At 34.2% G+C, this 69,148-nt stretch overlaps 2 protein-coding genes across 2 annotated transcripts; both read right to left on the bottom strand.

Moving 5' to 3' along the window:
- Positions 1-41,171: 41,171 nt before the first annotated feature.
- LOC107001422 (hepatoma-derived growth factor-related protein 3-like) lies at positions 41,172-41,699 on the bottom strand. Its single transcript, XM_015199477.1, has one exon. The coding sequence runs from the start codon at positions 41,697-41,699 to the stop codon at positions 41,172-41,174; it is 528 nt and encodes a 175-aa protein (XP_015054963.1).
- Positions 41,700-50,523: 8,824 nt separating this feature from the next.
- On the bottom strand, positions 50,524-50,970 carry LOC107001420 (hepatoma-derived growth factor-related protein 3-like). Its single transcript, XM_015199476.1, has one exon. The coding sequence runs from the start codon at positions 50,968-50,970 to the stop codon at positions 50,524-50,526; it is 447 nt and encodes a 148-aa protein (XP_015054962.1).
- Positions 50,971-69,148: the final 18,178 nt, after the last annotated feature.

Here is a 69,148-nt window from a genome sequence, read left to right as displayed (position 1 = left end):
TTTTGTACTGACCCCTACTTGTATTTGTTTTCTTTGTTATTTGTGGAATGCAGCAAACATACCGTCGTCTTCAACTCAACCGCAACTCTAGCCAGTCTTCATTACACCGGATTTCAGGGTGAGCTAATGCTTCTAGCTTGGACTGGATCTTCTTCCTCATGTCTTGATGCCTTGAAGTTCCGGTATGGACTAGCTTTTGTTTATTTTAGTTTCTTAGAATACTCTTAGTTTAGTAATTTGATCATAGATGTTCTTGAGGTGATGACTTCCAGATTTTGGGGAATAATAGATGTTGAATTTTAGATGTTATTGAATTGGGTTTTTATTAATGAGTTTAAGTCTTCCGCATTACTTTCTGTTGATATTAAATTGAAATGTTAAGGTTTAGATTGATGGTTCGCTCACATAGGAGGGTAAGTGTGGGTGCCAGTTGCGGCCCGGTTTTGGGTCGTGACAAAACGAATTAGATGTTTTAAATAGAGATACTTCACTTAAAGGGGTATAACTTCTTCCTCCAAGCTCGAGATTAAGAAAACATGGCATTGTTGTAAACAGGACTCAAAGATCTGTAGTTTGATAGGTCATGGGCCACCTAATTCTATATGTTCTTAGAGATATTATTGTTTGAAGTTTACCCACGTAATATCTAATATTGAAATTCAATCGTTATGAAAGCTTTCAAATCAACTTTGTGCCAGGGGATTCTACAGACCTTGATTCCTATGCAAAATCATCACCACACTAAAGAATTTATCTTAACACTTAATAAAGTTTAGGAATCACTCGGTTTAATCTTATTGACCAATGAATAATGATTTGAGTCTTAACTTAGAAATTTAATGGATGTTATAATCTTTACCTTTCTTGCTCGGTCGCCCTATGTTGCCTATTGAGTACCTTTGTTTTGGTACTTATGCTGCACTATAAATTTTCTCGTGTTGTAGGGCTTAGTACCGGCTAATAGCAATGATCGTTTATGCAATCCTTTGCAATTTTGGAATATCATATACAATGGTGAGAACTTGGCGTCCTCGATCAACCTGTCTTCTTCTGTACATGTGTTAGATTAGCTTTTGACTTTAATACGGTTTGTCATGTTCCACTTTGCGGACATGCATTTATTTTTTTAGGCATCTCTATATTCGTGACTTTCAAATTATGCGAAGGTATCTGTTTGATAGAGCTTTGGGTTGCTTTCTAATTCTTTCTTTTCTTATATTAGCATTGATTTTTGTTTAGTTTTACCCTGATACTCACTACATCTTATTCTTTGTATTGGTCAAGTTATTTTAGTAGGTTCTATGATGACTCGGCGAGTCAAGCCGTGACATTCTTTTTCAGATGTTTAGGAGAATTTTTGTTGAGAACGTTTGAGGTTATAACCCTATTTCTATTGTGATTTATAGAAAGCCATTCCCATGACCTATAAGCTTCAAATCTTATTTGAGATCTAGGCTGATTTCAATAATCTTAGTACGATTTAGTTCGGGCTACGTTAGTAGAAAATTTCTTCCGTAAGAAAGATAGTAGGAGTAAATCTTTTCCGTTTCATTCTTAAATTCCAGGGGGAGGGAGGGATATTGTAACACTCCAATAAATTCTAAGCTAAGACCTGAATAATTCTTCATTTGTGTATAAGTTCATGTCAGGTGTTATTTAAATGTGCTTAGGTTTTAAGGTCAATTCTTTAGTGTGGGAGTTCTTCTTATTCACATTTAGTTGTTGAGAAGCATATGTTATGAGTCTCCCTTTTTGCATCAATACACCACCTAGACCAACACCAAAGCATCACATAATATCACAAAATAACAAACCTTATTCGGGTAATACTAAGATAGGTGTTGAGGTTAATAACACATTCAGTTTTTAAAAGTTTGCCTCACACTTATCAGTTCAAAGAAATACTAGTCTACTGAGTCTACTTAGTCAATGGTGATATTCTACACGACCTAAAAATTTACTGATTTTAACTTTTCACCTAAGTCTTAAACAGGTTGCCTAACGTGCTCCAACAAAGCAGTAAAGACAGTAAGTAAAACCACACTATTTTTACGTGGAAACACCCAACTCAAAAGGTGTAAAAACCACGACTTGTACCCTTATAGGATTTAACTCCAACTTAACTAATAAACTACGAGCCTCCACAAAAGATAGATTACAAACTTTGAAACCTACCTTAACTTCAAGTTATGGATTTGAATTACAACTCTTGTAATCCTATGAACTAACTCTAATTCCTAACCTTCAAAATAAACCTCCTAAGGTATGTGTTTCCAACTCTTCGAGCTATCACAACCCTAAGACAACACTCCTAGTTTAGTTTATAACTCACTCAGCTAAGATTACATCAAGACTCATTTACAACGAAAAACTCCTAATACATAAACTCTGTAAAGGATCAGGTTCTTCGATGTGTTCCTTCAGTTCGCTGGTAGCACTTGCGAAGTGAATTTCTCAATCGCTTTTTTTTGCTCTTTAAGTGCACACATATTCTGAACAACTTCACTTCTATTTAAGAACAATTTATCATAGAGTTATTGTTCATTTCAAACTCCTTATTGACTTGAACTCTCTTGACTTAGAGTTTTACTTCAAGTAAAACTCCTTCTTCAAATCAAACTCCTACCTTCTTTGGACGTCTTCTTCGAATTACATTCATTGATTTTTTTATATTGCAGTCGAACTCCAACACTTCAATTCAACAGTAACATTAGGAGTTCTACTTTAAGTGATACTCCTTCTTCAATTAAAACTACTTTCCTCTTTAGACTCCTTCTTCAACTCAAACTCATTGATTCTTTCTATTCAATTCATCATATTTTTATTTTTTTGGGGTTTCTCACGAAATTAACATTATTCATTCATTTATTTCTGCACTCTTGTCTTTATTCATTTTAGAAGCTTTCTCGAATTCAACAGCTCGTGACCGTGTACCTTTGAACCGTGTTGACTAACGTGTTTCTTCTTTCTTTGTCAATAATCAAAACTGCATAAATCCCACAAATGGAGCTAATATGTTAGATAAAATATAGACAAGCTGACAATAATAGCCTGCCCATCCAATGAACTTCAAATCTTGATAGGGGAACTAGGTCTCACCCAGTCATGAATTGTCCCAACCTTGGCTTGGTCAACCATAATACCTTCCTTTGTCAATACATGATCCAAGAAAGAAACATACTCAAGCCAAAACATACACTAGGAGAATACTGTGTATAACTTCTCCTCTCTAAGTCTCGAAACTAAAATCCTCATGTGAAGAACATGATCAACTTCATTCTTGGAATAAACTAAGATATCACGAGTAAATACAATCACAAAGAATTCTAAATAAGGTAAATATCCGGCTATTCAACTCCATAAAAGCAGTCTCGTCACTAGTCAACCCAAAGGACATGACCACAAACTCATAATGCCCCTAACGAGTCATAAAAGCATTTATTGGGATATAAACATTTAGAACTCTTAGTGTAACACTCTGGAAATGCCATGGCTTAGACTAGAGCTTAATCAATTGAATAATATTATGAATGATATTTCCAGACCTATATTAATGTAATACACTCATTTATAAAAGGTTAGATCCAAGACCTTGACATCCGAAAACTAGCTAACTTGAACTAGTTGATGTACCTATGTTTGGTGAAGGTTTCAAAGTGTCATATGAAGTCCAAAACTTGTAAAAAGACTTTATAGGTAGAATGTGGTACAAAGTGACCAAAAATGCGGTAACGATACACCAAAGACCACACGAAGGTTCCTCGGGGAGGACCCCAACATGGGTAGGTAGGCTTCCAAAGCAGCCTTCGCGAACAAGATTGGAGCATGAGGTGTGCGTCGCACAGTCTACACGCAGGCTACTGCCTCAAGAATTGAGAGGCAGCCTCGCGACGCAAGGATATCACGCGCCTCACTGCCTCTACCCAAATTTTTTAAAAAATAACGCATATTGGCCCCGCGACGCGCAGCCACTTCCCAGATTCTTTTAAGTCGTATTTATATTAATGTAACTTCATAAAAAGAGTCATTTAAGTAGAGGGTCTATTGGATAATTCATAGGACGACTATATATTTATTATAGATAAGTTTTATACCACTTATTACACCCTAAATCTGATTCAAACGAAAATTCTCTCATCTCTCAAGAAACACTCTCTTTTCGAAACTCCATTGAAGAATAAGAAGAGCTTAAGGAAGAAGATGAAGACTTCAAGATTTTCTTCCTAAATTTGTGGATTATTCTTCAATAAGGTATGACTTTTTCACTCCTTGTATTCCTTTCTCCAAAAGTTCCTCTCAAGGAAAGTTTTCAAGAAATTCAAATTCTAGGTTTTTTACCCTATAAAATAGATTTTCTTCCAAACTCTAAATTTATGACTATCAATAAAAAACAATTGTTTTGTATGGTTGATTTCACACGAATTGTTGAGTATTTGATTAATAATGTTTGAATCTCGTGTGATGCATGATTTCTCTCTCGATTTATTAATTCGAATGGGTTATACTACTAGTTGATAACACGTAATTGTTGGGATTCAGACTATGGCTAGAATGAACGCTTTAATGACCCTTTTTCCTTATTCTACTTTACGAATAGTCTTGTTTATGAGCTCCAGAGTTAGTATTGGCTATGATATAGAGTATTTCACTATGTTGTTGATATGATTATTGTAATTTGAACATATGTTCTTGACTAAGGATCTCGGAAGCAAGAGGTAAGTCTTCTAAAGTCGTGATTACTCAACAATGTTTATGTTAGCCTATAAATGATGTTACTATGTTAATGATGTATGTATATGATGATATGTATATATTTTGAGCTGTGAATATGATTATCGTGAGATTATGATAACAATATGATAATGCAAATTTCTGATATTCTCTTGTATAATTTATACAAGATGATTTATGATATGTTAATATCACAAACGAAGGGTTACGATGAAAGGAAATTCTCATCTAATCTTAAAGAGCTCATGATCATGTTTATACAAGGATTTAATCTCTTATTACTTATGATAAGATTTATGAATAAATTATGACTTAAAGATTAATCAAAAAGGGACTTAAGCTTAGCACCAATGGACTATATATGAGAGGCGTCCTTTACCTAGTCGGAAGGTAGGTTCACAATGGCTCTCATGAGATAGGGGCTTCCATGTAATGTAGAACTATAAGTCTCTAATGCATCTCCTGTAGGATACTAATTTGTGGATACACCTAGAAAGCTATGTCATGTTTGCTTCTACTTTGGCCGGTAGACCACCTTCTTTCGGTGTGGGGTTCTATGACACCAGATTCCATGTTTAACTTACATTGTCTAATGTTATTAAAGGGGAATATTCCCTTAAGTAAAATGAACGACAAGTAAATGGATGTTGAATAGGGTGATTTGAAGGGTCTACTTAGTATAGGTAGGGTTATGGGACTCTACCTAGACATTGCACAAGTTGACTCTAAAGGAAGTCCTACGAGATTGTTCTTATGTAGTTTGTTAACATGAAAGGTATGATGCATATGATAAATGTTGTTACTCTTATATGAAGTTGGTTACGTTGACGAACTTTTTATTGATCTATATTGCTTTATGAGGTGATGACTACTTATATTACAAGTTATATGAAGAAATAATCTACTTATGGTCTCCTATATTATCGACTTGGTTGTGTGGGGTTATGGGGGCTTCACATGACCATTGCACTTGTAGGTTGGGGATGTGATCATTGGTAAGTATTTTCTATGTTATGTTTAGATGATCTATTGAACATGAAATGTTAACATGACTCTATGATAACATGTCTTTAATTATGATCATGTTTTCTGTTGATGGAATGCTTAACTTGTATATGTTCTATGGTATGTGTATTGAAGATTTTCAAATGACTTAGCATGCTTTATAAGAAATGATCCGTTTTATGCATCTCCTTAGATGTTATGTGCATATACCCATAGTTAGTACATGTGGCGTACTAACCCCATTACTTTATATTACTACAAATGTAGGGTCCGACCATTGAAGATTAAGAAGTTCGATTGAAGATGCTTGGAACTCTTTCTCTAAGTTTTGGTAGGTCCTCATGTTCGGTGATTTATATTTTCATATTCACGCTTGTGAAGACTTTAGTAGATTTTAATAGTACTCATATTTCCATTATGTTTTTGGCTTCTTTTGTATAAAGGCCTATATGGCATATTGACTTTTATAGGCTAAGTCCAGATTCGTACTCTTTAGATGGTTTTTAATATGAGAATGTTTTTAGAAGGTCGTACTTATGCTTTCATGAATGTTATGTATGAAGTCTAAGTATACTTCACATAGTATTTAAAGTATCTAATTTCTGCATCTTTAAGTGATGACATGTCATGACGAATGCTAAGGTCTTGTCTTAGTCCTACGAGAGGACGATGACACCGGTAGCGTTTGGGGTATGCTCTCTAAATGTAACACTCAGATTATGGTAACCCTACCTCAAGTCAATCTTGGAGAACACCGGCGAACCCTTAATCTAATCAAAAAAATCATCATTTTGAGGAAGAGTATAATTATTTTTAGTTGTAGTCTTGTTCAACTACCTGTAGTATATACAAATCATTATAGTACCATTTTTCTTCTTCACAAATAAGACCATTCCAACTCATGGTAAAACACTAGGTAGAATAAATACTTTCAACAACAAGTCTTCCTATCTTTCTTTCAATCCGTTCAACTCTTTCGAAGCCATCCAATAAGAATGAGTGGAAGCGGGCTTAGTGGCCAGCACCAAGTCAATAAGAAAATCAATGTCGGTGTGTGGATGAATGCTTAGCCAGTCGATAGAAAACACATCTATGAACTCTCTCACCACTCCCGTGGTCTTTAAAAGAGATAGATACTTTGTTTGATCATGAATATGGGCCAACTAATATAAACATTCCTTCTTCATCATATGACAAGTATCAAGAGAAGATATCACTCCCTTCGAATATGAACTCAGAGTACCCTTCCACACTAATTGAGTTATGTTGATCGTAATGATCTAAGATCGCATGTTAAGGATATAACCAATCCATACCCAATATCACATCAAAATTAAGTGTATCAAGTAAAAATAGGTCTGCACGAGTTTCACTATTAGAAAATATCACTACATACCCCTAGTACATCGGATCACCATTAAAGAATCACCTACCGGGATAGAGATACTAATAGGCATAATAATGGAAATACACACATGGTCAATACTTGCAGAGAAATGAGTAGACATATAAGAATATGTCGGACCTGGATCAAATAATACTATAACAGAATGATGAAAGACTAGGACGTTACTTACGATCACTACATCTGAGGTCTCTATCTCGGATGTACCCGGTATAACATAGAAATGTACGCACCACACTAGTATAAAACACACCATGACCACTACATCAAGCTCCCTAACTCTAGCATTGGTACCATCTCTAACACTATCTGAAGAACATCATACCACTGTAGCTGGCGTGTATGAGTAGCCTCAAAAAGAAAAAGTGCCTCAAAATATTACTCATTACAGGAGGCATAAAACGAAAATGACAATGTCATTACAAAAAATTACGGGCACGATTCTTGTAATACATCTGAACATAAAGCACTCATAAATTTTAAGATTTTGATTTATTTGACAAGGTTCATAAATGATACAGATTTGAACACGAGCAGACTCTATATGGAGCTATTTGACATGAAACATATATATCTTTGTTTTGAAATACTAATAGGAATACAATGCATTAATTGATACAAGTGATGGATTTCTAGTTTCCCAACACTTGCCACCATGCTCTTTAGGAATACAACCCATCATCTCTATCACTATCACAATTGAAAAATTATCATTGAAAGATCTTAGGGTGAAATATCCTAAGCACAATTCATTTAAGAAATTTTATATAAGAATATGCATGACCTTACATTCTTTCGTTATCCATTGAAGGTAAATCATAAATTTGTGAGACTGAGCATATAATTAGTAATGAATGCCTATATAAATAGATTTATATCATGAGACCTATATTTATAATTTTAGAAAGTAAGATTTAGATCAATTGGCTAAAGTCTCAATGGCTTATTATTAGAATTTTACATAGATATTAATCTGTGTAAAGTGTATGATTATATGTCATGGAAATAATGTTGATATTCAAGACATTAACAGTGTGTTATAACTAAAAAAATTGAGGAATATGCCAGTGTACGAATGGATTGATATATCACTATAATTCTAATGGAACATATCACTTTCTGATTCATAACACTTTACTTGGTTGCTCATCTTATCATCTCCCCCTTAGGTCTGAAACTGATACTTTAAGGCTATGCACCTATATTGTCATCTCTAAACAAGTGTGTATTCACTTTACTATAATACTGGGGAAACGCTAATCGCATGGCTACTGAATTCTCCATGTGTAGTAACTAATATCCCTTATTTGTTTTCTTTCACAGATTCTTATATTAACCTCTTCCCCTTCTAAATAGAAGTCTTTCTATAATTGTTACACGCATAGACCTATAAAGTCGCTTAATCTAATTGTTAATTGTCATTCCTTGAGCCTACACCCTTGGAGGAACAGGCACTCGAAGACCATTGATAGAACTCAGGCGGACCATTGGCCAGGCTTACTTAACTCGGCGGAATACTAAACTCAACTAAAACAAAAAATTAGACAGGTTTAAAGGAAAGTACTTCTTATAATATTTGGCCACGAAGGCATTCAAGTCTCAACATGCAACGATAAACTCTAAACTGAAATACTATTGTCACGAAGCCTTTAAACTGAATGAAGAGGGATTTTGGGACAGACCCCACAACATTCTAAAACAAAAATACTAAACAGAAAAGAAATGGATGTCTTCCGGAATATAAGGAGGCTCACCACTGACTCTGGAGCTCAATCTGGATCAAGAAAACGTCGTGTGGTGATCGTGGTTCCTTGCATTTGCATCATAAACAAATGTAGGCCAACTGACATCAGTACATTGAATGTACGAGTATGCGGTTGGAAAGCTAAACAATACATAGGTGTGAAAGGGAGTAAGAATGAATACTTATCTTGGCTTTATTTAACTCATGATCTACCAAGTCTTATTCAGCATACACAGTTAACATATATGCAATATAAATAAATGCTGACTGAAAACATGCTAAACCTCTCAGTATATATATATACAAGTACACAATAAAATCTTAGATATATATAAAATACTATACTGATGTATTATGAAAATACAATACTATTGTGTATAAAAATACAATTTACCTGAGGGAGATTCTTAAACTGACTATAACTACCGTAAAAATGACTATGCTAAGTAATGTCTAACGTATCTTGAATTCCTAGATTAGACCGGTTTCACACGGATTGATGCATGTAGAACGAGACCTCTGAACACTTGCGACATCCAAGCCAACTAAGTTGGGGAGATACATGATCTAGGAAAGGTTGGGTCCATCCATGTAGGGCTCCCGAATATAAAGATTTGCTCGGATGAGTCTTTACTGGACTTAATCAGGAGAATGTTAACTTCGGAGGGTCTAAGGGTAAAATGGTCTTTTTTCAGGCTAAGGGTAGTATCATGATTACCCTTAATATGTAATTAATTATTTAATTAATAAGGTGGAGGAGCATTTTGGGTAGAAAGGACCGAAATTGCCCATTGAGCAAAATCTTGCTCCACCCGGGTTCAAACCTAGGTGGGAGCAAAGATTTAACTTAATTATTTATATTTATGAATTAATTTTATTAATTAATATTTAAATTCTGATTTGAGAACCTGTTTTTGCGATGGGGACGTCACGGGTTCGAACCTCGACGAAAGCAACTTTTAATTGGATTAAATTGAGGTTTATAATCTGACTTTAAGGGAATTATGGTCATATCACTAAACTTATTAATGCATACTTTCAAAATTTGAAAGATTCCTAGTTTACTAAGTCTGAACTACTTCACCTAATCCTAAGCCACTCACCTCTTTCATGTTTATCTCTCTCTCCTTCACATCAATCTAGCTCTCATTTCACATTTTCTTTCAAGCTACCAAACGTGAGAAAAAAATTAGAAAAAAAAAAGTTCTTCACACTTGAAGAAGTTGCACGTAAAACACAAACGACAAAGCAATACGAAAACGTTAAGCAAATCATAATACGCTAGCCTAGTAAGGTGTGAGTTTCGGGATTGGACGTGAATTTGGCGATGTTTTGGGAACCAAGTTAAAGTGTTGAACAACGTTAAAATCAGGTATGCATTTTCTTACTCTTGGTCTCTTTCCCAAGAGATCCTTAAAACTCAGATAATTCTATTCCGAAACTGGGATTGTTCCCCATTATATGTTCCCTGTCACTAGCTCCTATCAGTGATCATAGGTTTGTATGTTTGCTGGCAGATTAGGTATGAAGTGCGATTTTCTTGATAAAGTGTTCATGATTATGTGTTCGGAATTGTATGAACGATGAAATATGTTTGCCAAAATTTCGTGAAAAAAGTATGTGTATGCCGTGACATGATTTTCAGTTTTATGCCTCAAAAATGATATGTTTTTATGGTTGAATTTTATGTGCAAATGTTTGGGTAAATCATGAGGTGTAAAGGTGGTGTTATGTTGCTGGATTTAATGGTAATTCATGGCTGAACATAATCATAAAAACATTACACTTAAAGATGCACCAAATGATCCACGAAATACCTTAAGAATTAACATATGAATGATCATAAAAAAAGCTGAAAATAGTGATCAAATTTCCAGCATTTGGTAGGTTGGGTTCGGATAAACAAAGTAGTAAAAAATACAATGAAAAATGAATGTAAAATAAGTGAGATCACTAAGGATTTAACCCAAGACATCATTACATGAAAGCTACAAAAAAATCAACAAAAGATTTAGAGGAAAATGGATTGGAAGAGAAAAAATTTCAAGCTTGCTGAAAATTTGGAGTCTTGGTCAAGGATTAGGAAAATTAGCTATGCTTTTAAACAAAATTTTTATGTGAGGTTATTGGGGATTGAAACCATTACCACACCAAATGAAAATTACGTAAAATTCCATTAGAAAAATGAAAGAAAAAATAGATGTGGTTAGTGGGGATTGAACCCACAACTTCTTTAATGGATGAGAGAGTTAGGATAAAAATAAAAGAGAAAATAAAATGTGGAGAGTGGGGATTGAACCCACAACCTCTTGAATGGATGAGAGAGTTAAGGGAAAAATAAATGAGAAAATAAAAGGTGGAGAGTGGGGATTGAACCCACAACCACTTGAATGGATGAGAGAGTTAAGGGAAAAATAAATGAGAAAATAAAAGGTGGAGAGTGGGGATTGAACCCACAACCACTTGAATGGATGAGAGAGTTAAGGGAAAAATAAATGAGAAAATAAAAGGTGGAGAGTGGGGATTGAACCCACAACCACTTGAATGGATGAGAGAGTTAAGGGAAAAATAAATGAGAAAATAAAAGGTGGAGAGTGGGGATTGAACCCACAACCACTTGAATGGATGAGAGAGTTAAGGGAAAAATAAATGAGAAAATAAAAGGTGGAGAGTGGGGATTGAACCCACAACCACTTGAATGGATGAGAGAGTTAAGGGAAAAATAAATGAGAAAATAAAAGGTGGAGAGTGGGGATTGAACCCACAACCACTTGAATGGATGAGAGAGTTAAGGGAAAAATAAATGAGAAAATAAAAGGTGGAGAGTGGGGATTGAACCCACAACCACTTGAATGGATGAGAGAGTTAAGGGAAAAATAAATGAGAAAATAAAAGGTGGAGAGTGGGGATTGAACCCACAACCACTTGAATGGATGAGAGAGTTAAGGGAAAAATAAATGAGAAAATAAAAGGTGGAGAGTGGGGATTGAACCCACAACCACTTGAATGGATGAGAGAGTTAAGGGAAAAATAAATGAGAAAATAAAAGGTGGAGAGTGGGGATTGAACCCACAACCACTTGAATGGATGAGAGAGTTAAGGGAAAAATAAATGAGAAAATAAAAGGTGGAGAGTGGGGATTGAACCCACAACCACTTGAATGGATGAGAGAGTTAAGGGAAAAATAAATGAGAAAATAAAAGGTGGAGAGTGGGGATTGAACCCACAACCACTTGAATGGATGAGAGAGTTAAGGGAAAAATAAATGAGAAAATAAAAGGTGGAGAGTGGGGATTGAACCCACAACCACTTGAATGGATGAGAGAGTTAAGGGAAAAATAAATGAGAAAATAAAAGGTGGAGAGTGGGGATTGAACCCACAACCACTTGAATGGATGAGAGAGTTAAGGGAAAAATAAATGAGAAAATAAAAGGTGGAGAGTGGGGATTGAACCCACAACCACTTGAATGGATGAGAGAGTTAAGGGAAAAATAAATGAGAAAATAAAAGGTGGAGAGTGGGGATTGAACCCACAACCACTTGAATGGATGAGAGAGTTAAGGGAAAAATAAATGAGAAAATAAAAGGTGGAGAGTGGGGATTGAACCCACAACCACTTGAATGGATGAGAGAGTTAAGGGAAAAATAAATGAGAAAATAAAAGGTGGAGAGTGGGGATTGAACCCACAACCACTTGAATGGATGAGAGAGTTAAGGGAAAAATAAATGAGAAAATAAAAGGTGGAGAGTGGGGATTGAACCCACAACCACTTGAATGGATGAGAGAGTTAAGGGAAAAATAAATGAGAAAATAAAAGGTGGAGAGTGGGGATTGAACCCACAACCACTTGAATGGATGAGAGAGTTAAGGGAAAAATAAATGAGAAAATAAAAGGTGGAGAGTGGGGATTGAACCCACAACCACTTGAATGGATGAGAGAGTTAAGGGAAAAATAAATGAGAAAATAAAAGGTGGAGAGTGGGGATTGAACCCACAACCACTTGAATGGATGAGAGAGTTAAGGGAAAAATAAATGAGAAAATAAAAGGTGGAGAGTGGGGATTGAACCCACAACCACTTGAATGGATGAGAGAGTTAAGGGAAAAATAAATGAGAAAATAAAAGGTGGAGAGTGGGGATTGAACCCACAACCACTTGAATGGATGAGAGAGTTAAGGGAAAAATAAATGAGAAAATAAAATGTGGAGAGTGGGGATTGAACCCACAACCTCTTGAATGGATGAGAGAGTTAAGGGAAAAATAAATGAGAAAATAAAATGTGGAGAGTGGGGATTGAACCCACAACCTCTTGAAGAGATGAGAGAGTTAGGAGAAAAATAAAGGAGAAAATAAAATGTAGAGAGTGGGGATTGAACCCACAAACTCTTGAATGGATGAGAGAGTTAGGAGAAACATAAAGGAGAAAATAAATTGTGGAGAGTGGGGAATGAACCTACAACCTGTTGAATGGATGAGAGAGTTAACAGGGAAATAAAGGAGAAAATAAATGTGGAGTGTGGGGATTGAACCCACAACCTCTTGGATAGGTGACTAAAGTTAAGAGATAAATTAAAGGAAAAATAATGAACTTGTGGGGTATTGAACCCACAACCTCCTTACCTTAAAACGAAAAAGGAGTGGAGAACAAGAAAGAAATACGATGGGGTTGATGGGAATCCAACTAGGGTCTCCCAAATCTGAAAAATGCAATCATTATGTTTTAAATAAGATTAAGTGTAGTTCAAGGGATTTGAAATCGGGTTCCCTTGCCCAATTCCGTGTTGGCACATAAGTCATACATAAACAAATATTTAATAAATACTTCCACTAAAGATCGAAATCGATACTATGGCATATTTACAAGATGCATAAGTCTTGTACCACATAATCTTGGGTAAACATCAATCCCTTAGACAAACTACTAATGAAGCCTCATTGCTTGTATGTGTGGACTCATAAGTCTAGCTTACATTTAAAAGCAAGTGAGACTAAGATGTATGTGATAAAATGATGTAACCCTAGAAGAGTTAAGTAAGAGTGTGAAACACACTAATTGGCCAAGTACATTGGCATATGATGAAATGAACATTCACGTGAAGGGGTGAGTAATTATGAAAAGAGAAAATGTGCTAAAGTTAATGAATGAGGTGACAATATGATAAGAGGCTAATGTGAAAGATTAGAGAAATCTCAAATGAGCCTATGTAAATGTGACCAAAACGTACTCACCTCTGAGAGTGTATAGCTAATGAAGAGACCAGTCTCTATGAACACTCTAATGAAAGTATTGAAGTTAATGAATACTTAATACTAAAGATGAGATGAGAAATAATCTAATGAGCTTTGATGTCCTCATGCTAGAAGCCAGCTACCACGATGTATGAGTTGAATGTAATGGAATTTTATACTGAGCACCGATAGGCGAGCTATGAGCGGTGATGCCTTCCTCTAGGAAGGGCGGAGGTTCATGTAACCCTCATGAGATGAGATTGTCTGGCATGACGTGTATGGGTTTCCTTATATCTCCTAGTATTTGAATCTATACTGCCAACATAGGGATCTAGCAGGGTTCAACTCCCTATATATGCTAACATGTTTCGGTTCATTTTGGCTAGTGATTCCACCCATTTTCGGTGTGGGGATTACACACTGGATTTCATTATACTCACATGATCTATGTCTGTTAAGGTCAAAGTTCCCAAAGAAATAATGTGTTCAGCCTCAACGAATACACATAATTAAATGAACGATACCAAATGTGTTAGGATACGATAATCAAGAGTTGAGCTAGACTTAAGTAATAACACTAGGTTAGTCTTGATTATTGCACAGCGATCCCGATGAGAGTCTTAAACTACATCCTAGCTATGACTTTTGGCTGCACTAGTATATGAAAGAATGAAAATGAGGTACATATGAATGAATGAAGAAGACTATGTGTTGTTAAAGAAGGATCCCTAGTTAAGGTCCCATATTTTGAGCCCTCATTTTTGGAAGTCATAATGTCAAGTCCATGATTCCAAAGTCTCGTGGCATATGAAATAATTATATGAACTCTGTGATATGATATGTGTAATATGTTATGTGCTATTTGCAAAATTATTAGTATGATGATGTATGTTACTTTCATGGCATGACTTTCCTAATCCGAAATTGGCAAGTCAACTGACTTGACTTTCCATATTTCAGATCAATAGGAAAGAGCTCTTCTTAAACATGAATGTCCTTGGTGTGTACTTTCATATAGCCATACTTAGTACAAGTGTGTACTAATCCCATAGAACTCTATACTTTTAGGTGCAGGTGCAGGTGGACGCTAGAGCTTACGAGATGACACTGCAGCTATCCAGACATGGAATATCATCCGGACTTGGTAGGCCCTCATGCTTTCTTGGATGCTCGCCTATTCTAGCTTTGATATAGGTTAGAGTTAGTGGAGTATGTTTCACTAGCATTTCTTTATCATTTTATTTCATACATTGTATTGGTGCCATTTTGGCAAGTATACACTTAATGCAGTATTGAACTATTTCTTTCATTTGATGATCTTAATATTAGATGGTTGATTGTGAACGTTTATGAGTTTAAGTAAAATGTCTTATATGAATGTAACGTAACAAAAAGTTCAAATTTTTCTCAAAAATTAACCTACATGAAGTAGTGATGACGTATGTAGGCTTGTCTGCGACTTCTAAGAGGTCTACGATGCTGGTCTCATCTGGGGTCTAGACCCTGATCGTGAAAAAGTTTGTATCAGAGCATTAGCTTAAATTTCGTGGATAATAAGTTCTCATCAACCATATCGAGTAGTTTATAAGTCATGGTAGTGAAGTGCACCACTATCATGAATTAGAGACTACATGATACATAGGAAAAATTCTCTTCTTCTGACCTTATCGTGCCTTCTCTAATTTCTGATTTCTTGGTGTTAAGAGCATATCTAACATCAACTCTTGAGATATCAGAAAGATGAAAACAAGGATAAACGCAGGCGGAGAGATTGGAGGAGCAGCTGTTGGGGTAAATCAAGTTCCTCCCCTGGCTCCAGCTGCTGGAAGGGAGATGTTTGTTAACCCAACTGGTTTGACGGATGGAGAAGTGAGGACACCCTTGGTACAAAAGGCCGAAGCCATCACCTTACAAGCTTAGACTATGACAGCCTAGGCAGAGCAACAAGGTGTTCCCAGGAAGAACCCACCTGCCAGCACCAGAGCTAGCAGGTTAAGGGACTTCATGAGGATGAATCCTCCCGTTTACACTTGATCTATGATTGCTTAGAATCTCGAGGAGGAGTGTTAGGTAGCTATGCTGCATACGAGCATGAACTTTTCCAGGCTTATGGTCCGTGTCAAATAATTGGAGGAAACAAGAAGAGAAAGCATACTAGGGCAGGGAACAGGTCAAGGCAAGTTGAGAAAAAATTTTCAAGGAAGAGTAGTAATGAAATTAGGGATAAGCCCAGGTTTAAGAAGGGACTCTCCCACCAAGGGGAGTAAAGTTCATCCAAGGGTCGCTATGATAGGTATTCAGAGCCCATAGTTAAGAGAAACAGTGAAGTAGATACACCTTAGGAGAGGCCACCTTGTAGAAATTATGGCAAACTTCATGGAGGAGAGTGTAGGAGGGGCTCTAACGCTTGTTACAGTTCTGGAAAACCAGGTCACATGATGAAGGATTGTCCATATATGAGGGGTCGAGAAAAAGGGAACGAGAAAGTTCAGCCGAATGGTCCTAGTGAAGAGGTTCCATGGAGGCAACGATTCTTCACACTCAAGTCTAGGGATGTAGTGGAAGACACCTCTGGTAATGTATCGGGTGCTTAGCCTAAATTAGTTTTTCATGTGTATGGTTTTATGCACTAGTATGAAGTTAATATGTTGGAGTCATCATGTTGATTGCTAACTTATGTGACTTATGTGTTTATTTATGTTGTATGCTTTGATGAGACTAGATTAGGAAAGAGTTCCTTAGTCTATTAATGTGAAGCTGCTAGTAGGTTTCAAGGATGTGCACCAACCTACTAATATGTAAGTGATATATTCGCCAATAAAAAGCATTGAATAGCTTATGTATGAATTTTCTCCATCAGTGTTATGCTACCATAGACTATCAAACAAGGGTAGTGAGGTTTAAGTTGCAAAATGAGATAGGGTATAAATGGGCAGGGCGTGGACCAATCAAACAAAGCCATATAATTTTAAATCTTAAGGCCAACAAGATGTTATCTAAGGGATTAGATATACTCCTCCTACGGCTGGTATTGTTCAAGAAACTCTAAGTTTTAGTGCAATAGTCGACTTGGTACTGTAAGTCCAAAATAGTATGTGTAAAAATTGTACTATGTGAGTTAAAATGAATTAATGTTTTCATGTCATGTTGCTGTTTTTATATAGCATGGACATGATTTTTTTTGTGTTGCATGAGTGGTGAGGTGAATCAAGAGATGTGCAATTGAGAAGGGAGTTCCTCAATCTCAAATATGAAGCTTCACATAAGTTTCAGTAATATGCACTATCATGAGTAAGTGTGCAATAGAAATTCAGAAGGATTAAACTCTCAAGTATGTTCACCATTTTTCGAGAATCACCCTTTTTATTTTAAAATGATGTGTAATATCATTTGGGGACAAATTTTCCTAAGGGGGATATAATATAACAACCCTAAAAATGACTATGGTAAGTAATGTCTGACGTATCTAGAATGCCTAGATTAGACCGGGTTCACACAGATTGGCGCGTAAAACAAGACCACTGAACCCTTGCGACAGCAAAGCCAACTAACTTGGGGAATTAGGTTATATAGGAAAGGTTGGGTCCATCCCTTTAGGGCTCCCGAATATGAAGATTTACTCGGATGAGTCTTTACAAGACTTGAAAATGGGAAATCATAAGTTTGGAGGGTCTAGGGCTAAAATGGCCTTTTTCCAGGATAAGGGTAATATCATAATTCCCCTAAATATGTAATGAATTATTTAATTAATAAGGTGGAGGGGCATTATGGATAGAACGGGTAGAAATTGCATCGAGTAAAACTCTTGCTCCACACGGGATCAAAACAAGGTGGGAGACATGATTTAGCTTGATTATCTATATTGGTTCATTAATTTAATTAATTAATATTTAAATACTTATTTAAGAAAAAGGAAAATCATATTATTAATATTAATTAAATAATTATTCGGGCGGTTTGGGTCGGGTCGACCCGGAGGGACCCGTTTTCGCGATGGGGAAGTCACGGATTCGAACCTCGACGGTAGAAGCATTTAAGTGGATTAAATTGAGGTTTATGATCTGATTTTGTAAGGGAATTACGATCATTTCACTAAACTAATTAAAGAAGATTTTCAAAGTTTTAAAGATTCCTAGTTGACTAAGTCTAAACTACTTCACCTAATCCTAAGTCACTCACCTCTTTCTTGTTTATCTTTCTCTCCTTCACGTCTCTCTCTTTCATTTCACTCTTTCTTTCTGGCTGCCAAACATGAGAAAAAAATCAGAGAAAAAAAGTTTTTAACACTTGAAGAACTTGCACGCAAAATAGAAACGAGAAAGCAATCCGAAAACGTTAAGCAAACCGTAATACGCTAGCCGGGTAATGGGTGGGTTTCGGGATTGGACGTGAATTTGGATAAGTTTTGGGCAGAAAGTTCAAGTGTTGAACAAATTTAAAATCAGGTATGGGTTTTCTCACGCTTGGTCCCTTTCCCAAGAGACCCTTAAGAGACAGATAATTCTATTCCGAAACTAGGATTGTTCCCCATTACATGTTCCCCGTCACTAGCTCCAATCACTGATCTTAGGTTTGTATGTTTGATGGTAGATTAGGTAAGAAGTGTGATTTTCGTGATAATGTGTTCATGATTATATGTTCAGAATTGTATAACGAAAAAGTATGTCTGCCGAAATTTTGTGAAAAATGTATGTGTGTGCTGTGACATGATTTTCGGTTTTTATCCTTAGATATGATATTTTTTTATGGTTGAATTTTATGTGTGAATGTTTGTGTAAATCATGAGGTGTAGAAGTGGTGTAATGTTGCTGGATTTAATGGTAATTCTTTGCAGAATATATTCATAAAAAGATTACACTTAATGATGCACCAAATGATATACGAAATGCCTTAAGAATTAACGTATGAATGATGATAAAAAGAAGCTAAAAATAGTGAACATATTTCCAGCATTTGGTAGATTGGGTTCGGCCAAACAAAGTGGTACAAATTTCAATGAAAATTGAATGTAAAATAAGTGAGATCACTAAAGATTGAACCCAATACATCATTACATGAAAGCTACAACAAAAATCAACAATAGATTGATAGGAAAATGGATTAGAGTCTCGGCCAAGGATGAGGAATATTAGCTATGTTTTTTACTTGAAACTTTAACTCTTGGGAAACACTTAGTTCCCTTATACCTTTTGAGATATGATCTCAACTCTTTACTCTTTCTTAACTTGAACTGTAAGTCTTTAAAACAAAGTGAAAACGTTTATGAAAGACATTACAAAACTTGATAACTTGAACTTTTCCTGCTCAACAGCCCAACTTCGAAAAGTCATATCTCCCTCATACGACCTCTGGAATTCGTAAACTTGGCGTCTTTGGAAATATCTTACGACTAGATTCCCGTCCACAAAAAAATTTAACCCAAACTCCTCCTGATTTTGGAATTATGGCCATTTGAAATTGACCAAAACTCACTTTTGTAATCTGGAAATTTTCCAGATTTCATACTTATTTCCGAATTTGATTCTTCTTGTTTATCTTAGCTTTACCTCAGTTTATCTAGAATACGAGATGTTACATTAATAGTCTGCTTCTCTTTCTTGGCCCTCTAATACCATCCTTCTAATTTCATATCTACCTAACTGGAGGAAACTTGAACTTTTTTATTTAAAAGGCTTATCAATGCCTATATATGATCCCTTTCTCAAACTCTTAAGGGTAATGGATAATGTTTACATCAGTCTACTCAACATTGACAACGCAAATATAGTATCGAGATTCACATGAAAAGTCACTAACTTAATTAGAATCTTGTTTGGCTACATAAAACCTCGGTTATACCTCTTAATACCCTTGTTAGTCTAATAACTAAGCCATATTTCATTATTATCATATAAGATTCATAATACCACACTTGTACCACTCACATTTATTGCAAAGTAACATCTTAATTCCTTACCTAATTTATGTCGAACCTACTAGACCATATCTCAAAACTAACATCTTCACCCTCATATTACCATTTCTTTTGTCATGAGACTCATGTCAAATTAAAGCTTAGTGTCTAGTAATAAACACGGCTATCATTATAATGACTCACATATTATAATAACTTACAGTTGCTAAGTGAAATTAAGGGAAGACCTCATGATAAGTAGACAATATATATCTCTTAGTCTACCTACTTATATATTTTCATCACATTCCTTTTCACAACCTCATTACCATTTACCCATTCACTATTCATCATTACCTAATAAGTTCTATTCATAAGGCTCTCCCTTCGAAGTCATAAGTCTGGCTTAGATATATCACCTCATGACTACTTTGTCCTTTTATTCAACATTTATAATTGATTTTCACTAACGCGATGGCACATTAGCATAAATTCATTTCGAGTTAAAGTATACTCTAACTAATCCTAAATAGTAACATTCGTTTAACTTCTATCACAAAATCATATAAATTATTATTCCAAAGTCTACACATAAAAGAAAAACTCCACAATAATGAATTACTCGGTATGTGACAACGACTAGACACTTTACTCAATAACTATCTCCATTTCTTAGTTTACTATACTTCTAAATATATACTTCTAACTTTGGACACTTCCACTATTACTGGTTCATAATATCGCAAATCACATTATCTTTCGGGCAAAAACACTAACGAAGCACTCTTAAAAAACACTGCCCTCTTAAAGGGATTCACCTGGAAAAAAAAATTTAAAGAAGAGAATTTGAGTGCATATCTTTGTTTTTAGCTCGAACGCATGATTTAAATGAGTAAGAATGCATTTTTTCAAATCAAACACTTATGCATACTAATGGGCTTCTCTAAACCTAGTTTTAGTATCTTTGACTTTCTAAAGACTTCATATGAGAATAACTCATCGATAATGATTTGGGCTTTGATATTACAACCAAGTTGAGTATGAATGGTAGTCTAATGGATTTTAGAAATGTATGATTTTGAATAACATTCTTATGACACAGTTCAATTGCATAATCTGGACTACGAAAGAATGAGAAACATCTTCTAATTGTGTTGTAGCCTCTTTATAATAAGTGTAGTTCGCAACATATCCATAAGCTAAACTATACTAGAGTACACAACTTCATAGACACCCTAAGACAATTTGAACTCTTTAATCTAATAACAAGTTTGTTATGCTCCAATCCTATACCTAGGACATGGTCGACACTTAATCATTGCTTTTCCCAAGCAAACTCTTGGCATGATGAGTACATAGAGGAAAACTATACATACATGCGGAAGCCTTATAAAGTAGACAATATCACTAGTGGGTTGGGATGTTACAGAATGTACCAAAATCACTCCTCTATTAGTGTTGTCAATGTACGCGAAAGTTCAATTAAGTTTAGGAAAATCTCGATAAGATAGGTTAAATCTTAGTGTTGAGTCTAGGCAAATCCCATACGGTGGGGCAAAACTCAACGAGGAAGCTGAGTCTATAGAGAGGGTGTATGTGACAACCCAGGTTAATATTAGAATTATCACATCAACAAAACATCGAAGAGATGTTCGGTATATATGTAAATAAACAATACCAACTAGTGACGCATTTTAAGTCGTGTCGGCGTAGGCCCAAAACGGACAATATCACTACCAGGTTGAGTCGTTACATTTTATCATGTAATTATTTGGTCAGCAAGTAATTAGGTGTAATTAACATGGAGTAACTACACTCTCCAATTCTCAGTGAGTGACTACGAAGTGTTGTTAATTACATGATGTAACTACACACTGATGACTTTTTAATTTATTTTTTTATTTTTTGATTTAATTTAATCTTAAATTCTACTCCCTCTATTCCAATGTATGTGACACACTTCGCTTTACGAGAATCAAAAAATTTATGTTTGACGAAGATTTTGCTCTTGAAATCTTCATATATTATAAAATGAAATATATATTTGATAACTACATAAAAAGTACTTTAAATTACAATAATTGATAATTCAAAATATTTAGAAGATATATTAAAAATTTACGATCAAAGATAGAATTGTTTGAATCTAGACATTTGAAATTTGTCACATAAATTGGGAGACAGAGAGTATTATTTTAAACCTGTATACATACCCGCGTGTTGTGCAATTAATTGATAAATGTAATCATAAATATTCATTTATTTATATTTTTAATATTTAACTAGTTATAAAGATAATATTGTTGGGAGAATGTTAATTTGCAAATTTGTATTTTATAAAAATATTTATGTAAATGAATAATTATATATGCTTAGTTCATTGTCTGAATTTGACGATAACAAGATAAATTTTATTTTCTAGTATCATTGCTCTTGAAGAGATAGAGACAAAATTAATAAGTTCTTTTATTATCAACAGATAGTGACTTTTTCATTTTGTCTCTACTTTTGTTTATAAAAAAAAATTTAAAATTCAAGTTATCACTAATGTAAAACATAAATCATAATTATCTAAATGCAATTATGTCTTACATAATCACGGTATTAGTAAAGAACATTTGAAACATACATATTATGGAAACTAATTATTATACATAGTGATAAATCATTTTACTGTACTAAAAAGATTCTCTAAACTTAATCGATACATTATACATGTAATATAGATATAATAAATTAAACTTCCACAGTTCAAGAGAAAAAAACATTACAAAATAAGTTATATTAAAGCAATGTATTAGAAGTCCAACAATTTTTTATAGTCAATTTTTTTTAGTTTTAAACTTCCATTACAATATATTATAATATATGTCCCTTTAAAGATAAATAAATCAATTTTAACCTATATGGGAGATAAATTGATCTTGTAATTGTTATATTGATATACTTTCTAATTTTCTATCAAATAGAGTTTATAGAAAGTGTGATTTAATTTTTTAGTGGACGTTTAATTTTTAGTTTGTAATTTTTTATTTTTCATTTGTTAATTTTTTTTTGGATTTTGAATTTACCAATAAAAATATTTTTAATTACAAAATTTTTAAAAGGAAAAAATAAGTATCTATTTTTGGATTTTCGATTTAGAAATTAAAATATTTTAAATTATGAAATTTTTTAAAGGAAAAAGAAGAATTCGAATGAAAATAATGAGTATGAAAAATTTCACAAAATTAGGATTGTTTTATTTTTTAAATTTAAATATTACTTTCATATATTGTTTGGAATTTGTTTGTGTTTTCGCTAAAAAATATCCCACTTTTTTTGGTTGGCTCACAAATGCCCCTGAGTTTAACTAATGCCACCAATCATGGCATGTGAATTTTTCTTTTGTCATGTGACGAATAAACATAAATGTCCTCCATGGAAAATCCCCATTTAAAATCCACCCTGACCCTTACTCTAATTTACAAGTAAATATAAGACCTATTCTGAGAGTTCGGTTGGATCAAAGAGGCTCTGGATGATCATGATGCTAGTTATTTGCGTCCGTATCATAATAAGATGCAGACCAACTGGCCTCTGTACGTTGAATGTACGAGTATGCGAGTTGAGATGTTAAAACAACTTAAGTTTGAAAAAGTTTTAGAAGGAACACCTATCTTGGCTCTGCTCAACTCAAGAATAATTTCACTCAATACTACTCCAAAAAATACTTAGCTCATATAGTTTTAAAACAAGTTCTTCTCTTGTTAAAGGTAATTACTTAAACATAACTTTAAAAGCTCTCATGGAAATCATAGTTTCCTCTTTACTAAAACTAGCCAAATGCTCTGTTGAAAGTCTCAGCTTCCTTTCTTTCTCTAAATGTGAAAAGCTTTGTAACTCTTAGAAATGAACTCAACTCTTTACTCTTTGCTGAATTTTCAACTTGAGCATTAAAAAAAGTTAAAAAGTTTGTTAAAGACTCTTGAAAACTTTGAGAAATAACTTTGACTAGCTCCTTAACTTTTAGACTTGACTTCTAACTTCTTTGACTTTGATCTTAAATATCCGTGAATTAGATTATGGATTCAAGGTTCAAGATCTCATGTTTATTGATAATTTTATGATATTTAGATGTACCTTAGAGTGTTGAAATAAACTAAGAAACATAGGTACTTCACTTAAGAATTAGTACGAAAAGGTGGAGATGAATAGGGAGAACTAATGTCCCTAGCGCTCTCGGAGGCGTGGGGCTACAGCCCTCAAAGTTTAGAGATCTTTCTATGGAACTCAGATTGGCACGATGCATCACAGGCCAAAGATGAGAAGAATTCAACAATGTTCTTCAAGAACTTCACATAGTAACATGTAAACAACTCACCAACCACTGAACTGAAACAAATTTGGTGTGTGGGTGAATGAACCTAACACTAAATGATCTTAGATAACTTTATAGGGATCACCCCCGAGGAATTTCACTCGCAAAAGTTTGACGTTTTTGGCAAATTCTTAACTTTTGTCCCTTTCTTTCTTTCTTCTTTTCACTCTTCTCCAAGTCTTGAATTCAACTAATTTAGTTTTATTTACCCCAATAATTCCCCAAAAACAAATCACGAAATTATTTAGAGAATATAAGATTGTTTATTCTTTGTTCTTTTAATTATTCATAAATGTTTTAATGTGTTTATAGAAGAAGCAAATTAGATTGTTTAGTCTTTGCTCTTGTTATAGGCATGTTATACACTTGATAGCCCTTCCTCCATGAAAATGTATATGTTTTTTCAAAGGAGGGGGGGAGGGGAGTTTATAATCTTATGTTAATATTTGTCTAGCTCCAATTTGATTAGATGTCCTTGAAAAGCCAAAGTTCTTGAAACAACATTTTAGAAATATCACTTCAACAATTCCATATCTCAAGAAGAGCGCAAACGTAGTCATCGTACATCAGGCTAAAAATCGTTAAATGAATCTCAACAAAAGAGAAGCAATAGAAAATATGGGACAATGCCCCGTCTTTAAAATAATATTCCTAATAAAATCCAAAGAGCACTAGTGTTTCCATTTTGAACTACCAATACCAGCAACATTTTTGCCACACGGCCGAGTTCAATTCAAAAGAAACCTTATCCTCGACAATTTCAGGTTCAACCCCACTACCCCAACATTGAGAATTTATTAAATAACCCATTTTTTTAATGAAAAATAATGTTGGTGGTGTGCTTCAACAACATCAGTATAGTCCATTATTTGAAATATTTTGTTTAGTGGTGTGCTTCAACAACATCAGCAAAGACCATTATTGGAAACATTAGACATACGCCTGACTCGGCATTTAACACTTGGAATCATCATACTCAAAGTTAGTACAACTTGGAACTCCATGTAGATCATAAAAAAACACATTTAGATAGAAAATAATGTTTGATAAAGGTATTGCAAATTTGACGATTAATGACTACAATATGAATATGAATGCAGGAAATCCAAACACGTATTTAGGTAGTACAATGATGTCTTATATTTAGGCTGAAAATGCGACTAGTGATGCACTTGGAAAAATAAATGCTAATTTTCAGCAACATATTGCTGAACCAAATATGTCTTATCCGAGCAATATAATCGCAACAAATAAGTGTTGGATAGAAGGAAGTGATTCAAGCATTTCCAATAATGGTCTATGTTGATGTTGTTAAAGCACACAATCAACAATATTTTTCATAGAAAGAATGGGTTATTTAATGAATTATCAATATTGGGGTAGTGTGGTTGAACCCTAAATTGTGGAGGATTTCAGGTTGAACTCTCCCCTCTGGCAAAATAGTTCCTAGTGTTGGGAGATGAATATGGAAACTCTAGTCCTCTTTATATTTGATTATAAATATTATTTTGAGGACGGGGCATTAATGCTTGTGTAGGGTTTAATGAAAAGCATCTTCTGTTGAACAAAAGAACTATCTTTTGAGGCTTAAGCTTTCTGTCTAGTGGTAAGAGCATAGCATGTGATATGTAGGTTAGGCACACTTCATGTACATAGATAAAAGCTTGGTATTTAAGTGGAAAATGATAAAGTGGCCGGATAATTATCCGTCCAGTGTCAAACTATGTGCCAATAACCCTCGTGATTTCTTGGTTACCAAAATAAGAAAAAGAAAAAGATCAGCACTTGTTCTGATATCTTATGGCACAAAGTTATCTATAGAATTATTAATCTTGATTGGTCAATGTACAGTCTAATATGTTTCAAATATTATGCACCAGTAGACTATCAAAAACATTGACAGGAATGAGTATGCTATTTGTTACGGAAAGAGGATGTTAACAAAAGAATGCTAAAGATATTCACTGGTCTAGCGTTTTCATTTTTCTTTGGTCATTCTTATTTTTTGATGAAAGCCCTTTGGTCATTAATGCTAATTTAGGATTTCAAGAAAGTTGTCTATGAGTGGAATGGGAAATGTCGGAGTTGCCACGGAACGGGATTTATAAGTTACTACAACAAACGAGGGAATCAGACTATGTGTAAATGCATACCTTGCCTTGGAATCGGTACAAGCACCTTATTCCTATTTCATGTTTGCATTATATTTTCATGATCATTATAATGATGTTACCTTATTGTTTCTGAATACAATAACAACCATGTCTCAATTCCAAGCAAGTTGGGGGTGACCACAGTTGCATATCCAGAAATTTCTTCAGAAGTCCTCAAATTTTAAAGAAATCAATAAAAATTTTGATGAATGGGTGCCAAAAATTTATTAATCAAACTACACAATATGTAGCTAAATCATAAAAATAGGGTAATAAACCTACAATTTTATAACGAAGAACTCAAATGAGAGACCAACACTTTGTCTTGTATCTTGTGGCACAAAGTTTTTATTTACATAGTTACTGACCATGATTGGTCAATATACAGTCTAATCTGTTTCATATTTTATCCACCACTAGACTACTAATAATATTGTCAGGAATGAGGATGCTATTTGTTATCACAGTGTAATATCTTTGTCTACGTAAAGAAGATGTTTACAAGAGAACACTAAAGATATTCACTGGTCATGGTTTGTCATTCTTCTTTTGTCATTCTTATTTTTTTATGAAAGCCCTTTTGTCAGTATTGCTACTTTAGTATTGCAAGGAAGTCGTCTATGGGTGGACAGGGAAATGGCTAATCACATGGCTACTGAACTCTCTATGTGTAGTAACTAATATCCCTTCTTAGTTTTCTTTATGAGATTCTTATCTTTGCCTCTTTCCGCTTCTATAGAATTCTTTATATAATTGTTACCCGTATTGACCTATAAAGTCGCTTAGTTTATTTGTCAATAGTTTGACTTCTCTTTCTTAGCCCACTATTACCATCCTTCTAAGTTCATATCTGCCAAACTAGATGAAACTTGAACTTTATTTCAGACGCTTATCACTGACTATATATGATCCCTTCGACCAGACTCTTAAGAGTAATAAATAAAGCTTACATTAGTCTACTCCACATTGATAACTCAAATAATTATCGAGATGCACTGAAAAAATCATTAACTTAATTAGAATTTTGTATGACTACATAAAGTCGTGGGTACATCTTTCAATGCACTTGTTAGGCTAATAACTATGTCAAAATTTATTACTGTAACATCTCTATTCAAGATATACTAAGGGTAAGCTAAGAAAACAGGAAGAATCAAATTTGGAAATAAGTAAGGAAAACTTAAAAATTTCCAGATTTCAAAAGTGAGTTTTGGTGATTGTCATATGGCCAGAATTCTTATCTTAGGAGAATTTTAGTGAGTTCTTTATATGAATTGAAAGCTCATTGGAAGATCTTTCCAACAATGCTATGCTTGAGAATTTCCAAGGTCGTATGAGGGAGATATGACTTTCGGAAGTTGAGTTGTTGAGCAGGGAAAGTTCCAAATCCCGATTTGTTAAGGGTGTTTTGGTCTTTTCCTAAGTTAATTATTAAATTCGTTTTTGGGGTAATATGTTGGGGTCTAAACTGATCCCATTCAGGTTACACACTTAGAAAATAAGTTAGGGCTATGAGAGAAAGGAGAAAAGAGGAGAATGAAGAAGAAGACGCAAGAACGCCAAGAATTCGTTTGTGGATTTCATTGACAGTTTTCCCTAACAAGGTATGTGAGATACTTTGATGATGGGTTCTTTAACATCTCTATTCTTGATGTTCTTGATGAAATGATTGATGTTCTTGTTGGTTGAATTGTTGTTGATATCTTTTAGTTTTAATCCACGTTTTCGGACTATTTTTGAGTCTAAACAATTGGCTAATAAGTTATTTAGTGATCCTTAGTGTTTGGGGTGGTATCCATGGGAGTTTGGGATGGTTTAGTAGTGAAAAAATGAAGAAGAAAGTCAGAAAACCCGGTTGATAGATGCTGGGATGGCGCGTGTGCAAAACCCCTCAGGACAGATTCTGTCCGTTAGGCTCTGGCACACCACGCCTGAGGACAGCCTCTGTCCATCAGGCTAGACGCTCCGCGCCTCTCAGAGTGCTAGGAGCCCCTGGAGTTCCCGTTCTTTCCCTATCTTTTAGTACTAGTTCCTAAGTGATGTACCCTTCATTCCTAATTGATTCCAACTCTCTTGAGTACATCTAAATATCACGAAATCAACATAAATAGGAGATCATGATCCTTGATTCCATAATCCTATAAAGGGAAAGTTAAGATCAAAGTTAAGGAAGTTAAAAGCGGAGTCTACGAGTTGAGAAGCAAGTCAAAGTAAAATCATTATGTTTTCAAAAGTCTTTCACAAACATTTTCACTTTGTTTTAAAGACATAAAGTTCAAGTCAAGAAAGAGTAAAGATTTGAGTTCATTTCTCAAAAATTATAAAGGAACTAAGTATTCCCTACGAGTTAAAGTTTCAAGTAAGCAAATAGTATCATGTTGAGTTCACTTCTCAAGAGTTATAAGGGAACTAAGCAGTCCCTAAGGATTTAAACAAAATGTTTTCAAACTTTTCAGAACGAAGTGAAGCTAGACTTCCACAGAGCCTATGGCTATCTTTAATTGAATAAAGAGGAAACTATGGTTTCTAAGAGAGCTTTTTAAAAAGCGATATTTTGAGCACTAATCTCAAACTACAGAATCTATATGTTTTTAAACATAAGAGCTAGTATATTTGTGGGAGTAGTATTGAGCACCGATATGGGGGAGAATTAAGATAACTCATAGTACCCATAAACCATGGTAGCCACCATGGGTAGAAAAGGGTCATACTCTTTAGATAATTCCTTTTCACAATTTACTAGTGGATTCATTAGGCAGTTCAGGTCTTATACCTTTGACCGGGTATAGGATACGTGACAGCGTGCGGTAGACCACTGTATCATCACTATAGCTCTTAAGTGATGGTTTTCGTTTAGAGAATCTACCTTAGGTAAATTATAATTTTATACACAACAATATTGTATTTTTAAAATACATCAGTATTGTATTTGATATTATTGTGTACTTGTATATATATACTCCAAGTCTTAAGTATATATTCAGTCAGCATTTCTTTATATTGCATTTATTGTAACTGCTTATATTGAATAAGAGTTAGTAGATCATGAGTTGAATAGAGCCAAGATAACATTCATTCTTACTCCCTTTCTAGCCTAACTTTTGTTTCACTTACAAACTCGCATACTCGTACATTCAATGTACTGATGTTAGTTGGCCTGCATCATTTTATGATGTAGACGCAAGTAACTAGGATCATCACGCGACGTTTCGTTGATCCAGATTGAACTCAAGAGTCACTGATGAGCCTCCTTGCATTCCGGAGGACATCTATTTCGTTTGTGTTTAGTAGTTTAGTTTTAGGATGTTTTGGGGTCTTTCCCAACATCCCTCTTCAGTCATTTAGAGGCTTCGTAAACACTAGTATTTTAGTTGAGAGTTTATTGTTGCGTGTTTAAACTTGAGTGCCTTTATGGCCAGATATCATAAGAAGTAGTTTCCTTTAAGCATGTCTTATTTCTTGTTTAAGTTGAGTTTAGTCTTCTGCTGAGTTAAGTAAGCTAAACTAAGGGTTGGGTCAACAATGATCTTGGAGTGGCGGCCACGTCCAAGGTGTAGGCTCGGGGTGTGACAATTAGTCTCATATAAGGGTCACAACACCACATTCTTACAACTCACATTTATTGCAAAGTAACACCTTAATTCCTTACCTAGTTTAAAGCTTAGGGTTTTTTTGTTTTTATTTTTTTAAGTGTTTAGCATATACAATTTAGGGTTTTATAGGGTTTAGAGCTTAGAATTTTTTTAGCTTTAGGTTTTTTTAGGGATTTTAAGGATTAGTATTTCTTGGGTTTTTAGGGTTTACGGTTTAGGAATTAGGGTTTTTTGTGTTTTTACGTCTAGAGTTTATGGATTTTTAGAATTCAAAGTTTAGAGCCTTCTGTTATTTATGGTTTAACATATATGATTTAGGGCTTTATTGAGTTTAGAACTTAGAGTTTTTTAAAGCAAGAAGATAAGGTTTAAAAATATATGTCTTTGTTAAATATTCAACTTTAATTAGTATGAAGACAAAAACCTAATGATTATATTAATTAAATATAAATTATGAAAAAAATGAATAATATGAGAACTAAATGTGGACCAAACCTATAATATCAGGACTAAAAAATTATTTAAACATACTCACTTACCATTGTAATTACTATATAATACCTCAAAAAGGGTTAATTGTTACTCCAAAAAATTCAAGCTTCTATACAGAAAACTAGTCTTTTGTATCTCCTTTTCTGAAATTTTTGAAGGAATAGAAAATCAATGGAAACTGGTTATTATGGTATTATGGATGATGTTCGGATGGTGCTAGTTGATCAGGGAATAGGGAAAATTGGTAAATTGTGGGATTTGTTGAAGTCATGACTACAAAGGTGACATCTCTACAAATATATATTCAACTCAAAACTCTTTTATATAAATAAATTCGGTTTAATTACCTTTTCAAAAGATATTTATTTGATATTATGCTTGTTGTGTTTGTAACATCAATACCTTTTTGGATTTTAGTGTTTCTCTAGTAAATCTTGAATTCATCTTTTCTTTATGTCATAATACCATTTGTATAGTTGTTTATGTTGTTTTAATTATTAATAAATGTTTTTATGTGTTTATAGAAGAAGCAAATTAGATTATTTAGGTTTTGTTCTTGTTATAGGCATGTTATACACTCGATAGCCTTCCTCCATAAAAATGTATATGATTGTTCGGGGAGGGATGGGGGGAGGGGGAATTGATAATCTTATGTTAATACTTGTCTAGCTCCAATTTGATTAGATGTTCTAGAAGTGCCACAATTTTATGTTAAAGTCTAATTATTAATTAATCAACTTATATATACGTTTTTCACACTTGAGTTTTTGTAGAATAAGGGGTAATTTGTTCTTTTATAATTGTACAGTGGCATAAAATCATAAGAGAAGATTAATAAATTCACCAAAAATATTTTTTTGAAGATGTAGTTATTTGAATTATATAAATCCATCTATCACTTTAAAAACAAAATTGAAGTAACAAAGAGGGAAGAGAAAGTGCAACATAAGAAGGGATATGATTATCATTATTATTTACCTTGAAACATCTTTTTATTTTTATTTATTATATGTAACAAAAAATAGGGTTATTTGATTCTTGTTAAAAAAACAATTTTTTCTTATTTATTCTTTTATTTTTTAATCTAATAAGAGTCAAAACTACCTGAGAATTATTCAAAATGGATCAAAAATATCTTTCGTTTGTGGAGTGCATTGAGGTTTCGTGTAGTTTTAGGGGAGAAAATTGTGTATGTGAGTAGTTTTCATGAAATTTGTTTGGATGTATGGAGAAAAGTGGATTGAAATGTGGGTGTATTGTTTGTCTTAGGACTGGAAGGACAAGTAATATGCTCGTATAGTTGCTCGTTAAGTTTAGTAACGGTTGGTGTGGATTTAAAAATGAAAGGGCTAATGGGTATTAAATTACGTTATTTTCCATGGTGGATATTGATGTGTATTGGTCACGTGACAAATTATCTTTCACATGGAACGATTGGTGGCATTAGTTAAAGTTAGGGATATTTGTGAGTCAACAAAAAAAAGGGAATACTTTTTAGCCAAAACACAAACGAATAATATTTTGAATCTGCTTTAATGAATACTAGTCAAATATTTTATTTATTATGAGTCAACTGTAATTATTAATCAATTTAATCCTCTTTATTAGATACTTTTAAACACTTGGCTCAGGCTATGTTCTTGGATATAATTTCACTATGTAAGTATATATTCTATTCATTGAATTGTGACATCTATCGTGAGAACAATCAGTTACATATAGAAATACACTACAAAAATTAGCTAAAATTTTTTCTATTAATATTTCATTAAATTTTTTGAAGCTAAAGAATTTGGTACAATTCATTGTTAATTATCGTGAGTAGCATTGAATCTTTGTTATTTAGTGACTTTAGTTATTTATTGTTAATATATATTTTGTTTTATAAATGCTACGTTGTTATTTTGTAACACAACATTTATAGTGAATATGGTTGTAAATAACTATTGATACTGTGTTTTATAAAATCATATCATATATTTATATAAAAGAGAACCATAGGCCCGCCTACATGGCGCCACCACAAGCAAGAATTTCCTTTTAAATTTATTTATTTCCGAAACTATCCTTCATCTTTCATGAAAAGATGTGACTTTGATGAAGAGTTGTGACTTCTATAAAAAGTTGTGACTTTAATGAAGAGTTTCGGCTTTAATAAATAGTTGTGACTTTAATGAAAAGCTGTGACTTTAATGAAGAGTTGCGACTTTTAGCAAAACGTTGTGTCTTTTATGAAAGTTGCGACTTAAATTAAAAGTTGTGACTTCATAAAAAGTTTGTGACATTTATGAAAGGTTGTGAACTTTCTGAAAGGTTGCACCTTTTCCAAATAGTTTTAACCTTTCTGATAAGTCACAATAAATATTTTTCACACTAACCTTTGTTGTCTATAAATAAAAGTATTTCCTGTCCTTTTAAAACAACAAAAATTCTGATCTTCTTCTACTTCCTCATAATTATTTATTTTTGTACTTTGCTCCTTTTAGTGACTTACTAACACCACTGTTTTTAATCACTCAGTTGGTGAATAAAATCGTTTCATCCTAAGATGATGTAATTCTTTAAACCTTTTGTTTAGAAGTGGAATCATTTTTTTAAGGATATATTGTTTATTTAGTGGACTAGATTTTTTCCTTTATATTTCATTCTATTTCCTGGTATGTTTTTTACACTTATTAATTTATGTTTATGATATTAATTATTGTTTTTGAGTATATGTTTTAAATTTTGTTTTTTATGTTTTTGCAAAGTTATTTTCTCCTGTTATATTGAAAATATATACATATAGTACGTATCTTTATTGTACAAAAAATAATTATTGTGAAATTACTATACATAGCCGTACATATTATCTTTTCTTAGATAAATATGAAATTTTTTTACTTATCAATTGATGAAATTCATTATGCAAGTTCAAAAGTTATAATTGTTTTCATGAGTTTTTGAATATGTTAAAAAAAATATAAATTTTCTCCTTAGACATGTATCACAATTGTATAATCTATGTAACTTAAATGTTTCTTTTTATTACGAAACATCTTTGTATATATATTCATATTTTGTTCTTTATTTTCCTTTAAATGTTGATTAAAGAACTAATGATTTATTATAACATGAATAATTCATTCATTAGAGGCTCTTGACTTATGTGATAATGACAAATAATTAAATTCATGTTGGAATATTGCTAACTATTTTAAGAACGTGTTTTTCTATTATTTTTAATGTATGGATATTAGTAAAAAATTATTTGCAAGTTCAACGCAATTATTGTTTATGACCGCGCAAAGCGCGGGAAAATTACCTAGTATTTATATAAAAGAGAAGCTTAGGCCCTCCTCGTGGAGCCACCAATAGAAAGAATTTCCTTTGAAATTTATTTATTACAAAAACTAACTTTCATCTTTCATGAAAAGATGTGACTTTGATGAAGAGTTGCGACTTCTATAAAAAGTTGTGACTTTAATAAAGAGTCCGACTTTTATCAATAGTTGTGACTTTAAGAAAAGCTGTGACTTTAACGAAGAGTTGTGACTTTTATCAAAAGTTGTGACTTTTATGAAAAGTTGTGACTTTTATGAAAAGTTGCAACTTTAATGAAAAGTTGGAACTTTATGAAAAGTTTGTCACATTTATGAAAGGTTGTGCACTTTCTTAAAGGTTGCACCTTATCCAAATAGTTTTAACCTTTCTAATAAGTCACAATAAACATTTTTTTCACACTACCCTTTGTTGTCTATAAACAAAAGTATTTCTTCTCATTTTAAAACAAAAAAAATTCTGATCTTCTTCTACTTCCTTAAAATTAAATATTTTTGTACTTTGCTCCTTTTATTGACTTACTAACACCACTGTTTTTAATCAATAAGTTGGTGAATAAAATCTTTTCACCCAGAGATGATGTAATTCTTTAAACCTCTTGTATTGAAGTAGAATCATTTTTTAAGGATATATTGTGTATTCAGTGGACTCGATTTTTTCCTTTATATTTAATTCTATTTCTTGGTATGTCTTTTACACTCATTAATCTATGTTTATGATATTAATTTTTGTTTTTGAGTACATGTTTTAATCTTTACTTTTTATGTTTCTGCAAAGTTATGTTCTCCGGTTATATTGAAAATATATACATGTAGTACGTAGCTTTATTGTACAAAATATATTATAGTAAAAGTACTATACATAGGCTTACATATTATCTATTCTTACATAAATATGAAATTTCTCACTTATCTATTGAAAAAATTAATTATGCAAGTTCAAAAGTTATAATTGCTTTCATGTGCAGGCATAATTTCTTTTTTGAATATGTTAACAAATTTATAAATTTTCTCCTTAGACATATATCACAATTGTATAATCTATGCAACTTAAATGTTTCATTTTATTACGAAACACCTTTGTATATATATTCATATTTTGTTCTTTATTTTCCTTTCAATATTGATTAAAGAACCAATAATTTATTATATCGTGAATAATTCATTCATTAGAGGTTCTTGACTTATGTGATAATGACAAATAATTAAATTCATATTGGAATATTGTTAATACTTTTTTAAGAACCTATTTTTCTATTATTTTTAATGTATGGATATTAGAAAAAAATTATTTGCAAGTTCACTGCAATTATTATTTATGACGCGAAGCGCGGGAAAATTACCTTGTTAAATTATAATTGTCAACTTCTTGAAATAATTATGCAATTATATCCGATGAATACAATGAACTCTTAGGGAAAAACATTTTGAAAGATGGAGCATGCTTTTTTCTAGAAAGGCCACTAAATGCGAAAATTGTGAAACACTTACGGCAATTTGTATTGAGATGAAAAAAATAGAAAATGAGAGAGAGCGGAATAAGGATCAGAAGATGGAGATAATGAAGACTTATTTAAAAAACAAATGGTGTACCTAATATTGAGGAGCACAGAAATAATATTTATGAAGTTGAAGATAATATCCTCCTCTGCTTGTATTTTTCATTCGATACGATTTTGTAGTCAACTTCATGAATATTATTTCTATGTTCCTCAATATTAGTCATACCATTTGTTTCTTTAAATAAATTTTCATCATGTCTACCCATATTATTTGTATCAACATCATTAATAATCATCTTGTCTCCATCTTCTGATTCTTTTTCTGCTCTCTTTCTATTTTTCCCCTCTATAAAAATTGCCACAATTGTTTCATAATTCTCTCGTTTAGTGACATTTGTATAAAAACATGGTCCTTCTTTCAAAGCCTTTATTCTGCTAACACTTCATTGAATTCATCGCATACAACTGCATAATTATTTCAAGAAGTTGACAATTATAATTTAATTGTATTAAATACTATATGAATAGTTAATTTCAAGAATATTCACTATAAAAGGTTCATTACAAAGTAATAACTTATCAATTACTTAATAAAATAGACATTAAAAACAAATAACTAATGTCACTAAACAACAAATTGTTCATTGCTACTCATAATTATAGTGAATTGTACCAAATTCTTCAGATCTAAAGAATTAAATTATATATTCAAAGAAAATTTGTTAGTCGATTTTCGTAGTGTTTTTATAAAGTTACTGACTTTTCTCACAATAGATGTCATAAGTGGATTAATAGAATAAATACTTACATAGTGAAATTATAGTCAAGATCACAGCTTGAGCAAAGAGTTTAAAAGAATCCAAATTTGGTGAATGAGCACTGATTATAATCACATCAATTTTTTCTCTCCGTTGGAGAGCATTCCATTGCTTCTGAAGATGTACGAACTGCCTTTAACATGACGATTCGTTCATTTCTTATATCTTAATTCCATCATAATTTTAAAGTTATATTGCACTCTTTTGGTTATGCAGTTACACATATTAATCAACTTATATTGTAAATGATCTCAATCTTAGCCATGTTTACCCCAAAAAAAAATTTTGCAATATTATTTTTAATTAAAAATTGAATCTATCTATGTAGAGTATGACAAGATAAATAGTGGTGGTACAATCATTATCTATCAAGTTTGAAACCTATTTTTTTAATACCATGAGAATTGCCCCTTTAAAATAAAGAAAATTAAATAGATGAATAAATTGATTGATCATTATAGTTAAACTATGATAAACATAATATTTGACTATTATTCATTAAAGTAGATTCAAATTTATACCTTTTAATTACGGGGGAAAATAAAGTATTTTAAAGATTTGTGCGCTATCAAAAACATATAACAATAGGTATATATTGAAGAACTTTCTTAGAAGGTAGAAAAAGCAGTCCTTTATATTAAAATGAAAACTTTTAATCAAAAATGAAAAAGCTAAAAAGTACCTCTTCACTATCTGAAATAGAACATAAATATTATTCGTTTGTGTTTTGGCTAAAAATACCCCACTTTGTTTTTGTTGGCTCACCAATACCCGTAACTTTAACTAATGCCACCAAGAAGGCCATGTGATATATTTTTCTCACCTGACCAATAAAAATCATATCCACCGTGGAAAATCACGCAATTTAATACTCGTTAGGCCGTCCCAGTTAAAATTCACCCTAACCCTTACCCTAATTTACAAGTAAATATAAAACCATACTAAGTGTTCGGTTGGATCAAAGAGGCGCTGGATGATGATGATTCTGGTTACGTGCGTCTGTATCATAATAAGATGAAGACGAACATATATTTGTACGTTGAATGTACGAGTATGCGAGTTTAAATGTTAAAACAACTTATGCTTGAAAAATTGTTATAAGGAACACTTATTATGACTCTGCTCAACTCAAGAATAACTACACTCAATACTACTCCAAAAAATACTTACTCATATGGTTGTAAAACAACTTCTTCTATTGTTTGAGGTAATTACATAAACATAACTTTAAAAGCTCTCTTGGAAATCATAGTTTTCTCTTACTAAAACTAGCCAAAATCTCTTTTGGAAGTCTCAGCTTCCTTTCTTGTTCAAAACGTGAAAACGTTTGTAACTCTTAGCGAATACTTAGTTTCCTTATAACTTTTGAGAAATGAACTCAAGTCCTTACCCTTTGATTAATTTTCATCTTGATCCTTAAAAAAAATTAAAACGTTTAATAAAGACTCTTGAAAACTTTGAGAACTTACTTTGACTTTCTTCTTAACTTTTAGACTTGACTCCTAACTTTTTTGACTTATTTGATCTTAGCTTTCCTTGAATTAGATTATGGATTCAAGGTTAATGATATCATTTTGATGGATAATTTCATGATGTTTAGATGTTCTTTAGAGTGTTTGAATCATCTAAGAATCATAGGTACATCACTTAGGAATTAGTACGAAAAGGTAGGGGAAGAATGGGGAGAACTGTCTCTAAGAGGCGCGGGGCGCCAGCCCTCAAAGTTTAGAGAACTTTTTGTGGCGCTCTTGCTGGCTCGACGCTCCAGAGGCCAAAACTCAGAAAAACTTTTGTGGTGCTCTTGCAGGCGTGGCGCCCCAGCTAGAAAATCTCTGACCTTTCTACTTCATTTTTCATCTCTAAGCCCTCTAAACTTCCATGGTTCTTTTCCTAAGCACATAGGACATTAGTACCCTCAATGCCCAATAGATTTAACTCAAAAAATAACCCGTAATTACGAATCAAATCAACACTAGGCATTCAACAACTCAAATAACAAGAATTGGACAATGTTCTCAAGAACTTCACATACTAGAATGTAAACAAATCACCAATCACTGAATTGAAACAAGTTTGGTGTGTGGGTTAATGGACCTAACACTAAATGATCTCACATACCTTAATAAGGATCACCCCTACAAATTCTACTCGCAAAGTTTTGACGTTTTTGGCAAATTCTTGACTTTTGTCCCTTTCTTTCTTCTTTTCTCTCATCTCCATGCCCTAACCATAACTCTAGCTTTTCAAACTGAACTAATTTTGTTCTGTTTAATCCAATTATTACCTAAAAAAGAATTAGGAAATTATTTAGAGAAAATTAGATTGTTTAGTCTTTGTTCTTTCAATTATTCATAAATGTTTTAATGTGTTTATAGAAGAATCAAATTAGATTGTTTAGTATTTGTTTTTGATATAGTCATGTTATACACTTCACTCAATATTTGTCTAGATCCAATTTAATTAGATGTCCTAAAAGTGCCATAATTTTTGAAAAAACATCTTAGAAATATTGCTTCAACAATTCGAGATCCAGAAGAGCGCAAAACTAGTCATCACACATCAGGCCAAAAATCATTATGTGAATCTCAACAAAAGAGTACAAATAGAAAATATGGGACAATGCCCCGTCTTAAAAATAAATATTCCTAATCTAATCCAAAGAGCACTAATGTTTCCATTTTGAACTCCCAATACCAATGATATTTTTGCGAGAAGGGAGAGTTCAATGCAAGAGAAACTCGATCCTCCACAATTTCAGGTAATCCCCACTACCCCAACATTGAGAATTCATTAAATAAACCATTTTTTTCTATGAAAAGTAATGTTGGTATTGTGCTTCAACAACATCAATATAGACCATTATTGGAAATGTTTGGTTTTGTGGTGTGCTTCAACAACAATAGTATAGACCATTATTGGAAATGTTTGGTTCACCAAGACAACAACACCCAATTATAGGTAACATTACTCATAGGCCTTACTCGTCATTTTAACACTTAGAATCGTCAAACTCAAAGTGAGTACATCTTGAAACTCAATATACCTCATAAAACAACACAATCACATAGGAAAATTATGTTTGATATAGGTATTGGAAATATGACAATTGTGACTACAATTTGAATGTGAATGCAGGAAATCCAAACACATATTTAGGTAGCACAACGATGCCTTACATTGATGCTGAAAATTCGACTAGTGATGCACTTGGAACAATAAATGCTATTTTCAGCAACATATTGCTGAACCAAATATGTCTTATCCGAGCAATATAATCTCAATAAATAAGAGTGATATAGGAGGAAGTGATTCAATTTAGAAGGAAGATTGTGATGCATATTCCAATTTCAATCATATTGGTTATTTGTTCATAAATCTTGGACCTCCATATGCTAACTTACCCAATTCATATGAAAGTGAGTTTAATAAAGTCTATTCTGATGATTAGGTTTGTGCTTCAATCTAATCATATATTATATATATTTTTTGTTTGAATGTTGGTATTAGCTAATATCAATATAAGTTTACAACAAAAGTTTACTACACCAGCTGATGCATATCACTTGGTTTAACACTAACCTATATTGTTGTAAATTTATATTAATTTTAGCTAATACCAACAATTAAACAAAAATATATATAGTATCAAAAAACCACATTGAAGAACTTACCTGATCATCAAAATAAACTTAATCAAGTTCATTGTCATATGAATTGGGTAAGTTAGGACATGAAGGTTCAAGATTTATTACAAAATAACCCATATTATTGAAATTAGAATTAGCATCACAATTTTCCTTCTCATTTGAATCTATTTCTTTTATATAACTCTTATAAGTTGTCACGATATTGCTTGGATAAGACATATTTGGTTCAACAATTTTTTGTTTTAAATTACTATTTGTTGTTCGAAGTTCGTTACTAGTAAAATTTTCAGTATTAAAATCATACATCGTTTTTCTACTTTAAAATGTTTTTTTTCCTGCATACACATTCAAGTTGTATTCATTATTTGTTGTATTTCCAACACCTATATCAAATATTATTTTCTACCTGAATGTGTTCTTCTATGAGCTACATTGAAATCCAAGTTGTACTCACTTTGAATATGATGATTCCAAGTGTTAAATTCTTAGCCAGACTAATGAGTAATGTTTCCTATAATTTTGTCTAGTCGTCTTTGTGAACAAAAATATTCCAATAATGGTCTATGTTGATGTTGTTAAAGCACATAATCAAAAAAAATTTCATAAAAAAAGGTTATTTAATGAATTCTCAATGTTGGGGTGGTTGAACCTGAAATTGTGGAGGATAGAGTTTCTCTTGAATTGAACTCTCCCCTTGTTGACACCCAATTTTGACTGAACTTTAACCATTTTAGGGATTATATTCGACTAAATACGTATTTTAAAATTTACTTAAAGTTTTGAAGTTTTAGTTGATATTTCTCAAAAAATTATATATTTTAGTATCATTTAGTTTATAAAATTATTATAAATATATTTACATTTTAAATTTCTAATGAATTTCAAGTGTTTTTTAAAAAATAAATGATTTTCAATTATATAAAAATATTTTAACATATGTAGTATTTTAATTAAATAGTAATTTCTACACTTTCCCTAAATTTTAAATTCTAGCCTATTCTGTCATAATTTCTTTCAATTCTAGCCACTTGAATTCGAATTTATTTCAATCATAGCCCCTCTTTCATTCCAATTCTAGCCAAATGTTATTGTAATTGTAGCCATTCCATATTCAATCCAATCTAATTTCAATACATCTCATCTCTTAATCTCATCCATCTATTTTATTAATCGAATCCTAGCCCTTCATTTCAAATTAGATCAACGATTATGATTAAATCTCCTATTCTCTCAACACAAAAAAACCCCAAAACCTAAAATTCCAACTCTTTTCTCCCTCAACTCTTCTTGAAAGCCTCCAGCCGCCCCTCTCTCCTCTCTCCCTTCTCGTCTTCCCCCTCTTCCTCTCCAACCATCCCTCTCTCCCTTCTCCGCCCAACACCGCCCGTCTCTCCTCCCTTCTTTCCCTTTCCCTCTTCTTCCCTTCTTTCTCCCTTCTCTTCTCCTCCGCCTCCACCACTCTCTCCAGCGCCTCCCGCCAGCCGCACAACAGTGACCGGCGAGCTGCCAGGCAACTGCGACCAGCAGCCCCAAAAGCCGCCTCCCCTCTCCCGTCTCTTCTCTCCTTCTTGCTCCTCTCTTCCTTCATCTTTTCCTCTCCCCCTCTTATTCTCCGTTCCTCTTCCTATCTCCCTCGTTCTTTTCTTTTTTGGCAGGGACGAAAGTGGCAGCAACAGCGCAGGCGAGCAGCCAGCAACTAGCGAGATAGGAGCTCGCTCCGCCATTCTATTTTCCGGCAAAGACAGCCGCTCCGACGGACCAGCAGCAGCTCGAGAAAAAAAAACAGAAGCCGCCGGCAAAGGCATCGACTAGCAGCCCGGCGTCATCCTCTCCTCTCTTCTCTTCTCTTCTCTGTCCATCTCTTAATCTCTTCTCCGCGTTCTTTTTTTTTCATCGCTGGCAGCATTCAGGCGAGCTGCCAGGCAGTAACTCCACGCAGCAGCAGCCAGGAGAGGCGACCAGTGGCTCCAGCAACTCCACGCAACAGCAGCTGACAACACCGGCAACAACTCCCACCAGCAGCTCCGGCCAGCGTGAACAAAAACCAGCAGCCAAGCCGGCGACAACAACATCATATCGACAACCAAGAGACTCTACCAGCGGTTCCGACAAAGAGATTCAAACCATTCGAAAATGTTTCGATCAGTGGAAGAAGGATCTCGACAGATCCGTCCAGGTTTATTCTTTTTTCAGATTATTATCATTCATATCCTAGCATTGACGAATTGGAGTCCTCTATCTTCTCATGACTTCTACGAAGAATTATTTTCTATATGTTTGTGAGATTAACAAGTGCTATAAATTTCATCTGGGTGAGTTTGATTTTTATCATGCCTTCTCTGTGATTTTTTTTACTTGATTATGTATGTTTGTAAAATATCATCATTTTAATTTGAAAGTCAGAAGATGCCGTTGCTCATTAGTATGCTCTTGGTTATTTTGATTGTCTGGATGTGATATGAATATCCTCAAACTCTAATCGTTTTCTCTTTAATTAATGACAAAAGAATTATCTTTATTAGGCTAATTTAGTTTTTTTTTATTCAGAATAGCCCCTTAATAAATAAATAAATTCGTGTTAATATTATGATAACTGATTTGGGGGGTGAATTATTTTGTTCCTTTGAATAATAATTGCTTAAATATATATCATATTTGTTGATTTTTACTCCTTTCGTTTTAAGGAATATATGATGTTGTGAATTGGTTCCGTCTTTTAATTACAATAGATTGATTCTTACCTTTATATTTTAGGAAAATCTTTATTAGTTTGGTAAAAAGAATAATTTCAATTTTCTGGTTTGGTTTCTCTTAAAGTTAAAATATGTGTAATTGATCTAGTTTTCCTTATTTGTAAGTTTACTGATTTCTTACTTGTTTATCTTTGGTAAAATTATATTTGACCCTTATTTATTTAATGAAAATATTTTACTCTTATATGTTTATATTTGGTAACAAATTTTTAATATAAAATCTGATTTTTGTCTCTTCCTTATTCAAAGTAAAAGATTATTTGTACTTATTTTATTTTGGTAATGAAATATTCTTATAATTTTCTGATTTTAGCTCCCCTCTAATTTAAGGAAAATGATTTAATAATTGATTCCTTAATTTATTTATTTCCCTTATTAAGTGCACCCCTCTTTGCTATATAAATAAGACCTCTTTTATTCATTATTAAAAAAACTCACAATTCATACACTCATTCACTTTCAATCACAAGTTCTCTCATCACTCTTCCTTCTCTCATTGCTCTCTTGCTACTCTAACAATACATTAAGATTCCGGTAATTATTCAAGTGTTCTTCTTCGCTATTTTGCTACTTTGTTCGAGTAAAAGTTGAATCAATTTGTTTTGATTAACTGGTTAGTATTCTTAATACACTATCTTTACATTCACACATTTGTGTAAGCAATTGTCTGTTTTTTTACATGTGGAATTCGTCATTAAACAATTGCATATTGTCTCACCTTGACTATAAGTGTGATTACTTGTGTAGTTATTTGATTGCTTTGACAGGTTTCAAACTTGAAGTTCAAGTTGAAGATTAATTGAAGAAATGTTTATTTGTTTATTCGAATCTATATATATACATATATATATATTTTTTCTTATTTTATTTGTTCGAATGTTGTAACATTTGTAACTCTAAAGATCATATATAAAAATTTATTTGGGGGGATCGTCTAGGGGAGGGGGATTTACATGTCTACTTGTTCATTGTAATTTTTAGAAATCATGCCTATAGGTTTGTCTTTAACAACCTAGAATTATTGTTTGTAGGTGTTATAATCTAACCAATTTTCAATTTGCTTGACGCTTTTGTTAATAAATCTTTAAAAAATAATAATTAGATTCCATTAATTATTGAAAAAATGTTAAAATCAAATCATAATAATTTAGTAGGCTGATTAGGTGTTATAACTTTTTCTTGTTATGTAGAAACCATAACTAAAGATTAATTTGTTCATATAATTTAGATTTACAAAAATCATGCATATATGTGTTATTTTGAACACCTAGAAATTCACGTCTATAGGCTTGTAAATAACATTTAACATATCAATAAAAAATAAAATTTGTTATGCATATTTGTGCCCTCCACCTAAAATTAGTTAATATTATTTAATCCTATTTGTCTTCTTGTGGATTTCTGCATTCATGATGCAACTTTATTGTTCTACTAGTTTTTTTTTTTACTTACAAAGTTTTACAGCATAATTTTCTTAAAAGTCATTATTCAATCTTCCTTTAAAATTTTGGATTGATTATGACATTATTTATTTGTGAAATAAATTACAAGTATTATATCCTAACCTATCGTTAGTGGGAAAGTCAAAGGAACTATGAGGTCTAGTTCCAATTTTTAAACCGACACATCCTCGGAAGTACCACTTACCCATGAATTTTCAAAAGGAATTATGTGTATTTATATGTAAATATTTATGTGCCTATATGCAAACTGAATCTTTTAAATTATTTTCAAAATATAAACTATTGTTATTTTTTCTAAGACCGACCTCAAATCAAAATTGTTTCTATGGTGGAGGAGCGCGATCAACAATATCGTGGCATCATTCCTATAAAGAAACATACATTTTTTTTTAAATAAAATAAAATTCATACTCAAAACTTATCAATTTTCAAACTTTACTTTCGCACATACTAATTGCTTAATTTTTGCCAATTTTGTTTATAACATATTCTCATATGCTTAAATAAAAAATAAAATTTGATTGTTTATTTATTGCTATCATCTAGCCTTGTATGTTTAAATTAATAAAATAATAAAATTAATTATTTTATATTTGTTATCACTTAGCAAGATTAAATAAATTAATAAATTAAATGACCTTGATTGCTAGTTGTAACCCCCACATAGATTGCATGAGATACGGCCGGGACCCACACTTGTGGACCTCGAGGGATGCCTAACACCTTCCTCTCGAGGTAATTTGAACCCTTACCCTAATCTCTGGCTCGTTGCCCTTAGTTAGACTTAGTTAGGTTAGATAGGTGCCCTAACGCGCCTTAATTCGTTAGGTGGCGACTCCAAACTCAAAATCCAAAAAGAGTTGTTAGGTCGTGCACAAAACCCGTTTTCTGCGAAAATGTGGCCCGACAGAATGGCGACTCCGCTGGGGATATTAGGTTCTTACCATTACGTGTTAATTGCTTATTTATGTGGGGTTTACTTTATTTTTGTCATTTAACTATTTGTTAGGTGCTTACCATGTTTAGCTTATTTTGTTGCCTTATTTACTGTTATCTCTCCATGTTCCATCCCTTTCCCTTTTCCTTAATTGTTTATTACCATGTTTCACATCTTCCCTTTTCCCTTATTTGCTTAATTACATGTTTAATCCCATACCCTCTTTCTTTATTTGCGTAGTTTTTATATCTTTATATGTTTAATTTCCTTTATTCATGCTTATTTATCTATTTATTGTTTATAAACTGCCTATATGTTACCGCTTTCCAATTTAAATGCTAAATGTTTATTGGTTTGATAATTGGCATACCGCTCATACTTCCCCCAATTAGGACCCTCTTCCTTTTTTTTTATTTTGTTCTCGTGATGTTGTGCCTTTGCACCTCTCATAACTACTCCAATCCTATTCAAATACCCATTATAGAGAGTTGGCATATGCGTTGACGTAACGGATAGTTTTACTACCGCGAAGCCACGAGCCTCTCGCATAGAATCCCTTTCATGTCCGTGTCAAGCCAACTCTTAGAAGTCCTGGTTAATTCATACATGCTGCATAAGCCCTAGGTGGTTTGACCCTTGGTGTCAATCCGCATAATTAGTAGCCACCCTCTCGTCTAAAGGGCCCCAACACCCATAGACAAATTGCATATTTATGTGTCAACGTGATCATAATAATTAAATCAAGCCAATGTTGTCAAAATGGAGTTTAGAAGTCGTTTGTTACTTTGCTTGCAGAAGTCGTGGCTCACCCTCACTTTCCCAACACGCAAATGGTGGTCAAAGTTAATCCCATTTTGAAGACTTGGTGGAAAGATATTCAAAAAAATCGAGAGTTAGAAGCAAATGAACTGTTAGGCGGACTCGCTGCTTTGAACCCTTATGCACACATGAATATTACGTATGGCTTTTAGAAGACGCAGAGCATAGAGATTTGAGCGAAGGAGGTCTTCCTGGTTTTGGCGATGAAAAAGATAGAAGATGGGCTCGCAACCTCCTCAACACCGATTATGACATTACCCCAGAAATGAGGAAGCAGATTGTGCCTAACATTGGAGAGCAACATAATTAAAGTTTTTTTTCCTCTTTATTCCCCATGCGTTATCCCTATCCCTTTAGTTATCTCTAGATTGATGTAATAAATAGAAATTATTTCAATAATTGAAAGTCGTTTTATTGTCTAACTCTAAACTCCAAATTGGCAAATAAGGCTTGAATTAGTTATTGTGTATCACTTATGTGTCGCTTAGGCCTACCTCTGGCTCAACGAGGCTCCTTAGCATTTAGGGCGTTTATCTTAAAATAACGTGTTTGATATCCCAATTTATGCAATGTTCTAACTTGGGATTTATTTTGATTTTATTTTATTTATTTATTTTACCCTTTCCCAATGGTTGATCTGTAGACCATGGTTTATTACACGCGATCAAAGGGCTCATTTCCTCCTCTTCCGACTGAGAATTGCAAAAGAAAAGTGAAAGTGACTAATGCTAAGGTTATGTGCAAAACTATTGAAAAGAAGTGCCTTTCAGACAAGTTGGTATCAAAACTTGAGCAGAAAATAAAGAAGTTAGAAGAAGAGTTGTTGGACATGCGCGAGTGGTCAAAGTTGTTACTCTCTGGCAATCCAACTTAGGAGACAAACATGGATATGTCACCCTTCACAAGTCAAGTCACTCTCCAAAATAATCCTCCTCCAGATTACTCTACCTCTCGAAGTCAACCGAGCTCCATTCAAATACCTCAAAAGAACATCTACTTTCCAAATCATCCATATCCTCCGCAGCATCATGCATATGCTCCTAAACCTCAACACCTTACTTCACACCCGCATCACCCTACTATGCAAGCTCCTCAATTCGAAACACCTCTGCACCAAGTTCCCTGACATCATGCACCTCTCATGCCATTTCCAATCCCTCCATATCAAATGTCTCTGTATCAAAGGCCTCCTATGCCATGTCTTTTGGAACTACGTCAGACCTGATTCCCGTTTAAGAGGGGATACGTAGGCGCTCCTATGGGGTTTGGTCTTACCATAAATAAAACTTTCATTTTTCCCTTCTATTGATAACTGGGGCAGAATTTTTGAGAGGATCTCAAAAATTCCATCAATATTTCTTCTAGCACATCTCCATACTGGGGCACAATTTTTGAGTAAACTCAAAAATTCCATCAAAAACATCTTCTCAACAACTGGGGCAGAATTTTGAGAGGAACTCAAAATTGCTGAAAATCAAGACTGGATAGAAATTTTTAAGAGAATCTCGAAAAATCCAACAGTCGAACTACAACTACAACAGATCAGAATAACAGAAGTTCTACACTGGGGCAGAAATTTTGAGAAAATCTCAAAATTTTCAACAATACTCCGAAGAGCATTTTATCAGACACCAAAGAAGCACGCTGTGCCAAATCATGGATACAGATCAACCTCCCCTTTAAACTAACTATTTTTCTTTGAGTGTAGAAAATACAGGTACATATACAAAGGCAATTTCAACAATCAACATAACACTTTTGAGCCCGACAAATGACACTCGACACTTCCAACAAAGCGGATGTCCAAGCTACTACATACTCTCCTCATTCAACTGTGAAATTGCACCATGCCTGAGATTTATGATTGCATGATTACATTATGCCCGAGATCACATTATGCTCGAAGAAATGCATCATCGCATGTGCTCGATACTACATGTGCCCGAAGAAATGCATCATTGCATTGTGCTCGATATTGCATGTGCCTGAAGAAATGCATCATTGCATGTGCCCGATAATGCATGTGCCCGAAGAAATGCATCGTTGCATTGTTCCCGATAATGCATGTGCCCGAAGAAATGCATCATTGCATTGTGCTCGATATTGCATGTGCCCGAAGAAATGCATCATTGCATGTGCCCGATAATGCATGTGCCCGAAGAATTGCATCATTGCATATGCTCGATACTTCATGTGCCCGAAGAAATGCATCATTGGATGTGCTCGATATTGCATGTGCCCGAAGAAATGCATCATCGCATTGTGCCTGAGACTACATTGTGCCCGAGACTACATTGTGCCCGAAGTTTGCATAAGCCTAAGATTGCATCGTGCTCGAAGTTTACATGTGCCCGAATCAAATCAAGTCATAAGTATCAACAGATGCCAAAAACAGATACGCTCTCTTTACTCATAACTTATACCCCAAAGGCGTCATTCTCCAAAGGCATCATCTTTCATGGCCTGTGGACGTCATGTCATGGCATGAGGACTTATTTTATGCATATCATGTTCCTAAGGCGTCATAGTCTAAAGGCATCATCCTCATGGCCTGCGGACATCATATCATGGCCTGCGGACATCATATCATGGCCTAAGGGTTTAATTTCTGTCTATCATGATCCGAAGGTGTCATAGTCTAAAGGCGTCATTTTCATGGCCTACAGACAACATTTTCATGACCTGAGGATACACCCTGCATATCATGGCCCTAGACATCATAGCCTAAGACGTCATTTTTTCACGATCTTAAGGCAAAACATTCATGGTCAACATAGGAATTGCATCATGTTTATATTTACCATTTATTTTGATGTGTATGCTCTAATTACTCTATTTAGGCTATATTACAAGTTACAGATGTGCAGATTACAGACAAAGTCGCCTTTTGAACGGCTGTTCACTTGTTTACAAACAAAGGCTCCGACAAATTCTTGACTATTCGCACTATCGTTTCGCTACTCATCTATCATTCAGGCTACCATGAAGATATCTTCGGATTCAACTCGCCACTGTGACCTACTGTCTCTTCATCTAGGCTCGTCCGCCTTACAATGCGACATGTAGGCTCGTCCGCCTTACAATGCAACATCTAGGCTCGTCCGCCTTACAATGTGACATCTAGGCTCGTCCGCCTTACAATGCGACGTCTAGGCTCGTCCGCCTTACAATAGGACATTAGGCTCGTCCGCCTTAAAACGACATGTAGGTTTGTCCATCTTATAGGACATTTAGGTCGTCCACCTTAAAGGGACATTTAGGCTTGTCCGCCTCATAGGACATTTATTCGTCCGCTTTATATGATATTTAGGTCGTCCGCCTTAAGATGACACTTAGGCTCGTCCGCCTTAAAATGACGTTTAGAATCTCCTTACAACCTGATATTTTCGTCTATATTATTATATCTTTATAGTATCAAATCTATTGGAGTTTGACGTTATTCTTCAGAGATGGGTTCAATCCTTCAAGAAGTTAAAGACTATCAAGGTTTGCACTATGTCTCAAACAGATACACTTTTATCACCTCTTGTCTATTTAGAACTCATATTTTATTATTATTGGTCATACTTTATCTATTTATAAGCTAACATTTTATCTAGAATTTGCAGATACGATCGATCGCCCTTGATTACAATTATCATGCTATCATCTATCACAACGAAGACCCTATCAATTCTTCGTTTTTCATACTCCGAACCTTGATCAAGTGCTGATATCCTCACTCTATCATGCTGCTTCTCTATCACGCCCTTCTAGCCTCTCAATCTCTCTTTTCTCGCTACTCTATTCTTAACCATTCAAGCCGAAATCGTGCCTTTCAATTACCTTAGCGCTCTTTCAACTTTTAAGAGTTTCATTTGCTCTTAAATCTAGAACTACACACGACCTGATTCTCGTATAACCAGAGATATGTAGGCGACTTAAAACCAAAGTCTCGGTCGTACCCCTTTTTCAACTCTACTTCGCTTCCATTGATTCTACTGACATCTGTCGTCGGTCGGACAAAATCGGCTACTAAGTCAACGTTGGTTGCCTGACAATTCATTCTTCATTCTCAATCAACCAAGGGGCAGCTATTGACACCCAATTTTGACCGACCTTTAACCATTTTAGGGATTATATTCGACTAAATACGTATTTTAAAATTTACTTAAAGTTTTGAAGTTTTCGTCGATTTTTCTCAAAAAATTATATATTTTAGTATCGTTTACTTTATAATATTATTATAAATATATTTACATTTTAAATTTTTAATGAATTTCAAGTGTTTTTAAAAAAAATAAATGATTTTCAATTATATAAAAATATTTTAACATATGTAGTATTTTAATTAAATAGTAATTTCTACACTTTCCCTAAATTTTAAATTCTAGCCTATTCTGTCATAATTTCTTTCAATTCTAGCCACTTGAATTCGAATTTATTTCAATCATAGCCCCTCTTTCATTCCAATTCTAGCCAAATGTTATTGTAATTGTAGCCATTCCATATTCAATCCAATCTAATTTCAATACATCTCATCTCTTAATCTCATCCATCTATTTTATTAATCGAATCCTAGCCCATCATTTCAAATTAGATCAACGATTATGATTAACTCTCCTATTCTCTCAACACCAAAAAGCCCCAAAACCTAAAATTCCAACTCTTTTCTCCCTCAACTCTTCTTGACAGCCTCCAGCCGCCCCTCTCTCCTCTCTCCCTTCTCGTCTTCCCCCTCTTCCTCTCCAACCATCCCTCTCTCCCTTCTCCGCCCAACACCGCCCGTCTCTCCTCCCTTCTTTCCCTTTCCCTCTTCTTCCCTTCTTTCTCCCTTCTCTTCTCCTCCGCCTCCACCACTCTCTCCAGCGCCTCCCGCCAGCCGCACACAAGTGACCGGCGAGCTGCCAGGCAGCTGCGACCAGCAGCCCCAAAAGCCGCCTCCCCTCTCCTGTCTCTTCTCTCGTTCTCGCTCCTCTCTTCCTTCATCTTTTCCTCTCCCCCTCTTATTCTCCGTTCCTCTTCCTATCTCCCTCGTTCTTTTCTTTTTTGGCAGGGACGAAGGTGGCAGCAACAGCGCAGGCGAGCAGCCAGCAACTAGCGAGATAGGAGCTCGCTCCGCCATTCTATTTTCCGGCAAAGACAGCCGCTCCGACGGACCAGCAGCAGCTCGAGAAAAAAAAAAAAGAAGCCGCCGGCAAAGGCATCGACCAGCAGCCCGGCGTCATCCTCTCCTCTCTTCTCTTCTCTGTCCATCTCTTCATCTCTTCTCCGCGTTCTTTTTTTTTTTTCATCGCTGGCAGCATTCTGGCGAGCTGCCAGGCAGTAGCAACTCCACGCAGCAGCAGCCAGGAGAGGCGACCAGTGGCTCCAGCAACTCCACGCAACAGCAGCCAACAACACCGGCAACAACTCCCACCAGCAGCTCCGGCCAGCGTGAACAAAAACCAGCAGCCAAGCCGGCGACAACAACATCATCTCGACAACCAAGCGACTCTACCAGCGGTTCAGACAAAGAGATTCAAACCATTCGAAAATGTTTCGATCAGTGGACGACGGATCTCGACAGATCCGTCCAGGTTAATTCTTTTTTCAGATTATTATCATTCATATCCTAGCATTGACGAATTGGAGTCCTCTATCTTCTCATGACTTCTACGAAGAATTATTTTCTATATGTTTGTGAGATTAACAAGTGCTATAAATTTCATCTGGGTGAGTTTGATTTTTATCATGCCTTCTATGTGATTTTTTTTTACTTGATTATGTATGTTTGTAAAATATCATCATTTTAATTTGAAAGTCAGAAGATGCCGTTGCTCATTAGTATGCTCTTGGTTATTTGGATTGTCTGGATGTGATATGAATATCCTCGAACTCTAATCGTTTTCTCTTTAATTAATGACAAAAGAATTATCTTTTCTCAGGCTAATTTGGTTTTTTTTTTATTCAGAATAGCCCCTTAATAAATAAATAAATTCGTGTTAATATTATGATAACTGATTTGGTGGATGAATTATTTTGTTCCTTTGAATAATAATTGCTTAAATATATATCTTATTTGTTGATTTTTACTCCTTTCGTTTTAAGGAATATATGATGTTGTGAATTGGTTCCGTCTTTTAATTACAATAGATTGATTCTTACCTTTATATTTTAGGAAAATCTTTATTAGTTTGGTAAAAAGAATAATTTCAATTTTCTGGTTTGGTTTCTCTTAAAGTTAAAATATGTGTAATTGATCTAGTTTTCCTTATTTGTAAGTTTACTGATTTCTTACTTGTTTATCTTTGGTAAAATTATATTTGACCCTTATTTATTTAATGAAAATATTTTACTCTTATATGTTTATATTTGGTAACAAATTTTTAATATAAAATCTGATTTTGGTCTCTTCCTTATTCAAAGTAAAAGATTATTTGTACTTATTTTATTTTGGTAATGAAATATTCTTATAATTTTCTGATTTTAGCTCCCCTCTAATTTAAGGAAAATGATTTAATAATTGATTCCTTAATTTATTTATTTCCCTTATTAAATGCACCCCTCTTTGCTATATAAATAATACCTCTTTTATTCATTATTAAAAAAAAAAACTCACAACTCATACACTCATTCACTCTCAATCACAAATTCTCTCATCACTCTCCCTTCTCTCATTGCTCTCTTGCTACTCTAACAATACATTAAGAATCCGGTAATTATTCAAGTGTTTTTCTTCGCTATTTTACTACTTTGTTCGAGTAAAAGTTGAATCAATTTATTTTGTTTAACTGGTTAGTATTCTTAACATTCACACTATATTTACATTCACACATTTGTGTAAGCTATTGTTTTTTTTCTATATGTAGAATTCGTCATTAAACAATTGCATATTGTCTCACCTTGACTAATAAGTGTGATTACATGTGTAGTTATTTGATTACTTTGACAGGTTTCAAACTTGATGTTCAAGTTGAAGATTAATTGAAGAAAGATTTATAGGTTTATTTGAATGTATATATATATATTTTTTCCTATTTTATTTATTCGAATGTTGTAACAATTGTAACTCTAAAGATCATATATATAAATTTATTTGGGGGGGTCGTCTAGGGGAGGGGGATTTATATGTCTACTTGTTCCTTATAAATTTTTAGAAATCGTGCCTATAGGTTTGTCTTTAACCACCTAGAATTATTGTTTGTAGGTGTTATAATCCACTCAATTGTTTGATGCTTTTTTAATAAGTCTAAAAAATAATAAACTAGATTCCATTAATTTTTAATGTTAAAATCAAATCATAATAATTTAGTAGGCTGATTAGGTGTTTTAACAGTGTTATAACTTTTAGCATCATCTTGTCATGTAGAAACCATGCCTAAGGATTAATTTGTTCATATCATTTAGATTCACAGAAGCATGCATATGTGTTACTCCTTCTTTTGAACACCTAGAAATCATGTCTACAGGCTTGAAAATAATCTTTAACAAAAATTTGTTTGTGCATATTTGTGCCCTCCCCCTAAAATTAGTTAATATTATTAGTAATCCTATTTGTCTTGTTGAAGATTTCCTCATTCATTATGCAATATTTTTTTTATACTAGATTAGAATCATTTTATGCATTTAGCAAATTACTTGGCTTTTAAAAATATTTCACATCAAAACCCTGCAACATAATTTTTTAAAAAGTCATTATTCAATCTTCCTTTAAAATTTTGGATTGATTATGACATTGCTTATTTTTTGAGATAAATTATAAAGCACTATCTCCTAACCTATCGTTAGTGGGAAAGTCAAAGGAACTACGAGGTCTAGTTCCAATTTTTAAACCCGACGCGTCCCCGGAAGTACCACCTACCCATGAATTTCAAAAAGAATTATGTGTACTTATGTGTAAATATTCATGTGCCTACATGTAAACTAAATCTTTTAAATCTTTTTCATAAACATAAACTATATCTTTTAGACCGACCTCAAATCAAAATTGTTTCTATGGTGGAGGAGCGTGATCAACAATATCGTGGCATCATCGCTATAAAGAAACAAACATTTTTTTTAAATAAAAATTTCATATTCAAAACTTGCTCAATTCTCAAAATTTTACTTTCGCACATATTAGTTGCTTAATATTTGCAAATTTTGTTTATAACATAGTCTCATAAGCTTAAATAAAAACTATAACACTTGATTGTTTATTTATTGCTATCACCTAGCCTTGCATGCTCGAATTAATGAAAAATAATAAAATAGTATTAATTGTTTTATATCACTTAGCAAATATTAAATTAATTAATGAAGTGACCTTGATTGCTAATTGTAACCCCCACATAGATTGCATGAGATACGGCCGGGACCCACACTTGTGGACCTCGAGGAATGCCTAACACCTTCCCCTCGAGGTAATTTGAACCATTACCCTAATCTCTGGCTCGTTGACCTTAGTTAGACTTAGTTAGGTTAGATAGGTGCCCTAACGCGCCTTAATTCGTTAGGTGGCGACTCCAAACTCGAAATCCCAAAAGAGTTGTTAGGTGGTGCACAAAACCCGTTTTCTGGGAAAATGGGGCGCGACAATTAGCTCTTGTTAAGATTGAGATTATATTACAAAGAAACACTTGATATTTCTTAACCATGTGCCTTCATGGATTGTGTCCTAGGTCTACCATTGTACAGTAGAACAACCTTTATTGGACTCAGGTAGACTTCGAATTCCATTCCTACCTAGTATGGTCTATATAAGTTAGTGCCTATTATCATCATGTGGGGTATATTCTAGTGTTGGATAAGTACTATGAAATTTAAAAAGTGGAATGGGACATTATTTAGTCATTGCACGACTAGATTTAAAAGATTTTAGTGTGTGAGGTCCCTAGGTGTTCTCCACGACCATTATGTTTATTTCCTTATGTGTTGAATATGTCCTAAATAGTTTAATTAACATAATGAATTAATTTAAAAGTATTTTAATGAAAAGGTACTTATCTAGAGTAACTTTAAGGATTGCTTAGTTAGGCTTGGAGAGGATGTATGGGAGTTCTCTTCATGTCTTACTTAGGTGAGTCTTAAAGTAGATCTAGATAGGGAGTTAAATGTATGAAATGGGAATAGTCTTATATTAGGTAGTGTAAAGGATCTCTTTCATGTGTGTGAAGGAATTGTATAGGCGGCCGTTTCATAACTCACTCATGCTTATGTGATTTTAGGTAAAATTAATGTTATATTGATTGAATGTGCCTATATGTGTTTATGTTGACTTAATGTGATAATTTATACTTGTTTTATCATGTTTTACTCAAAAACAACATGTTTTATACAAATATTTGTTTATCATGATTTTATGCATTATGCCATACTTAGTATATTCTAATGTACTTATTTGCATATGTTTTGTCTATCTCTAAAGGTGTATATGGCATTTGAGAGGAGCATTGAAGTGCAATATTGGATTAGTGTTCATTCAAGCAAGAGTTGGTATGTCCTTACAAGATTTAACGGCATTTTGATATTTAGATTTCCTTATTGAAAGTATTGTAAGATACTTAGCTATTTTCTATATGTTAAAGTATCGGTTGTCCCATGATATTCATATGTCGAATATGGAGACTTTATTACTTAGACTTTTTTTTAAGTTTTCTATAAAAGATGTTTTGAAGTATTACTATTTTGTGTGAAAAGTTTTAATTCTGCACTACTTTCCATACATGTTAGGTAGTAAAATATGTCAAAGGGCTTTGTATAACACCTCTGAGAGGTCAAGTATGTCGTATTGCAATATGAGATTACTATATCTTCAAGGGTGTACTCTAGAGTCGTAACAACTTGTTATGAGTAGTATTATGGGATTCTACTAGTATATTGCACTAGTGTGACTTGGGGGGTTTCTTAAATGAGGGTTCTTATGTGAAGGCTGTCTTTCATTATGTTTTACTCATGCTTATGTGATTTTAAGTAAAATTAATGTTATATTGATTGAATGTGCCTATATGTGTTTATGTTGACTTAATGTGATAATTTATACTTGTTTTATCATGTTTTACTCAAAAACAACATGTTTTATACAAATATTTGTTTATCATGATTTTATGCATTATGCCATACTTAGTATATTCTAATGTACTTATTTGCATATGTTTTGTCTATCTCTAAAGGTGTATATGGCATTTGAGAGGAGCATTGAAGTGCAATATTGGATTAGTGTTCATTCAAGCAAGAGTTGGTATGTCCTTACAAGATTTAACGGCATTTTGATATTTAGATTTCCTTATTGAAAGTATTGTAAGATACTTAGCTATTTTCTATATGTTAAAGTATCGGTTGTCCCATGATATTCATATGTCGAATATGGAGACTTTATTACTTAGACTTTTTTGAAGTTTTCTATAAAAGATGTTTTGAAGTATTACTATTTTGTGTGAAAAGTTTTAATTCTGCACTACTTTCCATAAATGTTAGGTAGTAAAATATGTCAAAGGGCTTTGTATAACACCTCTGAGAGGCCAAGTATGTCGTATTGCAATATGAGATTACTATATCTTCAAGGGTGTACTCTAGAGTCGTAACAACTTGTTATGAGTAGTATTATGGGATTCTACTAGTATATTGCACTAGTGTGACTTGGGGGGTTTCTTAAATAAGGGTTCTTATGTGAAGGCTGTCTTTCATTATGTTTTATGTCCAAGGTTGTATGAATGCTCACCTTGGTGACATTTAGGTGGTACTTTTGTATGGATGGTGGAATGAGACATGATCATCCATTAACTATGCGTTGGAGTTAAGGTTCAAGGAAAATTAATGTATTGGATACATTGAAAATTTTTTAAATGTAATAAATTACCTTATGTGTTTGTGGTGAATGGTATACATGTTAAATATGATGTATTGAACTCTATTCTCTTTATCGTATCAAATGTTCATGAACTTTCTGAAGAACACATGATGCATGGTTTCTAACTAAATGTCCTCTTTAAAAGCATGTTTTCACATGGTTATCATACTTAGTGAATTCTTTTGATAACACCGTACTTTTTCATCTTCTTACATAAAGTGTAGGTGGTGATGGATGTAGGATCTTTTTTATAATGAAGAGCTTGGATAGATATTATCAAGTGTAAGTGTGTCATGATTCAAGGAACTTTATACATATATGTTATTTAAGTTCATGTAGTAGTATAGATTATTCTTTTATTTTGTTAAGGGTTGTGTCCCTATTTTATTCTATTGATGTCATGTCTAATATGGCAACAAGAGACTTAGTGTCTTAACTATGTACTTATGATTTTTAAACGAAGTGATTTTTAGCATTGATCAATGGTATGAAAAAGTTTAAATTTTCCGCTAAATTTATGATAATACAATGAATGATGTTTACAGGCTTGTCGATGACCTCCGAGAGGTCGACAATGTTTGTTACTTATAGGGGGTGTTTCCTGGTAGTAATAAACTTGGTATCAGAGCATGTGGTTATAAAAATGGTCTTAGGTTTCAAAGTCACGTAATGCCAAGTTTAGTTGAGTCTTGTTCATCGATGTGAGTCGTGACACATCTATGAACGAGAGGCTATAGGATGACAGAAGATTCACATTCTTCATTATTCTTGTGTCATCCCATAAAGATTAAATCTATATGCTATCTCTATTATTTCCCTTTTCCGATGGTCTTTTAGATGTGATTTCTTAGAAGATGTCATGTTTCAAGGATTGAGGTTGAAAAAGGTGAGTTTTGATGCTCATCATGGATTTATGATTAGATGAGTATATGTGAAGGTCGATTTGGAAGATTTTGATGTAATGCCATTTATGGCTAAATGTGACTTATGAGATTTGAAGTATTATGTTAAGAAGTTGGGTTGTGATGTAGTTCTATCATGATAAGAGTTTTTATTGCACAATAAAGTACTTTTTAGGAGGATGAGCTACCTTATGGTTATCTGCAGTGATAGAAGAATGTTATGGTATAGCCTTGAAGATTTTTGGAGGAATTTGGTAGATAGGGTATGTTGAAAGTTGTCTTTATATATGATTAATGCTTCATAATTGTCCTTGTGTGGATTGGAGTTTTTTTATAGGCTTACTCCTAAGAAGGGAAGGTAGTGTGTTTACCTTGTAAGGTAATTGTAAACTTATGCTAGATAGTGGGAGAATGACTTATTGATTAGTTCCAGGATGAACCTATCCTAAAAGTGGAAAAATGGATAATAGGGTTTATTCCATAAGTTGGGATTATATTTTTTTTAAGGTTGACTTAGAGGGATGTATGTACCCTTTAGTTCATATGGAGGAGAAGAGAATTGAGGTTTACCAACTTTAAATTTTTTAGTTGCCTTTTAAAAGATTGATCTCAAGTGTGATCATTTGAAAATAGTGCTTAGATGATACGTAGCCATTTTTGGGTTTATCATTCCACGAGAAGTGATGATATGGGTTGAAATGGTCTAGAAGATATCTTGCTCTAATATATGAAGAAAAGAAAGAGGCTTTATGGCCAAAGCTCTTCTAGGTTCTTCTAAGATTGTACCTAGGGAGGATGGTTACCCTAAGTCTCTAGAAAATTTGTAGTGGAACTTAAGGTTCCGACAGTATGTTTTTTTGCTTTGATAGAATCAGGGAGTAGTCTAATCCTAAATTGGAGGGAGACTGTCTAGAGGCTATGATGAACTGCCTAATATGATAAAACTTGTAGGCTTGAATCTGGAACTACATACGTTGTATTGACTTAATAGTAGAATTTGATGAAATTATGTGTAAAAACCCTATAAATTGATATGATAAGTAATGCTTAATGTGTATAGAATGCCTACGATTAGACCGGGTTCACACGGGTTGATGCACATAGTAGCAGACTACTGAAACATTACAAAAGCCAAACCAACTAACTTGGGGAGTTAATTGAGATAGGAAAGGTTGGGTCCATCCATTTAGAGCTCCCGAATATGAAGATTTACCCGAATGAGTTTTTATCGCACTTAAAAAGGGGAAATTATATGTTTGGAGGGTCTAGGGGTAAAATGGTCTTTTCAGGATAAGGATAGCATTGTAGTTACCCTAAATATATAATTATTTATATTTAATAATGTGGAGGGGTATTTTTTTGAGGGAGGGCCGAAAATTGGCTCTTAGAGGGAAATCCTGCTCCACCCGGGTTCGAACCTAGGAGGAAGCAATGAATTAATTTGTTTTAATTTAAGTTAGTAAATTAATTTAATTAATTAATATTTGTTATTTATTATCTAATTTTTTTTTAAAAAAAACCTAAATCAGATTTTTTATAATTTAATAAAAACCTTATTTGACTATGTCCTAAACTAGACTCCTAAGCCTAATAAAACTCTAACTCTCTCACGTCAATCTCACTTTCACGTTCAATCTCTCTTCTCCTATTCACGTCTCTCTCTTCCAAATAACATTCAAGAAAAGAAAATTTATGAAGGTTATTCACACTTGAAGAACTCACCCGAAAATATAAGAAAAACAAATGTTAATCAATCACGTAGGAAAAAAGAAGTTTTTCCGTCGAGTGGGGTGTTGAACTTTCGGTGTTGGACGTGTGTTTTGAGAAGTTTTTGGGCAGCAAGTCTAGGTTTGAACGTCAAAAAGGTATGGGTTCTCTTCACTCTTGTTCGCTTTCCCAAGAGACTTCGAAGGTTCAGTATATTTAATTAGAAAACTAGGGTTGTTCCCCGTTTCATGTCCGTGTCACTAGCTCAAAATGATTCGTAGGTTGGGTATGTTTGCTGGTAGATATTAGGCGTGTGTTGCATTTTTGTGATAAATATGTTCATGTATGTGTATTTTAAATCATATGAATGATAACCTATGTGTTCTCAAATTATGTGCATGTGTGTGCAAAAAGGTGACCGTGACTAGGTGTTCTCGGTTTAAGGATCACAGACTATAATGTTCTTGTTCTGATCTTACGTGCACAAACTTATGTAAATCGTGATGTTCATATACAATGTAACGTGGATTAATTGATTGAGAAACTCATGGATTATTGAATTCATGAAAATTCACCTAAAACGTTCTAAATGAACTATGAATTCCCTATGAACTAATGTGTTACTTGATGAAAAGATGCTGGAAAAAAACTACAAAAAAAATGCAATTTCAAATAATGAGTTTCGGTAAAGTTCAGAGGGTTCAAGATGTTGTGAAAAAATGAATTAAAACCAATGAGTTCATAAAGTACTGAACCCGTGACTTCACCATGTTAAAAACCATGAAAATAAAAAAGTAAAAAGGAATGTGGTGAAGGGGATTCGAACTATGTTCTTGTCTTGAAAATAAAGTATGAAAAAAAGAAATGAGAATAGTGGGATTCGAACCCACAACTTCTCGGCCAAGCTTAAGGAAAAATAAAAGAAAATAAGTGTGAGGCGTGGGAATCGAACCCATGACCTCTAGGAGGAAATGCATAGCTTAATGAAAAATAAAGTGAGTCTGTGGGGGTTCGATCTAACAACCTCATGGTCATCTCAAAGAAGTCATGGAAAAAGAAATTAAAATAAAAAGGGTCTTTAGGGGTTCGATCCCATAAACCCTCGGCCAAGAAAGAGAAAATGTAAAGAAAAGAAATTAAAAGAAAATAAAGGCATTGGGGATTGATCTAGGGTTCCCAAGCTTTGTGGACCAAAATAAAATAAATGAAAAATGTAAGTGATGTCCAAGGGATTCGAAACCGGGTTCCCTTTCCCAAATTCTGTATAGATACATAAGTCGTACGTGAATTAAATATTCAAGAATAATGATGCAAACTTAGATCGAAATCGAGATATGGTATACATACAAGATGGATATGTCTTGTACCACATAATTTTAGGAAGATATGAATCACTCAAAGTAACTATGAATGAATCCTCATGGCTTGTAGGTATAGACTCGTAGGTCTAGCATACGTGTTAAAATTAGTGAACCTAAGATGTATGAACAATGAAATGATGAAATGAACAAAGAATGATGAAATGAACAATGAAATAATAAAATGAAAAATGAAATGATGAAACCCTAGAAGGTTTAAGTAAGAGTGTGAACCACACTAAATGTCCAAGTGCACTGGCATATGATGAAATGAACATTCACGTGAAACGGGGTGAGAAATTACGAAGAGCAAATGTGCTAATGCAAATGAATGTGGTGACAACATGATATGAGACTAATGTAAAAGATGAGAGAAATCTCAAATGAGACAAAGAAAAATGTTACCAAAATGTACTAACCTATGAGAGTGTAATGTCAATGAAGAGACCAGTCTCTATGAACGCTATAATGAAAGTATTGAGATTAACACACTTAATACTAATGATGAAATGAAACAGTATCTATTGAACGATGATGTCCTCATACTAGAAATCAACTTCCTTGACGTATGAGTTTAATGTAATGGAACTTTATACTGAGAACCGATAGACTAGCTATGAGCGGTAATGCCATCTTTCAGGAAGGGCGGAGGTTCACGTAAATCTCATGAGAAGAGACTGTCCGGCATGCCTTGTTGGGTGTCCTTACATCTCCTTGTTTTTGAACCTATATTGCCAATATAGGGATCTGCCGGGGCTTAATTCCTATTTACGCTTGCATGTTTTAGGTCATTTTGGCCGGTGATTCCACCTCTTTTTGGTGTGGGGGAGACACTTGATTTATTGATGCTCACATGATCTATGTCGGTTAAAGTTAAAGTTCCAAATAAGTGAATGAGGCCAGCCTCAAATGATGCGCATAACGAATTGAATGATTGCAAAGGTATATGGATAGGATGATCAAGAGGTGAGCTAGATTCAAGTAGTGACACTAGGTCATTCTTGATCATTGCGCAGCGAATCCGATGAAAGTCTTAAACTACATCCTTCCTATAGCTGGTGTTTACACTAGCCTATGAAAGAAATGAAATGAAGTACGGATGAATGAATGAAGCACAATCTGTGTTTGCTCATGAAGGCTCCCTAGTTGAGGTCCCATATATTGAGCCCTCATTTTGGGAAGACATATGTCTAGTCCATGATTCGTAGGTCTCATGGGATATGAATGAGTGATATGAAAGATGTTATGTGCTATATGCAATGTGTTATGTTTTATGTGTAAGATATTATGTGATGTATGCAATATGATAAGTATGATGATGCATGTTACTCTCATGGCATAACTTTCCTAATCCAAATTTTGAAAGCTCACTAACTTTTCTAATCCAATTTTTGCAAGTCCATTTACTTGACTATCCATAATCATGTTGGTTGGAAGGAGCTGTTCTTACTCATTCATGTCTTGGTGTGTTCTTGCATGTACCCATACTTAGTACAAGTGTGTACTAATCCCACAGGATTCTACAATTTTAGGTGCAGGCACAGGTGGACGCTAGAGCTTAAATGTTGACGTTGCAGCTATATGACGTGGAGCTTTCATCCGGACTTGGTAGGCCCTCATGCTTTCGAAGATGTCTACCGTTATTATCTAGCATAGATGAAGGCTATAGCTAGTGGAGCATGTTTACTAGTGTTTCTTTCAACTTTTGTTCATAATTTGTGTTGGTGTCGTTTTGCAAAAAATACGCTTCGTAAAATTATGAACTGATTTTTTCATTTGATTATCTCTATATTAGATAGTTCATTTGTGAACGCCTACGATGTCAAGTTTAAGATGTTTAGCATGAAATAAGAAAACAAAAAGTTCAAATTTTTGCTAAAATTAATAAAATAAGAAAACGAAAAGTTCAAATTTTTGCTATAATTAATATAGAAGAAGTAAGAATGACGTATATAGGCTAGTCTGCGACCTCTGAGAGGTCAACGTTGCATGTCTCGTTTGGGTCTAGATTTCGGTCGTGACAAAGTTTGTATCAGAGCGCTAGGTTAAATTCCAAGGATTATCAGTTAACATCAACCACTTAGAGAGTGCATGATGCGTAGGAAAATTGCCCTTCTTATGATCTTATCGTGCCTTTCCTAATGTCTGATTTTCTTGGTGTTATGAACTTGTCTAACATCAACCCTTGTTGTTTTTTTTTTGAAAATGAATACTAGGAGAACAATTGATCAAAGGTGAGGAGGAAAAGCTGTTGGGGGCAATCAAGTTCCACCCCAGGCTCCTGTTCAAGGAGTGGCTATGCCGATTTATCCTGCTGGGTTGAGTGATTCTTAGGTGGGGGAATCTCTGGCCCTATTGGGACATGCCATCACCATGCAGGCCCAGGCCATGACTGACATGGTAAACCGACAAAATGTTCAGAGAGAGAACCCACTGGTTTGAAGTATTGCTGACAGGCTAAGACACTTTACGAGGATGAATCCTCTTATTTCACATGGTCTAAGACTTCGTAGGATCCTCAGGAGTTTGCGGATGAGGTTCATAACATCTTGGTGGCTATGGGGTCCACATATACTGTTAAAGAAGAGTTGGCTTCCTATCAACTCAAGGATGTTGCATAGACTTTGTGAAAGATGTGGCAAGATAGCTGAGTTTTGGGCGGAGTTCCGGTCACTTGGGATCTTTTCAAGACATCATTTCTTGAGACATTCTTTCCCAAGGAGATGAGGGAGTCCAAGATTGATGAGTTTATCAACCTTAAGCAGGGATCCATGATAGTCAGGGAGTATTCCCTAAAGTTTGTTAAACTTTCCATACATGCTACTTCCCTTGTATCTAACCGCAAGGATAAGATGAGCAGGTTCGTCACAGGAATCAACGGAGATTTTGAGGAGGAATGTCGGTCTGCGATGCTCCACAATAACATGGGCCTTTCAAGGTTGATTGTATATGTCCAGCAGGTAGAGTACATCCATAAGCAGAGGGAAATCTGTGATGGTAGGACGCCTAACCCTCAAGATAAGGTAGGTCCTAAGGCAATAAAAACAACTAGGAGTCTGTGAGCAGCCCAGATTAAAAAAAGGGCAAAAAATTTAAGGGAACTCTAAATCTCAAAGGATTACAACAACTAGAGGAGGCAGACCCGAGCAAAAAAATATAAATGGAGGTGAGATGCAGCGTCCTCTAAAGGACTGTGCTAAGTGTGGTTGTGCTCACAGTGGAGAGTGCAGGCAGCACACTAATGCCTGCTTTAGCTGCGGTAAAAGTGGGCACATGGTTAAGGACTGCCTACAGAAGAGAGGTAAGGCTTGAGTTAATGCTCGGCCAAGGACTAATTCACAGGATGTAGCAGAAACTGAGCCTACTAAGAGGAACAGGTTCTACTCCCTTAAGGGCAGGGAGGAGCAGGAGAAGTCCACTTATGTGGTCACAAGTATGCTGCAAGTATTCTCAACTTCTGGTTATGCTTTACTTGATCCAGGGTCTACGCTTTCCTTTGTAACTCTTTTGTTTGCTCTCACTTTTCAGATATTTCCTGAAGTTCAGCAACATCCGATAGTGGTATGTACAGCTTTAGGAGAAAATGTAAAAACAGTTAGAGTATACAAGGATTGCCGAATAGTTGTAAGTTGTAAGATTATGTGTGCAGACTTGGTTGAGTAACCCATGCATGATTTTGATGTTATTCTTGGCATTTACTTGTTTCATAGTTGTTATGCTTGTATTGATTGCCGTAGTAGGGTTGTGAGATTTTGTTTCTCAAATGAAAAAGAGATAGTTTGGGAGGGGTACAACTCGAGTCGTCCTAGTCCCTTGATATCTAACCTTAAAGGTAATAAAATGATGTCCAAGGGGTTATTTTGTCATCTTGTGAGAGTTAATGATTTAGATCATGACGTTCCTTCCATAGACTCAGTGCATGTAGTGAATGAGTTACAAGATGTATTTCCTGATTATTTGCCAGGAGTTCCTCCCCTTTCAGAGATTAACTTTTGTATCGACTTAGAACCCGTTACTAAACCAATTTCATTTCCTCCTTACAGAATGGCTCCAGCAGAACTCAAAGAGTTGAAGCTGCAGTTAAAAGATGTCACTTATAAGGGTTTCATTCAGAAGAGCATATTCCCTTGGGGCGCTCCAGTGTTGTTTGTGAAAAAGAAAGATGGAACCCTTAGAATGTGCATCGATTATCGGCATCAGAACAAAGTCACTATCAAGTATAAGTATCCACTTCCCATAATATATGACTTTTTTTACCAACCCCAGGGTCTAGTTTCTTCTCGAAGATTAATCTTCGTTCAAGGTACCATCAACTCAGGGTTAAGGATGGAGATATCCCAAAGACATCGTTTTGTGCCCGTTATTGTCATTATGAATTCCTAGTTATGTCATTTGGTATCACGAATGTACCTGCTGCATTTATGGATCTCATGAACAGGGTCTTTCGTGAATACCTTGACTCATTCGTCATAGTATTCATTGATGACATTATCATTTACTCTAAGACCAAGGAAGAGCATGAGCAAGGAGGCACTTAAACAACATCAGTTGTATGCCAAATACAGTACGTGTGAGTTCTATCATAGATCAGTGACCTTCTTAGGTCATTTTGTGTCCAACAAAGGTGTGGAAATAGAACCCAGGAAGATTGAGGTTGTTAAGAAATGGCCAAAACCTCTTACTCCCACAGATATTTTTAGCTTTTTGGGATTTGCTAGTTATTATCGCAGGTTCGTGGAGGGTTTTTTCTTCCATTGCTTCCTCACTAACAACTTTGACTAAGAAGAAGGCCAAAATTTAATGGACAGAGGATTGTGAGAAGAATTTCTAGGAGCTCAAGGATAGACTCACGTCAGTCCCGGTGCTTACTTTTTCTAAGTGTGGTGACAATTACACTGTGTTTTGTGATGCATCTAGGGTTGTTTTAGGTTTTGTTCTTATGCAGTGTGGTAAGGTGATAGATTATGCGTCCAGGGTATTTGTATTGAAATTGTGGAAGAACTACTTGTAAGGAGTGTGTGTGGATGTGTTCACTGACCACAAAAGTCTTCAGTTAGTGTTCACACAGAGGGAGTTTAATCTACGTAAGCGGAGGTGGTTGGAGCTGTAGAAGGACTATGACATGAGTGTCCACTACCATGTGGGTAAGGCTAATGTTGTACTATGCTTTGAGTTGCATGTGTATGGGAAGTACAACAAACGTTGAGGATGAGAAGAAGGAGTTGGTGAAAGATATACATAGAATAGCTAGACTGGTTGTATGGTTAGTTGACTCTACTAGTGGGGGTGTTTTAGTTCATCATAGTTCTGAATCATACTTAGTAGTTGAAGTCAAGGAGGGTCAGCATCTTTATCGTTAGTCTTTTGCTTTGGGAGATGACGGCATACTTAGGTACTAGGACAGGCTGTGTGTACCAGACGTGGATGATTTTCATGATCATAAACAGATATATTGGTTGGATGGAATGAAGAAGGACAATGAAGATTATGTGGCCAAGTGTCCTAATTGTCAACAGTTTAAGGCGGAACATCATAAGCCTGGCGGTCTTACTCAGATCATTGAGATTACGACGTGGAAAAGGGAGGCCATCAATATGGATTTTGTGATTTTTCATACGAAGACTAGGAGACAACATGACTCCATATGAGCACCGATAGACTAGCTATGTATTTGTCCTCATACTAGAAGTCAGCTTCCATGAAATATGAGTTGAATTTAATGGAACATTATAATGAGCACTGATAGACTAGCTATGAACGGTGATACATTCTTTCGGGAAGGGCGGAGGTTCACGTAATTCTCAGGATATGAGATTGTGCGGCATGCCGGGTATGGGTCTCCTAATATCTCCTAGTCTTTGAACTCTATACTGCCAATATAGGGATCTGGCTTGGTTCAATTCCCATCTACGCTCGCATGTTTTGGGTCACTTTGGCCGGTAATTCCACCTCTTTTCAGAGTGGGAGAGAAAATGGATTTCATGATGCCAACATGATATATGTAGGTTAAAGTTAAAGTTCCCAATGAATAAATGAGACCAGCCTCAAATGTTGAAAATAATGAAATGAATGATACAAAAGGTGTTAGGATATGATAATCAAGAGCTGAGATAGAGTTAAGTAATCGCACTAGGTCATTCTTGATCATTGAACAACGAACCCAATGAAAGTCTTAAACTACATCCTATGTATAGCTGGTGTTAACACTAGCCTATGTATGAAATGAAATGAAGTACGTCAGAATAAATAATGCAGTCTCTGTGTTTGCTAAAGAAGGCACTCTAGTTGAGGTACCATATGTTGAGCCCTCATTATAGGAAGTCTTAATGTCAAGTCCATGATTCCAAAGTTCCATGGAATATGAATGAATTATGTGAAAGATGTTATGTGCTAAATGCAAAACGATATGTGCTAGGGGTAATATGTCCAATGTTGTGTGCAATATGATAAGTATGATGATGCATGTTTTTAATCCCATTTTAGCAAGTCCACTGACTTGACTTTCCATAATCATGTTGTTAGGAGAGAGTTGTTCTTACTCATGCATTTCCTTGGTGTGTTCTTGCATATACCCATACTTAGTATAGGTGTTTACAAATCCCATACACTTCTACAATTTTAGGTGCAGGCACAGGTAGACACTAGAGCTTAAAGATTGACGTTGCAACTATCCAGACGTGGAGATTTCATCCGGCCTTGGTAGGACCTCATGCTTTAGAGGATGTCTACCGTTATTATCTAGCTTAGATGTTGGATATAGCTAGTGTAGCATGTTCCACTAGTGTTTCTTTCCACTTTTGTTCAGACTTTGTATTGGTGTCGTTTTGGTAAAAATACGCTTACTAAAATTATAAACTGATTATTTCATTTGATTACCTCTATATTTGATGGTTGATTTATGAACGCCAATGATGTGCAGTTAAAGATGTTTAACATGAAATAAGAAAACAAAAAGTTCAAATTTTCCGTTTAAATTAGAACACTTAGAGACACGGACCTTACAACATAAAACATAGTAAACTATTACATGGGATTGAGAATAACATATCATGCTCCTCATCATCGAAAGACATTATTTAAGCATCCTCAACCTACACTTTGTGTAAAAAGGTAGAGAAGAATGTAGTTAGTACAAGAATGCACTAAGTATGTCAACCATGCAAAAACAAGCATTTAAAAGGGACATTTTATGTGAAATCATACTTCATGTCTTTTTGAGAAAAATCTTCATAAAACCAATATACAATAAGCCCTATATCATTTTCATACTTCATATAAGCATATTTCATGGTCAAACATAATATAAAATCATACAATGTATGCAAGGCATTTTAGAGTCACATTACAGTGAGCACATTCCTTCTTTAAATTGAAGTATCTTCTTCTTTATTCCTTATTGCCTAAAATAACCCTCTAGTGATACTTGGTGCAATGCATCATCCTAAGGCCACAAGGAAGTCATACACACAATCCTTTCAACTCAACATATATAACCATAGGACCATTTCATATGACAAGCACACAGTTCACATTAGGCTTGATATAAGTCTTTAGTCATAGCATAACCTCACACATACTTAGTAAACCTATCATAAGGCACAAGCCTTAACAGTACATTCATACATTAATATAGAAAATATAGACAACCTCATTCATGCCTTGAAATACCTTCTTCATATAGCCATTAAGACCAATATTATGTATATGAGTACAGGATCACACCATATAGACTCATACCATGCACATCATCATAACAAGTTGACAAGTACTACTATGTCAAGCATAAAGACATAATCATAATCATACACCTTAGAACACCTTCCTACAAATCCCAAAGTAGCTACTTGTGCAATGTATAGATGGTTTTATTAGTTTAACTTATCTTGAGTAGCCTCCCTTAGGTCATCCTTGTTAGGTTCCTAGTCATTTACTTCAATTGTATATTTTACTTTAGGGAAACTAAATTTTCAACTGACACAAAGACAATGGTTTCTACATGGAATTTGATGTTGTAGACCTTTACACCAATTGAAAGTGTTCTTACATAGCCAAGGTAGAACGTTAACACATTTTAGCATATTAGTGAAATGGCTTGCTAGGTCCTATGTGGAAATCATAGTTTATAGAACTAAAAGATATACATGAACCTCTACACGCTCATTATAATTGGAGCCTAAACTCATGAGAAACCATAGGTGAATTTTCCTCAAGGAAAGTCAACACCTCATGTGGAACCATATGTGAATGTTCCTCCAAGGGAAGTCAACACCTTATGAGAACCCAAAGTGAATCTTCCTCAAAGAGAAGCCAAAACCTCTCATTGTCAATGTCACAACGGGGGAGCACCCCATAGAAGTAACATGGTGTACTTGACCTCTCGTAGGTCTTATACAATCGTATAGTTATCATTCATCACATTGACATAGTAAATTTAGTGGAAATTTAAAAATTTTCATAGCACATGATATGCTAGAAACTTAAGTTCGTATATATATATATATACATATATATATATATATATATATA

Source organism: Solanum pennellii, chromosome 10 (assembly GCF_001406875.1).
Source record: "Solanum pennellii chromosome 10, SPENNV200".
NCBI classification, from domain to species: Eukaryota; Viridiplantae; Streptophyta; class Magnoliopsida; order Solanales; family Solanaceae; genus Solanum; species Solanum pennellii.
The sequence above is the reverse complement of the archived record's forward strand: the minus strand, read 5'-3'. Positions and strand labels throughout refer to the sequence as shown.

Coding starts and splice junctions, on each gene's coding strand:
- LOC107001422 (XM_015199477.1), bottom strand. CDS start 41,699: ATGCCTTTGCCGGCGGCTTCTGTTTTTTTTTCTCGAGCTGCTGCTGGT.
- LOC107001420 (XM_015199476.1), bottom strand. CDS start 50,970: ATGGCGGAGCGAGCTCCTATCTCGCTAGTTGCTGGCTGCTCGCCTGCG.